The following is a 72089-nucleotide window of genomic DNA, read 5'->3' on the forward strand; positions in this document are numbered from 1 at the left end:
ACATTTTCATATATCAAATTAAGTAACTTAATTGGGAAGCACAATTAGATTTATAAAGTACTAACATGGTACCCACACGTTACAGATGTAACAACCCTCAATTTCCAATTAGGATAATTTACTTGGACTTATCTAGGTCCTTATCCCTAGAGGTTTATTAAGAGAATCGACCTTCTACACATTCAAAGCATAGCGATAATTGCCCCCTAGTACAGTGAAATGCCTTAGAAATGCCATAAACAATAACTATAATCATTCAATACGATCTCAAGCTATAAATTAGTTCTAATCAAACTTGGTGAAATGTCAATGAACCAAAAATTTTATTTCGAGAAGTTGAGTTACATAAATAATTGTACAAGACTCACAAGTTGTGATAACAACCAAAAATCTCTATAAATGTCCAACAATTCAAACACAAAGCTAATTAAAGTACATTTGAATACAAAAATATAATGACAATCTTGAAAATAGATTTATAAACTATTATGTACATAATAGTAAGTACATAAATATATTGCAACATTTGAATAAGTCTTCCAATTAAAAGATATGCATACAACTTAAACTTATTTTAAATATAAACTCTTATAAAATCCACCAATCAACATACAACTAACCCACTTATTCTTACACTCATACATAAATATACACCACATATACTTACACTCATGTATATATATCATGAACCTAGACATATGTTGGACTCCATACATATCAAATTCAAACTACACACCACTCACAACTTCATCTAGCCAATCCATACCTCTCCACCACTCTAACTCACCAATGAGCTTGCCCCTGACCTTTTTTCTTCCCCTAAATCACGTTCTCCCCTTCCCCCACACTCTCTCTAACTTCTTTCACACACACACACACAAGTATTCTCTCTCATTTTTCCTCTCAAAAATCTGCACACTCTCTTTTCCCTCTCTTCAAATTTTCAGTTCATACACCACTCAAATAAAGGGTTTAATCTTAAGTAAATCAACCATAATAATAAGGGTTTATGCTAGATCATTCAAGGGTGTGTTGAAGCAAGTTATGGAGCTCATTTTGGTGCATCTTGGTCGAAGTTTTCTGCCCCAAAACAGCCATAAATCATAGCCCCTTTCCAGCCATTTTCGTGACCTACAAAGGTTGTTAACAACATCCCTTTACCTAATAAATCTCTAGTTAATCTTGTTCTTTTAAAACCCAAATGTTTCCTCATCTTTTATTATCATTTTCTTCTTGATTTAAACTCAATTAGGGCAAAGTTGATAGATCCTTATCTCACATGTTCATGCATGTAAAGATCTAGAGGAAGGATTCAATGATTCAACTTAAATAAGACTCAAGAGTTAGTAGTTGTAAGATTTGTTGTAGATTGTTAAATGGGTCACATAAAAATGGTCTTATATGAAATAAAATGCACATATACTTCTGGAAATTTTCACAAAAAGGATGTTTTCTAAAAGAAGATTAAAGGTTATAGCTTACTTATATGTATAATGGTTAGATCTTAACATGATTTGTACTAGATTGATCTTGTTAGGAGTTTGGATTTGAGATGGATCTATGGATGATGATTAATAGAATTGAAAGGATTAGAATCAGTAATATTGATGTTAAAAGTAATACAAAAAGGAGTGATAATCTTGTAAGTGATTAATTAATGTGTTAATCAAGCAAAAAGGCCATTGGTTGGTTGTTTTAATCAAGAACAAATCTGACAGAAACTATCTTCTGTCTTAGAACGGGTAAACCGGGCATGTGAGGGCATTTTCAAGCAAAACTTTCAAAATAAAAGTTGTAGAGGAACGAGTTAAGAATACCCACCAACTGGAATTACTCAAATATACTGAACAAAACGAAAGATATGAATTTTCTACTGAAACTAGTCAAAGCTGTTATTTTGTCTAAATATTTTATAAAATTTAAAAATTTTTATCTCCTAAACCAAAAGGCTCCAGGAGTTCATACTTTGTGAGAAGTAATTTCAATGTGACCTGAACTTAAAATAAAATCATGGGATTTTTCCAACAGTCAAAACCCCAAGAACTTTTATAAAACTTCTGATGTCGCAAGCAGTGCCCATTCGGGACAGTTTGTGTTTGGATAATTTATAAGGACACCAAACATCATCTAAAAATTCACCAAAAATTCAAAAAAATACTAGATACATATAAGTCACTGTGTAAAAATCATGAAGGTCCAAATAATTCGGCTTGACCCCAAAATAGTAGCCAACATTTAATAAAAATCTGAATTAAAAACAGAAAATTTGAAAGGAAACTAACCATTTGTATAATGGGCTAAAAGATGCACTAAAGACCATGATAGGCTAGCCCAGCTCAAATAATGAGCCCATTGAGCCATATATCAGTAGGCCTACCTGGCCCAATAACATAAATAGCCCAATAACCAACATGACTCATTAAGCACATAACCCAAATAAGGTTAAGCCCAATAACTAAATTAAGCCCAAAACATTTAAAAGCCCATGACACTTTAGGCCCAATTGATAATGGCCCATAACACTTAAATGAATTTCATAAACCCAAGTAATCATATGGCATATCGAGAAAAATGTGAGTTAAAGGATAAGCGTAAACATTGTAACGCGAAATATAACTAAGCAGAATGAACATAAGTAATTACGTTAACTAATCTATAAATTGATATCACAAATGCTAATTCATCCTAAAATCGGTTACACATCAAATGATGAATAAGGTTAATATAACTTAATATGACATTAGCATATGATAACCTAAGCTGCCAAACGAAACCACAAATGAAGACAAGTTACTGAATTCTGACAACTTATAACTACATGTATACTGAAAGTGACCTTTTACACCATCAATCTCTATGATCAAAAAGATGTGAATATTAGCAATACACTTGGATTCCATAATTGGTGACAACTTAATAAAAGTGGCATTTTTAAGTAATGGCTTAAGATAAGAACTTATATATATATTAGTCCTCTCGTAGGGATAGTCTTGGCTTTGAAATGTGGATGAGGACCATGATGGAATATATGATCAAGGAAGCAATAGATGGAAAGTACCCATTTTGGATAAGTATATATAATGCTTTGCATATCAAGGTAAGTCATAGCCCCCTTTCAAACTCTTTTATGTGTCTTATTTTCGGGGTGAAAAGCATAATAAATAAAATTGCTTTCTATATATATATATGAAATGATTCTTGAAACAATGTTTATGATTTGGGATATATATTGTATATTCAACATGATATATGCTATATGATGAGCTTGAGTACTGTCAAACCTTGGTCCCCGGTCACACTACTATTAACTCATTGAGGCCTATAGTTAGAGGGTTGCGTAACTAGGATTCGTCCCCTCACTCACATCAGCGGCGACAGGTTGATTGGCCGCCTTCAACGGTGTCGGTCGTGGGGTGCTCTAATCTACTTTATATATTATTGGTCGTCTCCATGGCACGACCCCCTTTATTATTATTATTATCACACATGATTGACAGCATGTGTTTCTATTATCATTTTTTATGGGACCTGCCATCATCATTATTATTATATGGCTGTGAAAGAGTCTTAGTAGTGGCTCAAGCACAAACTCATCTTATTATGTCTTTGGTTAAATCATATTGATATTGTATATGGATGGATATTATGCTTTGAACATATGGTTTGGGTATTGGACCCTATATGGAATCTTGAAAGCTGTTGAAATTGGTGATATTGAAATATTGATAACCGAATAGTTTTGGTATGATATATGATTAATTGTTGGATACATTTTTCTCTCAAGATGATTTGTTAAATGAGAACTTTACAATTACCATGGATTTTTCCAAGTCTTGAAATGACATTATGGTATTTGGAAAACTTGATATTTGGAGATGAAAATTTTGCCGTACATATGGTTTGGGTATGTTAATATCTAATAATATGTTTTCTAAGTGTTTAAAATGGTTATGCAACGAGATTTACTTAAAAACATATGCACTCACCAACTACGTTTTCGTAGTTGACACTTTTTCTTCATGCTTTTCAGGAATTAGCATAAGCTTTGAGGAATTACATGCATCATAATTGTTTGCATTGCACTTTGGAGTCAAAGATCAAACCTTGTGATAGGCAATGGAATCCGCCTTGATCATTGTAGTTTACTATTTCATGTGCTTGTTATTTGGTTCGTGGACTTAATATCCAAGTATGGTGGACGCATTTGTACTTGGAAATTGGTTCACATGTTTGTACATTGTAAATTCTTTTTATTAAATAAAGCTATGGTGAATGTTATTTATAATCCTTTGTTTTGAATACTCGACTTTCTGTACATCTCATTGTTCCGCCTTAGTTGGGGTATTACAGCAGCGGATATTATAGTACAGGCTTGTGTGTGAATGGTGTATGTGGAATCATGTAAGGGAGCCGGTGTGTGTGAAAAAGAGAATTTTGATGGCTCATGTTTTAGATTATACGCTATAGATAACTGTATTGTAGAATTCCTAGTTATAAATTAAAATGATTGAAGCATATTGTTAATACTTATTTTTATTTAATTGGATAGTTTGATTTCTTACTAAAGATGTTAGGTAGTAAAAATTCATTGACCAAATAAGTAACTTTTTCTTATAGGTGTATAAAATAAGATGTACATCTTTAAATTAGACTATCTATGTAATTTTCCCAAAAGCAAATGGTCAAGAGTTTCAAGAACCTCATAACACAATGGGCATAGGCTACGCGGTATGTACAACCACACTTCTTGACTCCAAATTGTCCCTGGTTGCAAGCCAGTTCATTTCAACCCTTTACCCATATATATTTCGGGTTGAAATTTACATGTATTATCCATTCATCATACAAATATATCTTGAGAATTATCGTATTTCTAGCTAGGCCAATTCTTACTACTATCTACCAATTAAAAACTTTTTTAAAACTTATTTTTACTACTTAGATTGATTGATTTGGAAAATAATTTTGCAAAAAGTTGGAAGATTTTACATTCATCCATCAAATAAACTATTCTAACTTGATATATCAACTTCTTTTAAAACTTTTCATAAAAAAAAAAACCTTTATATCAATTTATTATCGAAGTTATCTAAAGTTTTTGAAGGATATACCCATGAATAATATATGTATACTATATTAATAAACAAATTATCCTCTACTCTTTTTAACTCTTTACCTTTAAAATACCCTTAATTTTCAACACATTCTTAACTCACACAACAAATCTACCTGATTTATCCCTAAAATATTTTCCACCCATATTTATCCAAATTATCAATATTCTTTATTTATTAATATAAATATTTTCACATAATATCTCTATAATATGCTTAATAAAGTTATTTACACTAACATTCTTAATAAAGTTATTTACACCTAATAACTCTACAATCACTTTTAGATTAATAACCACATCATTACCATCACTTCTACCAGCACCACCCGTTACCGCTACCGCTGTCGCATTACGCGGGTACCATCTAGTTTACTAAATATACATATTGGGCCATTGGGTAATTATTTCAACTCCAAGTTGCAGATGACTGATGAGGGATTTTTTACGTGTATTTAGTAAACTTGAAGAGTTTTTTTTAATAAAAAACTGCAATACACAAACAGCCCTTATTTTGTCGAAATTAAAATTAGAACCCCCATCTCCTCAGATCTCATCATAACCCAGGTAATGTTCTCCCGAAATTTTCTGATCCAAATAATATTATTGGGCTTCTATCTGTTTTTAATGTAGGAACATTAGAACTGTTAGTATGTATTTTATCAAGTTTGTATCTTTTTGGAAATTAGGGTTTGTAATTCATGGTTATAACTAATAAGTCTAATAACTGTGATCCAATAAAGAAAAGGAAATTTAAGCAGGTGAATTAAATGATCATAAAGTTATAAGCTTTATGATAATTAGGATCATAAAGTTATAAGCTTTGTGATGATTAGGATTGAATGGTGCCAATATAGTTATGATAATTAGTATTAAGGCTAAAAGGGCTAAACTTTGCCACCCAATATGTATTAAAAGGGCTAATTTGTGGCTCGATTTTACGAAAGAGCTTGTTTGCCATTGTACATAACTACATATTAACCTGGTGTAATTTTGCCATTCTACTAGTTTAGATTGATGACTCGGCAGCGTGCGTGAGTGGTGTAAAGAGTAGAAACTATCGATTAGGACTGATATTGAATTTACTTTGTGATGACATTACTTGATCATTTGAATTATATTAGAAGGTTGCATTCATGATACAAATGGATTATATCATATATGTTATTGAATGAGGTTCATCGTTTCAATTACAGTTACTTTTTATATAGTTATTCAAAGATGTAAAGACTGGAAATATGGATAGAACGAGTGCATAGTTTATTTTTGTCCCCTAAAAATGGTTTTGGGTCATCATATAGTTTTTGCATTGGTTGATTTTCTTTCCGTCTGATCTAACTCAAAATGGTTCTAGTTAAGTATGCTTTCAAAAAAAATTTGGTGATTTTGACCCAATGCATCATTCTAATTGATCTATTTGCATGTAAAATAGGTTAGAATTACAATCTTCATTTTATGCAGTTTGTTTCCGGGTCAAAACATGTAGCTTTTTGGTATGCAAAACATGAGTTGGGACAAAGTGGTTTCAGGTCAACCCACAGCTTAACATACTTACATACCACACAAAATCGTTGTGCTGCATCAAAAGCATTTTGCTAAGTTGTTTCTATCTTACTTTGAATATAATTTCTTTATTCAAAGCTATGTTGACCATTGGATGGAGTACATATAAGCAACGCCATGCAACTCATCCTGCCATTGTTCACACAAGCTACAACTAAAAGGTTTAGAACCACTGCAAGTTTGATAACTACAAATTTCATAGACAAAGATGATAATGCATGCTTGATTTATTAAACATGTCGCAAATTGGCTAGTTCATATGTATTTCGGCTAAAAATGCAACCTTTTATTATTTCACAAAGATATATAAGCAACATGTATTCATATATAGCTTATGTTGAACTAATAAATAAGGCTTTTGATAAAACATGAGTCAATTTACATTAAGATTATAGTCATAAAATTGTAAGCAAGTTGAATGGAAAATTTGCTCCATATTAACCTCTAATGGCAAACGGGGTGTTATTTGAAGAAATGAGTTGCAAATTTGCTCTTTTTATACATTTTGAGCTGCAAGTTTACCTCTTTAACCCAACATTAGAGGTGTGTGCTTTGTTTAAATTTGGTTATGAGCATAAAATACAAAGTCTTGGGTCTGAACGTAGAGATTCATTTCTATAGACATCCTCCAACTCTAGGACAAACATGCCTTAAAGTATTGAAGTTGTTCAGGTTTTGATCGAGCTTTTGGTCATTGTTTCATATTAGACCTGTTACCTATACCTTAGGGAGGTCTTAGGGGTTCCAAAGTAGAATAACAACAAGATAATTGTCGTAATTTAGCAACTAGTATTTTTTTATACTGATTTGCTATTATTCCAAATCAGAATCAGAATAAGTATTAGGTTGACACTCTAAACTGGGTATTCGTGTACATCCAATATTTATATTTGTACACATGCATTTTGAAGGTTTCTCAGTAGTAAGCATGCTTTTGATTTTTGTACCAACGAGGCATGGATTTTTAACATTTGAACTTGCAGAAAGTGAGTTCCATCAAACTTAGCTTAAGACTGTTGAAGCATAGGATCAAAGTGGGAGTATTTCTGTGCTCTATCGAATATGGTAAGAGAATTCTCTCAAATTTTTTCTTTCTGCTATCATTACGATACATGACATGACTTATAGTTCTTGATCACTGTTGTAACTTTTTGTGGAAGTCTTTTAATACCAGTTGACTTTTAATTCTACATTTAGTGGCTTTGATTCTCTTTTAAATCTGTTGTTGCTACAGCATCAGTAGGCTGTAAAGATAGCAAAGGGAAAATTTGTAGTTTTGTCTCTATGCTTTCGCTATCCTGAAGAAAAAAACATGTTATGACTTTTATGTTATTAGTTGGAGAAGTTTGATATGCACTTGTCTTTGCTTTGCAGGTTTACCATTCTACATTTGTGGACGAGGAAGGCATTACTAAAGCTTGTGGGTGTCCCTTACTTCCTCTAAAAAGTCACATACGAGGACCTGCTCCCATTTCAGATCAAGGTCAAACATCTTTATCTATGCTTATGAAAAACAGTTGATAAATAGTTTTGCTGTAATCTGATTTTTAGGTTTGTGCAGCAACAACTGATATTATTGATGAAGCAATCACGTTCTTTAGGGCGAATGTGTTCTTCAAGAACTTTGATATCCAAAGCCCAGCTGATAAACTTCTTATATATTTAACATTTTATATCAATGTTGCTTTGAAGAGGCTTGAGGGCTGCAGAACCTTAGCTGAAGGGACAAAGGCCATAATTAACCTTGGTTTGGAAGATGTTCCTGTGCCTGGAGAAGCTGGTTTCCCTTTCCCTGGTCTTTTTCTGTTAGCCGCATCTAAGAAAGAAGCAGGTAAGTACTTTTTTTATAAAAAAAAGTATAGTTCAATGTAAATGCTGAGATAAGGGTCGATGGGAGAGGTGGCAAAATGAGAGGGTCAAACGCGTTGGGTGACAGTCAAAATGTGTTCTAATCAAGATGAATAATTCTTCTATGGGTCTGGTTTACCTAAAACTTTAATTTTACAAAAATTCAATAAAAAACTGTGTTGTATGTGATTCCAAAAATTATGTGATATCCTCAGGAAAATTTATCTTTTCTTAGTAATATAGTATTTTTGAAGTAAGTTGATTCAAGGGAATTTTGATGCATTCGAAATACATGTTGGGTGACATTTGACCTCTTCCCTTTTGAGATGATATTTTAATTTGCCTGTTTAACCCGTTGGGGATAAAAAAAATATTAATGTGTTTATTTTCCTTTTTGACCCGTTGGGATAAAATAGATCCCAATGATATGTGTGGGTTGAATCATATCATATGTCAAAAGCACCACTATTTAAGGGGTTTTTTTAGGTGGATAAGAAAAAGGGGTTCTTTTTGCGTTTCTTGCTTTTGATCAATGGCAGACCCATAAAATAGATCCCAATGATATGTGTGGGTTGAATCATATCATATGTCAAAAGCACCACTATTTAAGGGGTTTTTTTAGGTGGATAAGAAAAAGGGGTTCTTTTTGCGTTTCTTGCTTTTGATCAATGGCAGACCCATGAATTTGAGAAGTTGGGGGACAAATTTTTTTACCTTAAAATTATGTAAGCTGCAGTACAACAATCTAACATTAGCAAAATATCTGTTAAAACAGAAGCAATAGATCAGCTAAATAGCCTTAATATAGCAACCAAACAAATCCAATTCTGCAGCAAGACAATCTGTTGATAGTGGCAAACAACCTGTTAGTGGCACCAAAAACAGTGCCAAAATAGCCCGTTAATAGAAGTATCACACCAACAGCCTTCAAGAAGGCAAAAAAAAAAAGACACTCGAAGTATATTAGTATAAAAGAACCAAATTACAATTGCCCTTTTATGGACCTATTCTTTGAAAGCGTTGAATGATGTTGTCATTTGCTACTTTGGAAACTGTTTCTATTTCTAGCTCACAAATTACACCAGAGTTCAAAAACACATCTCCAACTCAATTGCTTAAATTTATCTTTACAATCTTCGTTACCCAAAAAAATATCTTAATGCAGAACCAATGCTAGCTTAAATAAATGACTACCCAAGGATTAGAAAGATGTTTTGTTGTTTGCACATTAATCTTGCAAGATGTGTGATGCCATTCAGGTTATCAGATATTTCATCTTCTTGCACATTATAATAGCACTACAACCCAAGTTAATATTCAAGAGTCTTCATTTTATCAAAATCTTAGGGATACTTCTCACTCAATCTTACTAACTTTGTTACATCAAAGCAATAAAATGAAGCACGCAGATTCAAGGAGATTAAATTTGCATGTAAGACGGTACTAGCCTCTCTAAGACAATCACCAAACTCTAGAATTAGCAAACCACAATTCTACTTAATCAAACTAGTAATGTCAATTGGTGATGTTGCCCCTTTTGTCATTTTGTATTAGCAAAATTGTTGCTCATTTTCAACAATTGAATACTGCGCTTTCCATCAAACTAAGTGAGTTTCTCTAGAAAGGATGGAACCCATCCAGTCTTAAGGCTCGAAAGTTTTTTTGCTGTTGTTGAATTCACCAATGAAACATTCATGAGCCCTACAACGTGACAATGCATTCATGAGCCCTACAACGTGCGGCATCAAATAAAAAAACACAATTAAATATTTCTAGATACTGCAATTGGCTAATTGCTTGATTTTAGCTTGGTGTCTTTCTTTTTAACATATTCAAGCACCCTAATAGTAATAGGAACAAATCCTTCAAACACAAATATGTTTGGTTAGAAAAAGCCCTTGGTTTAACTTAATGCTGACTACAGTTAGACCACTACAGATTTTTTTAGCCACTATCTCCTTTTCATTCTCCCACATAGTACATTAAATGTTTAAAAGAAGCCAAAACCATAATCAAAATAGATTACTTGTCAAAAAATTTCACAACTAAAAGATGATTTCTTGCAATCGCTACAAATTCCTGATTGATGTTGATAAGTAAACTAAAATAATTAGTTATTTCTTCTGTGATTTTTGCTTTGTTAACCTAAATCCACCATACATATTACTTGGTTCATCATAATCTTGACTTCTTAACTACTTCAAACTCAACTTATGTTCAGCAAAATAATTGTCAATAGAAGTGTTAAGAGACAAGATGTTTCTGTTACAGGAATGGTGTCCAGAAATCTCTCTTTTACAAGTTCACGAGTATTAACATTTTATAAAGTGATAGCCATTTGTTGTTTTTTGATACATTACTAGACTCAAACTAAAACACTCTAGAAATATTTTAAAAAATAGATTCAAGTATCTCTTCAAAGCAAGTAACAATATATTGTTGAATACTTAGAGCCAAATATTGATTATTCCTGAAGCTTTTAGCATCTTATGGAATTCTTCATGTTGACTTATATTACTTTTATTAACTCCAAGAGGTTACCGTTGAAAAAGGACTTTTGGTTTTCATTTTGACCACGAATGCTAATGCACATTTAAAGCAATATATAAAAGCATCAATATTTGCATTTAGGCAAATTGGATTCTTTTTCATTATCATATACCTGTGATATTTCTTGTGAAGGGGAAATGCCAATAGATTGTGAGTATCATTAAATCTTCACAATTCCAACTCCTCTATAATTAAAACTATTGACATTGCCAACGTGAATCATAAGTCCCTTCTTATTCCAACATTTAAAGCTCTCTACGCAAGTAACAACACAAGCAAAAGACTTTGTCCACTTTGATGCTCTACTGTTACCTTTTACCATGTTTATTAAACAGCACTGAGCTAAAAGGTTTTTTTATCGCTATTAATCTTTTTGGGAGAGATATGTGGGTTTGATGGAAGCATCTTCTTCGTCTTTTAAAGTTTCCACAAAGAATTTTTGTTTTGCTAATCATAAGTTTGAGTTTGAAGAGGTTATAACCAGGTTATCATGGAAGAAGCAAATATTGTGGTGATATATTCTTAGGCTGTTTAAAAGGGGGCTGGTCATAGGATAATTATAGCGTCTATAAAACAAATTGCAAGTATTGGAGGTTTTGAAACTGTAGTACAGATTGGACTGAAGGTAGTATTGACTTTAAGCTACCATTACTTTGAGGATCATCTCGTCTAAATATCCCTAAGAACTAGGACTAGTTATTCTCGTCAGGCTGAGGGTTGTGTATGCAACGATCCAACTAGTTTCATGTCCCTTATATTGTGTTAGGTTTGTGATGTGTCAAGAATTGCCAACCTCACCAAAGGCTGAACTTGCAGGTTTAGGTCATGTTTAGAACTCTATTGTGATATTGCATTAGTTCCACTAGAAACAAGAGTGAGTTTGCGAAACTAACAGTATTATTTAATTGAAGACATGAAAATGGCTTTTTAGTTATAGTTTAGTTTAAACTAGGCATAATTCAGACAATCCTAATATCCTATTGGTTATAGATAGGGCTGCAAATGAATCGAATGAATACGAACGGAGCTTGTTCATGTTTAAGTTTAGCTGAACGAACAAGAATACTTCAATAAACAAAGTTTTGTGTCCCTGTTCATTCGTTTAGGTTTAAACAAACATCAAACATTAAGATTAAACGAATGTATGCTAGCATATATACAAATGAACAAACGTATGAAGGAACGTTTACGAACTAAACAAACGTTCACCAACATAAACGAATGTCAAATTTTGTTCGTGTCCGTTCCAACCATAAATGATCTTCCCGCCAAACATGACATTTTATATGTTTACAGCCCTAGTTACAGACTTGCATCGTCTCTAACCAATGTTCATCAAATTATGCAGCATAAATCATACTATTTTGCTAATTTAATTAATTACGGTTTATGTTGATTGATTTTATTTATAACGATCCAAAATGGTTAGTTGATAGTATGATTGCCAGGGTACAAGTGTTAATGAATCCTATTTTGATACTTTATAAAATTTTGTATTACAGAACTATTACGGAATTATCTGAAGCAAATACGTGAAGAAACTAGTGGTAGATTATTGAGCGTTGCATATAGACCAAACGGAACTCCAAACAAATGGTGGCTGGCATTTGCTAAACGGAAATTTATCAACACAATCGCTCTTTAGAACCTCCCTGTAATATGTACCATGCAGTTTGGTCTCAGAATTACTTGGGATCAAAATATATTTTGTAATTCTTTTGTGCTGTAAAATAAATTTAGTTCGACTTCATGTTATATTCTGAGTTTGTAAAGCTTATACTGAATCTCACCATGTATACTATTCTTAAATCTTAAGTTCTTAACCAAAGGAACTGAGTTACCTTTTTAAGCCCCTCTAAAGTTCATCCAGCAAACTCATACAATTTTAAAACTAGTTTTTTAGTTGGATACTTGGATGGAAATTTTCTGGCAATTCAATAAAATGTGCAAGACAACCGGACAAATAAACATAACACAACCGATTGTTTTTGTTGTTTATATTGTTGGCATAACACACAACAATTAACTGTTAGGAACCATATTGTGTGACCGTCACTGATCATGTATTATTTCTGATATGATAATTGACGATAACTGAAATTCCTATGTCTAATAAATATATAATGGGCTTATTTACTCTTAAAGACGTAGTATTGGGTTTTTCATTAGGTGATTTTAACTAAGAGGACTAATGGTGAACACATTAAACACTAAAAAAGTTTAAAGTGTAAATATTCTCCTTATATATATATAAAGTCATTAACCCTAAGTTTAAGTTAACATTTACACACATAATACTCTAATTTTCGTGTGTGTCTCCTCTTTAAATTCGTGCATCAAGTTATAGCCGAATTACTCATCCCATTATTACTTAATCACATTGTTATGGGAACCCAAAATCGATAGCAATTATGCTTTATGCTTTTACAGGTTACACAGGACGATTGGGGATGTTTTATCACTCGAATCGAATCATGTTTATTCCAACATTAACCGGAATTTATAGAGGGAAGTAGGGAAAATGAGAGGACGAGGAAAGTTTGTAGGAATAAACATGGTTTGATTCAAGGGAAAATACTCACCAGATGATCCTGTGGAACCTGTAAAGGCATTAAACATGTTTGCCATTGATTTCGGGTTCCCAAAACAAGGTGATTGAGTTAGGATGAGATGGGTAATTTGGCTGTGATGTTATGCACGAATTAGAAAGGAGTAAACACATGAATTTGTGTGGGATTATGTGTGTGTGATTAACCTTAACTTAGGGTTAATTACCCTCTATTTATAATGAGAGTAATTACACTTACCACCCTTTAGTAATTACTCATTCAACCCCTGTGGTGTTTAATGTGTATATCATTAGTCCTCTTATTTACAATCACCTAATGGGAAACCCTATTCTACGTCTCTAAGAGTAAATACGCTCATCATATATTTACCTAGACATAGGGATTTCATTATCGTCAATTATCATATCAGGAATGATACATGATCAGTGACGGTCACATTAACGTGGTTCTAACAAAGTTGTCTCCAAAAGTTGACATATCAGTTATTTTTGAGAAAAAAAAGTAGGTGGGTGTTTAAAGGACGAGAATCGATATTCATCATAGAATTTCATGAATATTATTTGAAATTTTGTTTAATAAAAAAAAGTGCATCCATTTCACAAATTTCGTCCATTTTATTGCGATTAGCATTTTGTTTAAACTTTAGGGTTCACTATCAGAATTTTAAAAAGCCGTAAATTTGTACAAAAATAGTTAACAAAAGGGCTCATATAATTATCTCAGTATTCATTTTCCTACTTCCCTCGAAATACGTGTTTTTTTTGAAAGATCAATCAATACTCCATTAAAATACCATCAGCAGGATGCTAATAAACAATATCCACCATCATTACAACAACACCATCTAATGCCAATACTAAAGCATACAGAAAGAACAAAAAACAAATAATAACAAACCAAACCAGAAAATAAAAACTACAATCCAATACCCCCCGAATCAAAAGATGTCCATGAATACCAAGATGCACTCTGCAGTTTTGCACGACTCCTAATCCATAAAAAGCTTTTAGCCTTTATTTCACCAACTAACTTATGTAAAGAGATCTTGACGCCTTTAAATACCATGTCATTTCGTGCACGCCAAATACACCAAATAGCAATCAAAACAATTCCGTGTAATGCCTTCATAAACAAAGCCGACCCTCTTGTATACACATGAACTTCCAGTAAGCCTTTGAAGCTAAACGAGTACATAGGTTGAATCTTGCACCACTGTGAAACCATCTCCCAAACAGATTGAGCCAAGCCGCATTCAAGAAAAATATGGGCCACAACCTCGGGTGCCTCTCCACAGATCGGGCACAAAACAGAAGGCGACACAATATTTCTTCTAGCTAATGCAGTAAGAACAGGAAGACGGTTAAGAGCGACACGCCAAGACAACAATCCAACCTTACGGGGAACCCAATTATTCCACTTAAAAGCAATGTCAGAAGCCGGTCATTGATACTCAGCTAGAAGATGCTTACAATACAAGAGGGGGGGGGGGGGGGGGGGTGTAAACAAAGACTCAAGCTGATGCAATTGGGTCAATTCATCCCCAGTCGCAGGTAAACTCTTCCACAGCCAAGCCCACATCCACCTGAAAGACCCTTGAGTGACTCGTTCAGAAATAACACAACACTTATTAACCTCCAGGTTAAATAACGCTGGGAAAGTAACCGCCAGTGGCTGATGAGCTTGCCAACAATCCAACCAAAACCTTGCCGATGATCTGTTCCCCACCCTTGCCTTTACCAACTTAGAGAAGTCCAAACCGTAATCAAAAAGGCTGACAAATGTCTTTGACAACTGTTTCCACACTCCAGGTATGGTTATCTTATAAGGAATGAAACTCCAAGACCTCGAGCTATTATAAGGAATGAAATACGTGCTTTCACATGGATCGTGACCCTACATATAGTGTCATCTTATTTACAAAATACCAAGAGCATCTCCAATGGGATAAAGCTTTTAAAAGTTTTTTATTTTCCCAATCAACTAATTTATTAATTTAAAATAAGAAAAAGTCATTCACTCCAATGTAAAAGCTTTTTCTACAGTTTTTTTTATGTGTGAATTGAAAAAAAAGCTTTTCTTCAAAGGGTTGAAGATTGTCAAACTTTTGATAAAAAAAAAAGCCTTTATACCCAATGGTATCAAGCTTTTCAAAGACTTTTTTTTTTCAAAAAAAGTTTTTCATTAACCTACATTGGAGGTGCTCTAAGAACTACGAGAATCATATAATTTATATATATCATGTCACATGTAATTTGAATTCAACTATATGTGAAAAGTTAAAAAAAAAAAAAAAAACAATATGAAATCGCTAAAAACATATAAATATACATATAACAATTTTATAACCTAAGGTTGTATGCTCGCCAAACACAAACACCTCAATACCAACAATATAATCTATGAAGGGACAACCAAAATAAGAACTAATCAACCTCCGTCAAATTTAACTTTTCTATCCACTCCTACACGAAGAAAAGTAAACAAGTTAACTTCCACCGTGACTCAACCAATCCACTTGTAGGAAACAAGTAGCTCTCCATAATCATATATGTATCCATCCTACTGGCAGAAGGAACTCTTAAGAGCAAAAAACATTTCTCTAAAATATCTTTATCCTTTCACAAGATTAGGGAGTGGGGAGTGTATCCCCTCCTCTCACCACCTTTTCCTTTTCTCTCTCCTCCCCTCCCCTCTCTCATACAAGGAATGCTCATCCCTTCCCTTCACCAACTTTTTTATTTTATTTTATTTTTTCATGTTATTTAAACATAAGAATACAATTAATTAATTTGTTTTCTTAATTATTTAATACTTTAAGTTAATTATTAGTTTTAACTTTTTTTTTATTAAGTTTTTTAGGTAAAATAAGAAATAAAAATAAAAAAGATATAAAACTAAATGACCCTTTTTTGAGAAAAGAATAAATGAAAGCATCTTCACAAAATTAAATTAACACAAAATACATCAAAAAAATGTCTAAATAAAATATTAAACTAAATTAAAAATAAAACCACAAAATACATCAAAATACAATGATATCTCAAATATTATTGTTTTAAAAATAAAAACTTAAAAAAAAAAAACAAGTGTTACATAAGTACACAATATACACACAAATCACTGGACAGTACACACAATCACATATATAAAATAATATATTAAAAAATTAAAATGCTTTATTCGTTATCAATACCCCACAAGGAAGAAAAAATAAAACTAAGACATATTCCTTGTCTTCTTCCTGTTTCTTTCTTCTTCTTCCCCATTCTTTCAAAAACAAAGCATATACATATCCATATATCTATACATATATAAATATTAAATAATATACCGATACAGAAATTTTTTTTATTAAACCCCAACGGCCCACATCACGCGTGAGAAAGAACGAGACTCTAGTCATCAAATCACTCCCTTCCCGCCCGGTACCGGCCTTGAGGGGCGGTGTTCACCATCGGTACCGGCGGTACCGGGTCTTCTCGAACATGTGAAAAACACTTGCTTTTATTAAACAACTCTTTCAATTTATAATAAGCATTCATCTCAACTCAATGTGAACAGGCCATATGCGAAACTTGTTGGAAATTTTATGTAATAACATAGAATATCCAAGTTAATAGATATGTTAAAAGGAGTTGAAAGAATAATTGACTAATGTGAGTGTGTCCCACATTGGTAGAAGAATAAACATTAAGTATGTTTATAAGGAGGAGTGTTGGAGGAATTATAATTCCTTATAAGGGGCTACACCCCAAGTGAGCTAGGAGGGTGCGAAGCACCCGACGCGCCCGCGCCCGTGCCCGAGACCGGGACCGGGGGCGTGGGCGATGAGGCGTAATGTGGCGTTTTAGTGGCGCACTTTGCACTTTCTCTTTCACTCCATCCTGGATCATCTTCAATACTCTTTCTCTTTCACTCCACTTCAAGAAGTTCTTGAAGGTAAATTCTGGGTTGTGGTTGACTCCGGCAGTACTAACTGCTTTGGCTGTTGTACACTGGGAAACTGTCGGGTTCACTTGGGTGGCCCGAAATCAGTTTTAAGGGACCTTGGTTTAACCATATCCTCAGCCCGTTTTTGCCTTTCTTTCTGTTTCTGTTTTATTCTTTACTTTGCTTTCTTGTAATGTTTTGTACTACTTCCTTTACTTGTAATTTTGTTGTTGTAATTCGAATGTATCTTCAATAAAATTGTTGTTTTCTTGAATGGTGTTATAACAATCTTAAAACTGAATTCCTTTCTTCACCATTCTGTTAATTCGAATTACAGAAATATGTTTTTTCAAAACTTTATTATGTACTTTTCTGTAAAGTTATTCATTTAAATTAGTCTTTACTTTCTGCAAGTTTTAGTAAAACTTTGATTGTTCTATTTCAGAAATGGCTACTGAAATGAACTCTTCTACTAATGGAACTACTTCTTCTACCACCACCAACACCGTTGGTGCAAATGTTTCTCAATCTGTAGGACTTACTGTCTCTACAAGCATGGGACCTTTAGTAGGTACCCAAGCTGCCCAAACTATGGCCAACTACTGTGAAAAACCAGAAAAGTTTTCTGGAAATAACTTCAAGATGTGGCAACAAAAGATGTTGTTCTATTTGACCACTTTGAATCTTGCGAGATTCCTAACTGAAACAGCACCTCAAATTCCTGAAGGTTCTATTGATGCTCAATCAGTAAGTGCTGTTGATGCTTGGAAACATTCTGAATATCTATGCCGAAACTATGTGTTAAATGGTCTAGTTGATTCACTGTATAATGTATTTTGCAAAATAACAACTGCAAAAGATTTATGGGAATCTTTGCAAAAGAAATACAAAACCGAAGATGCCGGAACTAAAAAGTTCATAGTTGCAAGGTTTTTAGAGTTTAAAATGGTTGACTCTAAAACTGTTATGGCACAGGTTGAAGAATTGCAAATTATAATCAGTGAAATCTTATCAGAAGGAATGGTTCTTGGTGAAACATTTCAAGTTGCTTCCATGATTGAAAAGTTGCCCCCAAGTTGGTTGGATTTTAAAAATTACCTTAAGCATAAGCGAAAGCAAATGACCGTTGAAGAGCTTGTTGTTCGTCTTCGAATTGAGGAAGACAATAGAGGTGCTCAAAATGGTGGTCATATTGAAGGTCTTGCTGAGGCCAACTTTGTTGAACATGGACAAAGTTCCAAAGGAAAAGGTAATTTCAAGGGTAAAGGGAAAGGTCCTATTAAGAAGAACAAGGGAAAAAGGATGGATTTGAGTCCAAAGAATGGTGGTGTGAAGAAGAAGGTTAGTTTGTTCAAAGGGAAGTGTTACAATTGTGGTGAATCTGGTCACCGAGCTGATCAATGCAAGAATCCAAGGAAGGAAAGGGCAAATATGATCGTAGATGACATGCCTCTTGTTGCTATGATTTCTGACCTCACGGCTAAGTTGGAAGAGGTCAATCTTACCACCGATGGAATCAAAGGATGGTGGGTTGATACGGGTGCAACCCGTCATGTGTGTCCGGATAAGACTATGTTCCATAACTTGAAAGAAATATCCGGTGAAGAAAAGTTGTATATGGGAAATGCCGCCACCGCTGATATCAAGGGTGAAGGTAATGTGATCCTCAAGTGGACTTCGGGGAGAGAGCTCAAGTTAACCAATGTGTTGTATGTTCCCGAATTGCGCAAGAGTCTTGTGTCGGGTTGGTTGCTTAACAAGAATGGGTTTCGTTTAGTGTTTGAAAGTGATAAGTTTGTGTTAACTAAACGTGGTTTGTATGTTGGTCAAGGTTATGCCCTTAATGGGATGTTTAAGCTCAATGTTGTACCTATTAAGCAAGTGAATGAAGATGCTTCTACTTCCGCTTATTTGATTGAGTCTTCTAATATTTGGCATAATCGTCTTGGACATGTGAATTTTAATTCAATGCGTCGTTTAATTAAGTTAAATTGTATACCATCTTTTAACATTGATTCTAATTCTAAATGTGCAACTTGTGTTGAAGCTAAACAAACCACGAAATCTTTCAAATCTATTGAACGAAACACCGAGCCACTTGATTTAATCCATACCGATGTATGTGATTTTAGATCGATTCCCACTCGAGGTGGTAACAAATATTTCATTACATTTATTGATGATTGTACAAGATATTGCTATGTATACTTACTAAAGAGCAAGAATGAAGCAATAGATAAGTTTATCTTGTACAAAAATGAAGTTGAGAATCAACTCAACAAAAAGATTAAAAGATTAAGGAGCGATAGAGGAGGTGAATATGTTTCTCCATTTGCTGAAATGTGTACTCAAAATGGTATTATCCATGAGCAAACAGCTCCTTATACCCCACAACAAAATGGCATTGCTGAAAGGAAAAATCGAACTCTTAAAGAAATGATGAATGCCATGTTAATAAGCTCGGGCTTAGGACAAGATATGTGGGGAGATGCAGTTTTATCGGCAAACTATCTTTTGAACAAGATACCTTTCAAGAAAAAGGATGTTACACCTTATGAGTTATGGTTTAATAGAAAACCATCCTATAAGTTCTTGAAAGTGTGGGGGTGTTTAGCAAAGGTAGTGGTTCCACCACCTAAAGTTCAAAAGATAGGACCAAAAACTGTTGATTGTGTATTCATAGGATATGCTAAGCATGGTAGCGATTGTGAATCCTCAAATCTTGCTGAACATAGTAGTGCATATCGGTTTCTAGTACATGAGTCTAAGAACCCGGAAATACACAAAAACAGTATACTTGAGTCAAGAAATGCTTCGTTTTTTGAAAATGTGTTTCCTGATTTGGATCGAGGAAAAGCTTCTACATCAACTCCGGTTGATAAGATTGTTCCAGATGATCATCAAGAACAATCAGAGGAAGAAGAAGTAGAACCGCGAAGAAGCAAAAGGCAAAAGATTGAAAAATCTTTCGGGCCTGATTTTGTTTCTTATATGGTTATGAGTGAACCTCAAACATATAATGAAGCGGTTACTTCACAAGAAGCGCCTCAATGGAAAGAAGCCATTAAGAGTGAAATTGATTCTATTTTGCAGAATCATACTTGGGAATTAGTTCGTCTTCCACCTGGTTGTAAACCACTTGAACATCGTTAGATATTCAAGAAAAAGATGAAATCTGATGGCTCTATTGATAAGTACAAGGCAAGACTTGTGGTCAAAGGATATAGACAAAAGAAAGATCTTGATTACTTTGACACATATGCGCCTGTAACTCGAGTAACTTCGATCAGATTGGTGCTTGCAATTGCAGCATTGAGAAATTTGGAAATACATCAAATGGATGTAAAAACCGCATTTCTCAATGGTGAGCTTGATGAAGAAATATATATGGAACAACCTGAGGGTTTTTCCGCTCCTGGCCAGGAGGACAAAGTTTGTAAATTTGTCAAGTCTTTGTACGGATTGAAACAAGCTCCAAAGCAATGGCACCAAAAGTTTGATCAAGTCATGCTCGACAATGGTTTCAGGATTAATGAGTGTGATAAATGTGTTTATGTCAAAGATATATCTAAGGGATATGTTATACTTTGTCTATATGTCGATGACATACTCATTGTGGGTAGTGATGATAGTATGATCAAATCTACCAAAGACATGTTGAAGGCGAGATTTGACATGAAGGATATGGGTTTAGCAGATGTCATTCTTGGAATGAAAATTACTCGAACCCAAGATGGTCTAGTGTTAAGTCAATCTCACTATGTGGACAAGATCCTTGAGAAATTCAGTCCCGAGGACTCAAGAGTCGCTCGATCTCCAATAGATACCACGAAACATCTATCGAAAAATAGAGGTGAAGGTGTTGCTCAATTGGAGTACTCAAGGGTAATTGGCAGCTTAATGTATCTCATGACAAGTACTAGGCCTGACTTAGCCTATGCTGTTAGTAGGCTAAGTAGATATACTAGTAATCCTAGTTTGGAACATTGGAAGGCTATGACTAGGTTACTAAGATACTTGAGATTTACAAAGAATTATGGGCTGCACTTTGGTCGAGATCCAGCTGTATTGGAAGGATATAGTGATGCTAATTGGATATCCGATATAAAAGATTCCAAATCCACAAGTGGATATGTATTTACTCTTGGAGGAGCAGCTATAACTTGGAAATCGTCCAAGCAAACGCTAATTGCTAGATCCACAATGGAATCTGAATTTATAGCATTGGATAAAGCTGGAGAAGAAGTAGAATGGCTACGACATTTCTTGGAATATGTTCCAAGATGGCCAAAGCCATTAACGGCTATTTGTATACATTGTGATTGCCAATCGGCTATTGGTAGAGCTCAAAATACAATGTATAATGGCAAGTCAAGACATATTCGTCGTAGGCATAATAGTATACGACAACTGCTCACAACAGGGGTTATCACTGTTGACTATGTTAGGTCAAAGGATAACATTGTGGATCCGCTAACTAAAGGTTTAAGTAGTGAGGCAGTTTATAAGTCATCAAGAGGAATGGGACTAAAGCCCATTGAGTAAATTTGTACGAAGGAAAACCTAACCTAGATGTAAATGGAGATCCCATGATCTAGGCTCAATAGGACAACCTAATTGTACGAATAGAGGAGGTCATTGTGGGGAGTACCCCAAACATCAAAGGGAGTTTACAGTCACTGTGGGGGGAGAACCCACCACAATAAAGTGAGTTGCAAATTTTCCTAGTCCATTCCTATATCAAATCAATGATATCATAGAGGTTAAGCTTATAGCTTTTAATGATTGTGAGCAATCACCTATGTTAGAGAGAAGTGTGGTCGCTTCGAATGGAATTGTAGGGGCGCAATTCCTAGAGCTTTCACAGAACCAGGATAGTGTTCCATGACCATAACGGACACGAAAGTGAGGGGTTAACCAGACTAGGGAAAGTATTGTGTGATGTGCAATAACGTCTACGTAAAAAGGAGTTAGTTCAAAGACATCAAGTTCTACTAACTGCTAGGAGACTAAGTGCACTCACAAAGGAAAGTTCAAAGGGTAACACCTACTTATTCTGCAATACTTGACTGTCGGAATTTATCTTTAATAACCATATCTATTAATGTGGGGGATTGTTGGAAATTTTATGTAATAACATAGAATATCCAAGTTAATAGATATGTTAAAAGGAGTTGAAAGAATAATTAACTAATGTGAGTGTGTCCCACATTGGTAGAAGAATAAACATTAAGTATGTTTATAAGGAGGAGTGTTGAAGGAATTATAATTCCTTATAAGGGGCTACACCCCAAGTGAGCTAGGAGGGTGCGAAGCACCCGACGCGCCCGCGCCCGTGCTCGAGACCGGGACCGGGACCGGGACCGGGGGCGTGGGCGATGAGGCGTAATGTGGCGTTTTAGTGGCGCACTTTGCACTTAGAAGTTCTTGAAGGTAAATTCTGGGTTGTGGTTGACTCCGGCAGTACTAACTGCTTTGGCTGTTGTACCCTGGGAAACTGTTGGGTTCACTTAGGTGGCCCGAAATTAGTTTTAAGGGACCTTGGTTTAACCATATCCTCAGCCCGTTTTTGCCTTTCTTTCTGTTTCTGTTTTATTCTTTACTTTGCTTTCTTGTAATGTTTTGTACTACTTCCTTTACTTGTAATTTTGTTGTTGTAATTCGAATGTATCTTTAATAAAATTGTTGTTTTCTTGAATGGTGTTATAACAAAACTGACATACACACTAATGAATGCGTATCAACTTCCTTGATATATCCACAATATTCGTTTCCATTCCATCATTGTAATTGTCGTTCAATTAGGTGTAGATTAATTTTAGGTTTCATCAAAGTTATTTCCATACTAGATCTTGTAATTCTTTGATTTATATCGATAAATAATTATACATTGAAACGAAGATACTTTTATTGTATTTTGATCTTGTTGATTAAATCATATCTTTTGTTAAATGTTTAACAAAAAAAAAAAAAGAGAAAAGAGAGACAAATATCATGAGTCCAACATACTTCTTTGAACACATGTTTCAAACACACCATTTATTTCAACGACTAATTACTTGGGTGACATCAAATTATTACGGTAACATACGCCCTTAAACATATCATTTTCTCTTACTTTCAGAGTGGACGGAGTGGGTAGGGGAGGGGATAGGTACTGGACCGGTACCGGTTTGAACACCGCCCCGTCCAACCGGTACCGGTGGGGTGGGGTGGGGTGGGGAGGGTGGTGCCGGTTTCCCTGCCGATTTGATGACTGTTGCTTATGTTTTTCTTTTTTTTTACACCATCTGCCATTTTCGATACTATATATACATATAGTATATCTATATGTTGCAGATCCTTGGGAAGAAGACTGAACCCACGTGAGTCGTCCATCTATATATATATATATATATATATATTTTATTAATTTAATTTAATTTTACAACTTATACCCCTAAAGTTTAAACTATATTTTTTTTTGGTTTTCTATACAATATATTATTATTACTATTATTATTATTTAAAATTAGTTTTAGTTATTATTTAAAATAAAAATAAATAGAAAAGGGTGGGAAAGGGAGGGGAGGGGTGACGAGGTGCTCCTAGCATTAGGGGAGGGGAGGGGAGGAAGAGCAAAATCGGGGAGGGGAGGGGAGGAGTGGGGAAACTCTCCCCGTATAGTTCTAGTTTGAAATAATAACCTACTACTTCGAAGCAGGGTGGGCATGAATTGGTTTCTTCCATTAATACCAAAAAGTCGTTCCACATAATATATGACTCATGCTCCTTTGGGTTCTTTAAATTATGTGGCTGGAGTAGTTACCGAGATCAATGCAATCATTATGTGTCTCCTAGAAGTTGGTTAGCTATTTCTCATTTTGTTCTAGGATTCTTCTTCTTCGTAGGGCATTTGTGGCATGCAGAAAGGGCTCGTACAACTGCAGCAGGATTTAAAATAGGAATTGATTGTGATTTTGAACCTGTTCTTTCCATGACCCCCTTAATTGAGACAGGAGATCAAAGACTTTAAATCAAATCGAAACTTTAGATTTTAGATTTTCAAAAATCATATCCGTTAGATTTTTGTGGTTGTATTATGTTTATTTAACACATTTGAATTTTTGATTGGTTTTTTTCTTTATATTTCAATATATTTTTGACATTAAATTCCGATATATAAAAAATACATATGCATAGACCTTTTCCTATGGGAGGTCTGACATGCACACCGATGCGCAAGACTGACGTGTGGGGGAGTTCAGTGAAGGAATGGGGCCGAGATTGGGCCAGTGTGCATTTTTATCGTTATTTTTGTTTTTTATTATGTTGGGCTGGAAACAAAACGAATTTAATGTGCACATCAATGCATTTAACCATTTTGTTAATTTAGCCAAAAACTAGAAGCTATTGGAGAAGTTATTAGAGCCATATTCAAGTTTGGAAGATCAATATAGTGTTAAAAAGATTAACTTAATAGTTTTTGTAAGAATTTGATTATGATACTACACAAAATCATAAAATAAAAGTTAAAATTAGAAGAAAGTACTACTAAATTCACATATGTTATAAAACTTTTCTGGTTAATGAATATAGCAAACTAAAATATTGTGTTTTTAGGTAGTTTAATTGAGTGTTTTTTCTCCCACAAGGTATTGAAGGTGAGTGACTCTTTAGCGAGAATACAATTAAGACAAGCCGTTAAATCTCGGATCCCATTAAGACAACGTGCTAGATCCCTGTTACAAGGAATTGATTATTGATCTACACATTTAAAAAAGAGAAAATTACATTTTTGGTATCTTAACTTGGTAACTTTTGCACTTTTAGTCTCCAACTCAAAAATTTGCAGCTTTCATACCTAAAGTTTTGTGTTTTTTTCAGTTTTGGTACCACGTTCATACGGCGTTAAATTTTGCCGTTAACCCCCTCACGTGACAAACACGTGAGGGGTATTTTAGTCTTTTGGCCCTCCCTTTTTTTTGATAAAATTACAGTTTTGATACCTCAAGTTGTTAAATTTTTCACTTTTGGTACCTCAAGTAGACAACATTTTTTTTATTACACACTATAATTTTCATCTCACACATTAGTATCTATCAAACAACACACTTAAAAATCAACACACATTCATATGAATCCATGTATACCTATATATCTTTATAACATACCAAATCCAATACATAAACATGCATAAATAGATTCAGATCTCTTATATGAATCATACACCACCAGAAAAGGTTGCCGACTATCTCCCTTCCCATCATGCACCAGATTCCGATCTAATCTTGTCTGTAGCAATTATATTCATCTGTAGCAGATTCCGTTAAGATCTCGTTTTTAGCAGATTCCGATCAAGTGTCACTTGTAGCATATTCCAATATAAGAAGAGGGTAATTTAGGGGTGAGAGGATTTAAATCTCTTATATCAATCATACACCACCAGAGAGGATTTTCCCGTGACATGGGTTTTTTCTGGCCATCGATCACCCGTAATTACACCAATAACATATAATATTTTAAGAATAGATATACACCATTGGGAGTTTTTTTAGGAGTCGTTAAAAAAAATAAAAAATCATATGTGTTGATTTTTTAGTGTGTTTTCTTTGATAGATGCTAATGTGTTAGATAAAAACTGGATAGTGTAATAAAAATATGTTGTCTACTTGACAATTTGAGGTATCAAAACTATAATTTTCTCAGAAAAAAGGGGGTCAAAGACTAATACACCTCACGTGTTTGTCACGTGAGGGCGTTAACGGCAAGATTTATCGCCGTATGAACGTGGTACCAAAACTGAAAAAAACACAAAACTTTAGGTATGAAAGCTGCAATTTTTTAAGTTGGAGACTAAAAGTGTAAAAGTTGTCAAGTTGATGTAACAAAAATGTAATTTTCTCTTTAACAAAAACAAACGAAAAAAAAAAAGGAAAACAGAAGGCGAGTTAAGACTCAACTGAGTTTTCTAACTCCTGATTTCCGAACTCTCTCTCTCTCATCTACCATCTGTTTTCTGGATCTTAAAATTCAAAAACAAACTCAGATTCATTCTCACCCTCAAACCCTAATAATACATACATATATCATCCTCTTTTTATTTTTATTATTATTTTTTAATTTCATAATAATATTTAGATCTGAATCCAAAACTCAAACCAATATGCATATTCATTAATCTCTAATTTCAGTTTTCAATTCAAAATCAAATCAATGAAACTACAAAATACAATTAAATTAAAAACAATAATAATGTCTGACCACCAGATTCATCAGCACCCTTCATTTCCATCATCTAATCAAAGATCAACGCCCCTCATTCTTCCACCTCCTTGCCTTCATTTATCCCAGTTTAAATCCGACCATGGAACGACAGCGTTTAGCAAGTTACTAGATTCCATCAGGGTGAAACCTCTGGGCCGCGCGTCTATTCGACGCGCCAGGATCGAGCCTTTAAAATGTGGCGCGTGTGTACGTGATACACGCGGGGCGGGGCGTTTATATTTGTGCGTGACCTGTGATGATGTGGTGTGTGATTCTCACGCGCCTGATCATATGCACGAGATCGTGATTGATATCGATCGCGCGGAGCTGTATTGCGGCTCGTGCGGCGATCAGGTGTATGATCGCGATTTCGATCGCGTGGTCATGTTGACTCAGACGGCATTAAGCGGCTGTAACTCGCTTTGTGCGCCGGCGCCGCCTGAGAATTTGAGGAAGCGGCGGCGTGTCGATTATCGTCCCTGGACGCCGGATCCGAGAGAAGAGGCGTTGATAGGGACGAGCACAAGTTTATTACCTGAAAATGACGAGAATTTGCCAGTTGGACTAAAAGGGCTAAATAATTTAGGAAATACTTGTTTCATGAATTCGGTATTGCAGGCATTGTTGCACACACCTCCATTGCGGAATTATTTCCTTAGCGATAGGCATAATCGATTTGTTTGTGAGCAAAAGAATGGAATCCATTGTAATAAAAACGAACGAAAGAATAAGAACACGCCGAGGTTGTGTTTGGCTTGTGACACAGATGCATTGTTTTCGGCTGTTTTTTCTGGTGACCGGAAACCGTACAGCCCTGCTAAGTTCTTGTTCAGGTCTGGAATCCGGATTAGTTGATTGGTATCATGCTTTATCTATGATGTTTCATTTCGGAAGTTTGATAGCAACATGTTGGAATATAAAAATGGTGTCTTTTATTGATATCTAAAAGTGGGTCATGACTATTTATGTAGTAAATATAAAATATTTATGGCTGTCTTAGTCATTTTTGTTAAAATTAGTTTTGCTGATATCCGGATGGCGTTTTTTAGAATATGAAACAATACTGTACTTAATATCTGATTACTTGTGATTGTTTTTCAAGTTGGTGGCAGCATGCTGGAAACCTGGCGAGTTACGAGCAGCAGGATGCCCATGAGTTTTTCATTTCGATGCTCGATGGGATTCATGAAAAAGTGGAGAAAGATGTGCGTAAATCTCATAATCAAGGTGAGCTCAGTTTTGATCTTGTACTACTAATTCTTTTTCCTTGATGAATTTGTGCAGTCCTTTTTTTGGGTCATATAATCCAGATTTATGTGATTTAAATGTGACAAAAAAAAAAGGGTTGATATTTGAATATCTGATCCATAAGCAAGTGGCCCAGTGGAGTTTTATTTACAGTATTATGATCTGGGCAAGCGACTTAATTTGATTCACGGGGTTCACACTAGCTGTTGAAATCGATGTTAAATCTGGTTTAAAAAAAACCATTCGTATGACCTGTCTTATATTCAACGTGAACTGATCGTATATATCTGTTTGGTGTCCATACTGCTCCTTTGATCAATAATCTACCAGTAGGTTGACGTTTTTATATATATCATCCTTTGTATATTTTGTATGTGGCAAAACCTATTAAGTGCTCTGCACTTTTGTTGTTAACTATTAGATATTTTTGAAAGAACAAATGTACAAACGGTTGTGTAGAACATTAATGATGTTTTGACAAATGGGTGACTTAAGAATCACTCTCTGATAAGACTGGTTTGCCTTTTACTTGTACTATGGAGCACGTATGAATGTTAACGTGGTTAAGCTTTCTTTGTATCTTGTTAATTGCTCTCTTTGATCCCTGAGAACAGATAAACATTTGCAAGTTTCCATCGTGACAAGCATTATGCTAATAATAATTTAGACTTTTAGTACTCTTAGATTGCCAACGGTTTAACCCATTAAGAGCCAGAAGGATCCATCATCATTAACAGTCCCTTTGCTAAGTGTAACCCTGATTTTGGACAATTATATTCTGTTAAGATTAAGAGTAATAACAGTGATACAATTGCAGGGCTTTGATTTAGGTCTTAAAGTCTGTTGGATTTAGGAAGACTTGAGCTGCAAAATTGCCTATGCTTTATTTCACTAAGTTTCTCCCATAGGGTCTTTTGGTTCATCTAGGATTTTCTTGTGTCACATCTCTTCTTTTACTAAATTCGCCTGGCCATTGATAGGATCTTTTATCTTTTGATACAGATTAGCCGGAGCCTGGAGGAAGTTCAAGGTTCCCACTAGATGACAGCAAAGCTAATTCCTTTTGTATAAGCCTATCAATCTTCTTACATATAACTTCAACTGGGCGAACATAGGATATGGCACAAGAATCCTAGTTTTCAGGATTAGAGGATGAGACAAACTTAACCAGCAACATCTATACCACTTGGTAATCAACTTTCTGTTTTCTCTTTCCAATCGGATAAATTTTAGGATCAATAAGGGACATAGTTTTGAGTAGAAAAGTACCTGTTAAGTGCCAGAACATTCGATATGTTACTGCCATCTTGTTTTGTTTTTGAGAGCAAAATGTTTTCATGCATGTTGTGTGTTTGTGGCACCTTGACTTCTGGTATATCAGTAGCAATACTAATGACTTCAATATTATTTTTATTATAGGTAGTGGGGACTGTTGTATCGCCCATAGAGTATTCTCTGGAATACTGCGATCCGATGTCATGTGCACAGCATGTGGTTTTACATCCACAACATACGATCCTTGCGTAGACATCTCTTTGGATTTGCCACCTAACCATGAAGGATCTGGAAAACCATCCACAAAAACCCTTCATTCTTGCAACGGGAATGCGGAAACCATGAACTCGGGGGTGCTTACACTATTAGGGTGTCTGGACCGATTCACAAGACCAGAAAGGTTAGGTTCTGACCAGAAATTCTTCTGCCAACAGTGTCAAGTGAGACAGGAATCCCTCAAGCAGATGTCTATAAGAAAGCTTCCATTGGTTTCTTGTTTTCACATAAAAAGATTTGAGCATTCTTCAGTAAGAAAGATGTCAAGGAAGGTTGACCGCTACCTGCAATTCCCCCTCTCCTTAGACATGTCTCCTTATCTTTCGTCATCCATATTAAGGAGTAGATTTGGGAATCGGATTTTTGGACTCGATGGGGATAATGAACCAGATTGTTCCAGCGAGTCAACTTCAGAGTTTGAGTTGTTTGCTGTTGTGACACACACAGGTAAACTCGATGCTGGCCATTATTCAACATATTTGAGGCTCAGTAATCAATGGTACAAGTGTGATGATGCATGGGTGACTCGAGTGAACGAGAATATTGTGAGGGCTGCTCAAGGATACATGATGTTTTATGTTCAGAAAATGCTTTATTACAAGGCGAGCGAGAGAATTGGTACCTCATGAAAAACAAGCAAATGGTTTTTTGATTGGTAGAAAAGGTTTTGAGGTTTTTCCGTTTAACTAAACTATCTAGCATTGAATGTTAATCAAGTGTTGATTCTTCTGCATATTTTTTGTCAACCCCTTCAGTCGAATCTTGCAACACTTGAGTTAAGTCATACCCGAATTATGTACATTAACAGTGTTCGATTACAGAAGAAATTTTTAATTTCCGTATTTATTTGGCATGTTTGTATGCAAATCATGTGACACACTATGCATTGTGCAAGAACTATAACCACGAAGCATTGAGTTTCCAGTTTTCCTGAATGACAGTAAGTATGATCTATACATTGCTTGAAATTTGTTTTCGAACACTTCTATTGAAATTGGAGTATCACAAAAATTAGTAAATTTTTTTTGAAGGATTACTATAAGGCAAAGCTTATCCCCTTCAATTCTGATTGATTGTAAATAGATAACCCGCAGAGAATTTATTGTAACCTGCATTATCCATTTCAACATTGGATGAAACCATAACAAATTTTCTTCAAAATTAGTGAAATGAATTGTATTTCTGCATTTTTCTTGGTAATTAGAAGTCTCGATAACCTAAAAAAAGAACATTATAAAACTGTATATACTTTCATACAAGGTTCCTACATAACCTCTTCTCCAACATACATTTACAATTATTGCCTACCCTCCATTTGGAAACAAACCTTTCGTGCTCTTGTACCAGTCTCAAAAATGGAACCGCAAGAATAAAAGCCTATGCGTGATTCAAATAAGATAGATCATCCAACTTCAGGGTGCTCTTTGATTGAACGATCAAATCCCATTCTCCTAAAAAGCACCCTCAAAATCGATACAGCTGCGATCAATGCTATTTCCAAATGCTCAGAGCTACTTGTTTTAATAGACAACTGTCCCATACTACGATTATTTAGATTAGCACTTATAGACATATTTGTCCCTCGTCCCACCCTAAAATCAGACTCTATGTTTCCACCCAAAACTGTCTCTTTATTCATAGATAACAATGTCATAGTAAGGCTAACATTGTCATTGCGCACAGGATAGTCTCTCCCTCTTATCACTGCCTGCAAACTCCCGCCATAAGCTACTTGTTCGCAACCGCTCATTCTACCACCATTTACCAAAAACTTTACCCTTTTTCCTATTAAGAAACTATCTTCTATCTTAGCACCCGCATAATAACATTTCCCAAAAGACAACAACGATACTCCACATTCTGCAATATTCCGTTCCACAACACGCAACTTTGTGTTACCATGAAGGGTGTAAATTAGATCTTTACCTGAAGATTGAACATCCAAAGCTGCACCATAAGTGGGCCCACGTGGATCCACATAAGTAGCACAACACTCTGAGTGTACATTCAAATCTTGTTTGTCTTTGCTGATCTGTCCTGTAAGTGATGCATACAAGTTTTTACTTACCTCACTAGCTGAGTCTAGGTTTACTCCATCGAACCCCACATCGTGGTCCCAACCATTGGGATTAAGAACGGGTCTAGCAAACCACTGGTCATTTGTAACAAGACAACGATATCGATGCAACGGGTTATCGGAATCAAAACTTGGAGGAACTGCCATATCAGGTAATAGCACGGGCTCAGGCGGGTCCTCTTTGTCATTGGAAGTCCCATCTCCGTCCTTATTCACTTTTCGTGCACACAATTCTTCCTTCAACTGTTTCTTTAGATATAGGGTTTCTCGATAATCCAGTTCATCAAGGTAGTCACTTTTCTGGGAATTTGTCAACTTCTTGAACTGGGATTTTGTCAAGATCCTTATAGGAGGTAGCCGATCGTACTCTTCATCTTCTTCCAAATCTGAAAGTGAAATAATGTCAATATCATTTTCACCTCCACTTGGGCTTGAAATATGGTGCCGGAGAAAAGAAGAAAGAAGATGAGGTAGAGACGGGAGCCTCGTATTATTTGATGTCCCCAATTCAATTCTGTCTTGGAAATCCAAAAGTTTGTTGACGTCACCCAAAATTTTGGTGCACAAACATGACAAAAGGAATTGGGATTTCCAAATCTGCCCATTTGGAAGAATCTTATCTCCATTAATATTTGTTTTACATTGAGGATGATTTTCTACAAACAGAAATGGGTTTTCAATCTTAGAGTCAGAGACTGTTTGGTGAATGTAATGTTGTATAAGATCCGTGCACTGAGTGACATAAGATTCATATGTAACAGGGTACCCATTAGGTCCTTCTGGAAGAGATGAACAACAATGAGTCATGACAAGCATTGTGTTGAACCAGATACCAGTACCAAATACTTCAGTTATAAGCTTCAATAATGGAAAATCACTGTAGCTATTGTTTATCACATCCAGCCTCTCTAAATACAAAACCATGTCTGGAGGAGATTTCTTGATACGTTTCTTGATCTTGTGTAGAATCTTTCGGTTTCTTCCAATAGTATTTGGTGATGGGGACAACAAACCAGGTGTATCAATGAAAGAAATCTTCATTCCATTAATGGTACCCACAACCTCTTGAACATGATCAGTAGCGGGTTGGAATGCATTCGTTTTGGCTTTTGCTTGATTAAGTATAGAATTGATGGTTGAACTTTTGCCAACACCTGTTTTACCGAGGACTAAAACTGAAAATGAAAAATCCAACTCAGGAGTACCAGATGTTTCTTGTAGTCTTGCGATTTCCATAGCTTTATCACTGCTGAGATTAACTCTTTTTAAATCAGATTCTCCTGCTCGTATTAAGGTTGCCAGGTGGATTCTGTATAAAACCTTGGCCACCAAGAGATCGTCTTGTGAACGGCGAAGACGAAGAACAAGACGCAAGAATTTGACTTGAAGCATCTTGATCTTTGCTAATGGATCTAGCTTGTTTTCACTGTCTGTGTAATGGTACTGACAGGGATCCTCAAAAGTGACTTGACGTATAGGTGATGGATGGGCAGTTTCTTGATTGGGAACAGAAGGATGTGAAATATCAGTTGCTGTCTCTTGTGATTGAGAGTTGGCAGTTTGGGCCGAACCTGACAAGTGAAAAACAAGGAGGTCTTATAATTGGAATCTCGACCAAGGATACTGCCTTCCTTTCATGTTAATAATCGCAAGTGTACAAGTGCACATATCAGGTAGCCTTTAAAATAAAGTTTCAGCAGATTTCAATCCATTCACCTGTTCCTCTTTTAGTTTAAAAAAATTAAATCAACCTGTTTAACCCATTTGAGATTATACACAACCCAGTACCCATTCATAAGTAACAAGAAAGCCTATCAGAAACACATCAAAGATCAAGTATATGATACATGACAAGTGCCAAAGAAAAAAATGTTTATGTGTGTTGAACATGTATGCAAGGTTATGCAAAAAAATTAATGAAACCCAGGCATACCATTAATGCTGAACTCATTAGCAGGGTGTTCGCCTTCAAAGAAACTGTCACTGCCCGACAATGGTCTTGCTGAGGCTAGTGAGTTTGAAACCTGGGATAAAACCCAATCCTTTATGCTCATCATGAATCCTGAAAACACAGGAAAGACAGCTATCAAGATCCTGAATTATTGTAAATATCAACAGTAGTCAATCACGTAATCTAGGATTTAAATCTTGACTTCACAATTCATAAAAGAGAGTAGATTATGCGGCAGAACATGGTTACATCGATTTTGTTTAAAACTTGACACGAAACAAAAATCCCTATATTACAGACTAGAATTAGTGTAAGAACAACCTGCAGCATATGATCTCGTTAGTCTTTCTACGTGCACACGGCTCAAAAATAACACTGTCCAGATGATGTTATGTCTAACAAACAGTGTTGCTTAAGTTACAAAAGTCGGAGCTTTGGACAACAAACTTGCTCCACTATTAATAAAAGAAAAAACATGAATATCTATAATGTAGGATACTAAAATATAGTGTTTGTGAGATAGAACTATATATGGAGCTAGTGTCATTTAGCAATTCTAGTGGTGTACAAATAATGCATCTTTCTTGTGCACTGCTATGGCAAAAAGATTGCACCCGTTTTACAATTTAAACCGCCAACTTTCTTAAATACACATAATCACCCTTCATCAGCCCTTGGCTTACACATATTTTGCCATTAATAACTGTAACCCTATTTAAGTATGTAACAATACATAAATGAAATTCTAAGTGAGTTCTAACTCCGATAATCCTACAAGTCTACAACAGCTGAAATGAAAGAAGGAAGGGGTCATGGGCTCGATAGAGTACCATATTGCAGCTTAACACGTAAGGCAGATATTAAGTATACATAAAATTTTGAAATTTCTGATATGATTATTGGCCACCATTAAATTATGAGTAATTGCGGATACCACTTGATTTCCAGTAACTCATTAGCGATACGCGACGTATCATACGCCGATGTCATCGCTACCATACCTCTACTCAATAAAATATGCCCATTCTGATCAAATTCATCTCTTTCAAAGATGAAGGATCGATCCTAGCTACTCTTAGTTAACCCAATTGGCCCAATAACTCTTAAGAGACACAATCTTCTTACCATAAACTTGGTGTTTCTCATACGAAACTAAAAGCACTTTTTAATTAGTATAAAAGATCACACTATAGTTCAAGTAGGTCACACAGTTACAAGACGAACATAGCAACAGAATTAACTGTTATTGCTGCACGTTAATGCTGAACAGTCCCATCTACAATTAGTCAATTATAAATATAAGCTCCCTAACAATGGCTACTCGCAAGAAACATATAGAGATCACTATCTCATAAAAACATGTCATGATAAGATAGTCCAATTAGAAAACATTTAAGAGGTCCTAATTAGGGGGTTTTTGGGATAGCTTATTTATAAGTGTTTTTTTGCCTGAAAAAATAAGCAGAAACCTACTTGCTTATAAAAAAGTGCGTGCTTCTACTAAAATAAGCGGATTAGCAGTTCCTGAAAGAGTGTTTGTTATTGCTTATTTGCCTAAAAACCCAATATTAAACACGAAAAATAAAAGCAATCCCAAACACCCCCTTAATCCACGGCTCACTATCACAGAACTAGCCTAAATTAGGTTATACAGATTTCAGTACACCAAAAATCTAATATTAGTATCACACTTTCTTGCTTGTCGACTACATAATAATAATAATAATAACACTTGCAGCATAACAACTCGAAATGCATAGTTTATAATCTTACAAATATCCTGTTTAAGTGTTCGTTATATGAGTCTGTTAACTGTAACATACACACACACAAACACAAAGAAACTAGTGGTTTCCTTAATCGAATTCAAGACCAAAAACAATTTTTGAATGATACCCAATCGTGTCTTCCACAACGTATCAGGGAGTAAAATTTAGACAGCCTAATGCCTAGCCAAAGATAGAGAGGTTGCTTCCAGAAGATCCTCCGACAATTTACAAGAGTGAGGATCGAGCCCTTGACCTCTAATATCACCCCATCAAATAATTATCTATGTAACAGATACGTATTCCTATATTTTTTATATTAAATTGTGGACAACATCAAATTTATATTCAATTATTGAAATATATGAAAAGATCCAAAGTTAGTATACAAGTGCAATCAATATCTATAAGTATATATATATGTATGAGAAATAAATAGAAATAGAAATAGAAATAGATACCTGAGGTGGGTATAGTTGTAATTCGATTCTGAGGAAATCAACTAGACGATTTTCATGGTGTAAACCCTAGAATACATGTATACAATTAGATACAGAATTGTTACTAATTTTATTGATGTGATGGGAAGAGTAGTAGTTATAAGGAGCCTGATGTTTTGTGGCTTAGGAAATTAACTAGACTGGATAGGATAGGGTTTGTGAAACAAAGACAGACAAACAAACAAAGAATCAAACAGCACGCTGTAAATAAAACGCGTGGTTGTTGACAAGTATACTATGTTTAGTATAGTCTTGATTCTTAAGACAAGTTTTGGGATTCAATTTTATGACAGGGTTGAATTTAGATTATTTGGAATACTTAATAACTTCAAATATAAATTTTAAAGTTTATATCATAAAAATAATTTAGAAATTGATAATAACAGCCTTAAGGTTGTCATTTACGGTTTATTACATACATAAAAGGTAATATTTTATGTATCAAAAACCACAACTAACTTTTACATAACATAGTATAAATTTTAATGCACCAAAACATTTAGTGCTGTTATTAACAAAATCTAACAAATAATTTTATTAAAAAAAGGTTAAATAATGCAACATCAAGAAGATATAAATGCTCCTTATAAAATTAGCTCAGATTGAATATTGACTACGAATCATAATGGATTGTCTAAATTATGTTTTCTTAAGGAAAAACTTAACCCTTTTAGACTCAAACTCGGTTCTCTTTAATTCTAAATCCTCATACAAAGACTTCCTTATCGTTGAGTCATTAACATGTTGGTTTTGTACTATTTACCTAGTCATTTGTTTAACCACTGTTATAAGATTATGTTTGGTGTCAAATCGTATACTATCTTGCATTAGCTAGTTTCTTAATAGCAATTTCTTCTTTTTCTTTATTGTTAATAAAAAATAAACTGTTAAAAAAAATTCACCATTTTCAAGAGACAAATTCCAGTGAACCACTTTCCTCCTCTCTTCTTTTCTTCATCAAGTTTTCTTTTTACTTTGATCAATCATCTATTGAAACAAAAAAATAGAAACCTTTTTATTCATTAGTATAATATTTAATTCATATAAGCTACAAAATTAAATATTTATACCTTTTGTAAAATATTAATTGTAATTCTATTTGTAAAACTAAAGACATAAATTTGTTTAAAAAAAGAAAATTTTATATATATTAAAGAAGAATTGTTTTTAAAAGTATTTTTAGAAAGATTATGATGTGTCAAAATCACATATTATTTAAAAAGGTTTTTTTCTTATTTATGATGTCATACTTAAAAGAATCTAATTTAATGCTTATTTAAAATTCCTAGTCTTTAACTTATTTGGAAAATTTTTTTTTTTCTATATAATGTTGTGAAATGCCTTTTATTTCTTATTAACGAAATAGGTAATTATTTTTATATATCATTGTATTGGTTGATTCATTATGTTCATATAAAGTTACAATATTTCAATAACAAAAATTACATACATTATATATATATATTTCTAGTTTTAAAGTTTAAGTAAAATGCCCGAGTTGAACCCGGAGTTATTAACTAATTAAGCCAATACACTAAAAAAAAGGTCGTGTCGTTTTCTTATACAAAATTGTACCGTTCACAACTTCATAGTGACAATATCGCAATTATGATGCAAAATCAGGGGCATACATTACAACTCATGCGGGCTAGATCTGGGCTATCCGATCCTGCTTTGGTGTTCTTACACATCCTCTTGGTGGCATAATTGGCATGAATGAGTAGTGATTACAAATGATTTTTGTGATTGTGTAATAATGTTGAATCTGGTTATGCGTGTATTTTCAATTAGGATATAAACTTATGAAGTGTAATGATTTATGTGTTTTGATTATTGTTATTTTAAGAAAATGGTAAATCAAACTATCTCACAAAGTAACTTTATAATTTCTTTCCCACTTACGTAATTTAACAAATGTCAATGCCTTCATATAAGGTTGACGTGAGAGTCTTGCATTGAGGATTTGACTTAAATAAACTCGGAGATTTTATGTAAAATAAAACAAGTATTAAAGTAAAACAAATAAAACAACATATTTTTATTTACTAAAAATCACCGTGCATTATGAATCATCGTGCATCAATAGCTTCGTGAATCTTCGTGCATCAATTTAACCATGATCTAAGGATCAAGATCTTGTCCTATTTGTTTTAACTTAAAACTTGTTTTATAATACCCAACCCCTAAACTCAGATTCAATTCTTATTAAACAAGGGGTTTTAGCATTAATTCATTGTGATGTCTGAAGGCGAATGACTTGATGAGTTTTCCCCGAATCATAGAGTTAAGTAGGCTTGGGCCTCAGTGCGTCTAAAATAGTGGTTACATTGTGCATATCTTTAGCCATTGAGGCGCAAATACGAAGTATCTGACATTATTTGTTCAAGAAAGATGTAACTAAATTAATGCATATACCTATTTTCATAATGGCATTATCATTAATATTTTGTGCAAATTGATAGATAATGTTTGTTTCTTAAATTTATTTAGTTGTTATTACAAAAAGCTATTCGAGACAACCGTTTCATTAGTTAGTATGATATTTAAGATGTAACCTAAATACTTAAAAATAATGTTCGAGAAGAATAAGGCATATGTTTGAAATGTGGCTCAAAACATTTTAATCTTATTATGGTCGTTAGGGATGAAAAACTCAAACGTGCTGTTGTAACGTTATGATTGTATTAATGCTATTTTTAACCCATCACATTAAAATACACTATATTGGTGTGAGTTTCATGTCTATAATACATTAACTCATACCAAACACACCCTTTAAAACCCAAACAAAACCCAATGACGGATCTGTATTTTCAATATATGTGGCCCTCAAAGACCTAGAATCGATAACTTGCTAAAAAGTTTGACCCAATTAGATCACGCCACAACAAGCATACAATAATCATATAAAAATAAAGATATACAATTAATAATATATAAACTGTTGTAATATAAAGAGAAGAATTGAGGGAAGAGAGAATGTAATCTTATTAATAAAGATACCAATATGGTAACAATAAACCATATATTTATAGGCTAAGGAATAATAGAATATTTTAGAGATTATGATGACTCTAATATAGAAGTGAATATCCATACCATATTTAATATTACAATACTCCCCCTTGGATATTCACATTTTATTATATGCAAATATGGTGTTTGTTGTCTCATTAAAGACCTTACCAAGAAAAACCCAATGGGATAAAAACTCGGTGAAGGGAAAAAGAGTGCAAAGCTTATAATACTCCCCCTCATTTGAATATCCGTCTTCGAAATATCGAATGTTGACTTGTATATAAATGATTCGATAATCTGTCCAATTATTGTTCGATTAGGTTGATGAAGACTGATTGTGTCACCGTCTTGTTGATATATATATCGAGATTGAATCTATCATTGTCTGAGCTTGATCTATATACACCACATTATCGTCAAATGATTCCATTGAATATTACTTGATAGTTTTGTGAACACATTCTTCTTGGATGTCTTCATTATTGATCTTTGATCATGACCATCTTCATAGCTTGATGATGTAGTTGTTAATGACTATTTGATCCCCATGAAATTTGTAGCATCACCAAGTGTGAAAAACTAAATTCTTTGTGACTGTCCTTTGAGCGGATGAGACAATATTTAGCATCATCATATCCAATCATCTTTTCAAGTGAACTATTTTGATCAAATAATCTCATATCTCATGTATCGAACTATGTCTTGTTGATTTGTAGCCATGTATTTCTAACACATTTATAGAAAATTGCACTATCGGGGATATGTAGTACTATCATTAGTACTGATAAAATACATCAACATCCCATTTGCAGTTCAAAAACCGATAATAGCTTAATGAGTAAGCCTAGCCAATATTGAAGCTCTTTGACCTTTTGTCAATATACTTTTATAAATGGACAAAAGTCTCATCCAATTTATGCTTGATTTTTCGAGATAATACAACACTAAGTTGTAGAATATCATCTCTTCATGAGATTCAGTTATATGATTTTTGACATCCATTCATTAATTATTTACAAATCTCCCTCTTGGATATACAATTTACAAAATTATGTCTCGTTAAAACATAATGATGTCAATACTTAATTGATGATATTGCATGCGGGCAATTGTGACATACACATATCTTGTTTTTCCATATAATGACATAATAATCTTAAAACCAATATCGTTCATAAGAACCATTCATATATATGTTGATGATTAAAAATATGATACATGCTCCAAGCATTTTATATCCATGTGAAACTTTAATTAATTTGTAGGCTCTAATGATAGCAAGGAGATACAAATAACTATTTCTATATCACGGTATTCAAATCTACCAATAATATGATCAACCATGGGAGAAATATATTTAGGTCTTTGCGGAAATCTATTGTACCATCAATTGCGCCATATACGTCAATATATCAATTTCTCATTTCGCTTTAGCACAAAGACCGATTTATATAAAGTATGCTACATAATCTCATGTATGAACTTCATGTCTAAAAATTTTGTGCACGATAAGAGGCTTTAAATATTTGGTAGCATTATTCGTATTGCTATTTTAGCCAACGTATCTCAATTTCTACACCTCAAAGCATATATGCCCTTAAAACTTTTCACGCATTGTATTTAGCGCCTTATAGTATACATGATTGTTATCGACATCAATCTTATTTCAATTCCACGCTTTCTATTCAATGGAATACTTAACATGATATATGCTTGTAAGAGATCTCTTTATTATTCAAATATCATCGGTTACTCATGAATCATCATGTCTATTGTCTCTTTAAGACACATGTCTGGGTCTTTTTACCTCGATATGACCATCACAATTATTGCTCCTTATATTTTTGTGGCTTGATATGTCAATTTATATATACATCCCCATATCGTTTCTAAGTCGTTTTATGCTTAATTATGTACAAAATACATGTATATTCGATGCTTTGATGGTTTGTTAGTGATTTCAGGCTTAGAACAGGTGAAACGGTTAGAAACGGCTTTTGGATGGCTAAAAGATGCATTAGGATGGTTCGTGTACGAGTACGAGAAGGAATGAGTTGAAAATCGCATGTTTTGGATGAAAAGAGGAGGAGTGCGTCGCACCTGGGGCATTGGTGTGTCGCAAGTTTTGATTAGGAAGATTGGATGATTTGAGAAAGAGGCGAGGTGCGGTGCACCACTCTCTTGGTGCGTCGCATATCGGGTAGGAATTATTTTTGGAAACAAGGCAGATGCGCCGCACCTGAGGCTTGGTGCGTCGCACCTGTAGGTCGGTTCAGCAAATACAAGACCAAAACCCTCCCATTCGATATATGACTTACACTTTAGGTCGATTTTAGGGTTTCTTGAGGCACTTTTCAGCAGCTTTTACGTTCTCCAAGTTCTAAGGGTTGCTTGAGGGATTTAAGGCATTCAAACATCGATTTTCTTAGCTTTTCATTGTCTTTCACACTTTGGTACAAGATGTTTACTCGTTCTTTTACTATTTGTGACTTATTTATGATTATGTCTAGCTAAATAACTTCATCATCCACTGAGATGAAGTGACACAATGAATAATGGTTGCATTATTTTTTGAATTCAAGTTGATTGTTAAACGTTTTGTCGTAATCTTAATGTTTTGAGTTCTTGTGCTCTTATCTATTGATTTGTTGATAATGTACGAATGATTTAGAGGTATGTAAGTTTAGGAGTACATTGTTCTAGTTAATTGGGTACAATTAATAGGTGTTAGCTTGTGGTAACGAGTTGATAAACGACAATAGATAATAGAATTCAAAGTGTTAACGGTTTGGTAAAATCGATAGACAAGATTGTTTACAATAACAATACCAACTTGTCAATTTAGTAGGTCTTGATGGGGAAGGTGGTCACCGGAACTTAGGGGTCAAAAGATTGGTTAATGGGTCAGATAGGGTAATAAGCTAGGTGCGCAACTAGTGAGTTCTTTGTTCTACCTCGTTATAAAATCAACAAAGTTGAATTGGTTTTAATATAAATGCAACCTAAATAAGTTGTGTCCTGGAGTCGAAATGGATGATCTTTTAATCTCATTTGATATAAGGCAATTCTCTTTTCGATAAATTCTACGGAATTTCTAACTATTTTAATATAAACTAACTTTTCAAAAATTCAAGTGACAGGAGTCCAAAAATCCAACCTTTTTTTAACTACTTGAAACTCGCTTGCTCTTATTAGTCTCTGTGGAACGATCCTGGACTTACTTGAACTATATTGCATACGGACGGGTCCACTGCCCCATTGTGTGTAGTAATCGGTACGAAGTATTTTTAGATTTTAATTTAACTAGATTTTTACACATCAAGGCTTTTGATTTGGAATCAACATCCTTTTATGCGTGTGCCATAGACTCATATAAGTCATCATTTTGAGATACGATCAATTTGGAGCATTGAAATAAGTGTATATGGCTTTATTTGAATTAGTGAGCGTGTAAGTCAATTGCCAAACTCAAGTGAATCAATATATGAACCTTATGTTCATGTTAGTAAGCTCACACAATAATCACTATAAATTGTTTGATCTCTCCCCCTGAATATATTCCTCTTTTGAAATACTTTTTTTTTACATTGTCATAGGATATATACCACATCCAAGATAATAAGGAGGAACTATTTTATTTTGTTGGCATGATGCAAGATCATATTGTATAATGACTTTGCCTAAGCATATAAACCAGAGTTTTGCTCTCATAATCATTTAATTTGCAGTAGGCGCTTAATAAGCTCGTTAAGATTCACCACCATTTACGAATACTCGCAATCTTATTAGCTAAGCCATTATTAAAGCAACGTTCATATTGCGCTTTTCATGATATATGACCATTTAGACGATGTATCGCTTTTGAATTACTAAATAATATATTATATATATAGGTCACATACATCCTCTTGTATCATCTTTAGATATATAAGGGAATTCGTCCCCAGTTGGTTAGCCATTGGTGAATAATTAATATTTTCTGAGAGCTTATAAACTCATTACTTTAAAAAATCTACGGATTTTCTTTTGCATCATATATAGATCCGGGATGGTCTCACCGGTCATGCCAAACAATAAAATTTAAAAATCATGGTTCATAAACTTCTTGTTATGACCATATGAGATTCGAGTATATTATGCATTGTATAATTCATATACAACGATGAGTGCATCATGACTCTTATTTGATCATTATATATTAACTATCGAAGTAGCTCTTTGGGAACCAACAATATGTCAATTATATGACAATCTTGTAACACACCTCAACAAGGCGGAATAATGGGATATCAGAAGAAAAGGACAGCACGACATGAAAATTAAGTAGAGCCAAACTAAATGCATAGAAGGATTGGACAATCCATACAAATCATTCAGTTACAATATCGAATGAAGAAATAATGCATAAGGAGCACGCCCATCAAAAGTTTACAAAATAATAGTTCAAAAGATGATAAATGATCCTAAGCATAACCCATAAACGTGAACTACGAATCACGAATATGAGAAATAGTCCAAGTCCATCTTAGCATGCAAACAATCAAGCAATCATACAATGTGTCTCTGGTTTACCTGTTCACCTGAAAAGTGTACTAACACGCGTCAACATAAAGTTGGTGAGTTCGTATGGATAAGTAATAGGAATCAAGTGTCGGGATAACAACCATTAACGATATACGAGGATTAGAATTCCTAATCACATTCCAAGGAAACCCTACAAGGGGGTTACATTATCACAAATCAACACAAGTCAATGACTACATTAAATAATAGTTATAACAACACGATTTACATAATGAATAATGCTCGATATACGTTTATGGCACGACTTACATAATAATTAATGCACGATATACGATTCAATACGCGGGTTAAACAACCCGTATCCACGGTTATGATCATGCCGGGTGTGGATTTGTCAATCCACCGTTCACGTTTACGTTGACACTATAAAGTAATACAATACTTAAAGCAATTAGTAAGCAAATAAATAAATGGTGGAACACAATGTAATTTTAAAGTGTATTTTATTTATTGATGTTAAATAAAATACAAGATTGTTGCGGAACCTAGATATTACAAGTATGTAATTATCTAAACAATCTTTGAATTACAAATGATCTATACTTGCTAAATAATCTTCTTAGCCCGAAATACTTAAAGTTGTGAAGTATTCATTTTTGCGATCGAGAGTATTTAAGCAAGTTCACCAAATTGCAAAAAGTAATTTGTACGAGGGAAATAACTTGGTATTTATAGGCAAATAAATTCAACAGTGAATTTATTTTGCCATACAAATATGGTTGCATGCATTTAAGGAAACTAATTTAATTCCTTTAATGCATTTGTTAAAGTACAAGGATAAAGCCATGTTGATGTGACTTGTCATCCTTTTAACCAACCACCTTTACACGCGTTTCATACCTTTAACAATAGATAACTAGATTGTTCAGACTTGTAAGGTCTATAACACTGACAAAGCTCCGGTCGTCGATCCTGTAAGACTGTTAGTGGGCCCCGCCATTTGCCAGTCTTCTTTCTTCAGACTTTAGTCTTCGACTTCAGTAAGAATGTCTTCAGTGGGATGGATCTGGACTAGATTGACGTCCAGTGAGCTAATATGGTGGAATCCAGATTTCCTGTACAAGTAAACAGCTCACTGATCTTTTATTATTTCTGGACAAATCTTTAGTGGAGCTTGTAACAACACGATTTTATCACTCGAATTCACATCAACAATGGCGGTTTTGTGTGTATGTGTGTTCTTGGTGTTTGTGTGTGTGTTGAGAGAGAATTGGGATCAAGTGTGTGTTATTCAGGTGTAATCGTATGAAATATGTGTGTCAAGGTTATGATCAGGTTATGCCAAGGTTATGATTTCTAAGGAATTGAGGGCTATTTATAGTCTAAACTAACCAACTATGCTAATTTTCACAATTAGCCCCTCAACCTTAGAAATCATCAACACATGACTTAACAACAAGTAAGTCCATAACTTAAATTTACAATCTCTCACTATTTTTGGATTTCTAACATACTCCCCCTTAGTGATATATTGTAAGGTCTGAAGTACGTGTGTTTTGTCTTGTAGGAATGAATTTGATGAGCCCGGTGATGAAGACAATTGGTGTGTTGAAACAAGTCTTCAAAGCTTTCTCATTGTCTTTGGAGAACTTGATTCAGTCTTGGTCTTGGACTTCTTGAAGTTAAATCATTTGTTGATTCTCAATGTTCTTTTTGAACAGAGAATGATGAGTGTGTGTGTATTAAATCTTCGAGGATTGTTGAATCAAAGATCAGAGTTGTCTTTTGAAATGCGGAAGGTATGAACTTGTCTTAAATTCTTCAATCTTCGAATCTTGAAGTCTTTTTCTTTGAAGTCTTGGAATGAATTTTCAGAAATATGTACTCTTACCCTTGATGTGTGCAATGTAGCTTTTGGTAAAGTGTTGATGTATGACTTGAAGATCTTTAATTTGATGAAGACTCTTTTTGAAGCTTTTCTTCTTTTGTCTTGAATCTTTAGCCTTTTGTCCTTTGAAGCTTTGATCTTTGTCACATCGTCTTGAACACTTTTGAGAGTAAACATTTCAATAAGGTTTTGGAAATTCTTTTATGAAAGTAATCATGCTCCTCCTCAATTCATGAGTAATCACAGTCTTTGATTAGAGCATTTTTGAACTTTTTGTAACATCTTGAGTGAGCATCCTTTCATTATTGATCTTGATCTGCTTATCCTTAAAATCATTCTAAATTCTTCCCCAATCAAAAATCAATCATACTATTTTCTCCCCCTCATAATGACAATGGTGGGAACCAATGTCATTATGCAAACATTGATTGAATAAAATGTCAAAAGAAATTAAAAGATCCATAGCGCAATGGTGTTTACACAAAGATATATTAACTAACAACTCATCAACCCAAACCATTAATCCAACCCAAATAACCCTATGGGTGACTACAATGTAAGGTTGAAGTTGTTGGTATAAGCATTTTATTATGATGTTGGTGTTTTCTGTGTTGGGGTGATGAGAAAAGAAATCGGATAAGAATGATCCGTTTGCATTCAAAAATCGAAAGGATTAATGAAATGACCGAAAGAAATGTATACCATTTATTGGATTTCCTATGTATCATTGAGAAATGCACAAAGCAAACCTCTAACATAGTTTGGTCTTTTGGCTTTCCAACCTCAAGATTGCTTCAAAGAATGTAAACCATGGTCAGTGTCACCTAAGCATTCGATAACCATGTTCTACTATCCTTAAAGACTTTTAGGAAAAAAAATGCAAGGTCACAATAGACTTCTTGTTAACTCAATAATTACACAAATGCAATTATGAGACCTACGTTCAAAACTGGAAATGATGTTAGCAATGGTAGGATTTCCATTTGATCATCGTGAAATATCAATTAAGATATCACTACAAATGTTCCGGCTATATCACAAAGATAAGCATGTATATCACAAAGATATGACGCAAATGTGTCCTAAAGAATGAATAACAATCAAATTAATGATCAATCACGAGAGTTCTAGACACAAAGTGATCAAATGAAGTCGGGGACTGGAGCAGAGTGTCACCCTTTTTCAATATCAACGTCTTCCAAATGAAGAGTCAATAGAAATGAGAAAATCTCCGTGAGAAATAAAACAAGCATTTGTTAAGAAACACTTGAGTGGTTAGGTAAAGATGTGCATCGCTTCACTGGGTCCATGAAGGCTTCTTTAATACCGAGATATCAACAAATGACATTCGATAGAAATGTGTTTTACCCGGCGATTTGAGAACTTTAGAGAAGGGTATCAAGTCTTTTAACCCTTTTCTCACAACATTATCACCATAACCTCTCACTTTTCGACTGTACTCCCTCCAACTTAGTTGCACGAATTCATCATCACTCAAAAATACCCTCACTATCTAATGAAAGAAGTGAAAACTTCGGGGTTAGAACTCATCGGCGATGATGAAGTTCATGGAGTAGAATTTTGAGAAAAACCTAGTCGCTCATGTGCAAACTAAACACCGAACTTCCTTTGAAGAAAATATTTTGGAAAAAAAACATCAAATGTGAAAAAAATGTTTAAAAAAACACATTTGAAGTTTGAAAGAGATTTGAAATCACAAACTCCCCATTAATCTATGCAAAGATAGATCAAAAATATTTTCATAGAAAAGGTGGAGCAAAAATGATTTGTGTGAAATCAAAACAGGTTTTATGAAAAGTGAACTCAATTAATTGTTCAAGATGGGACAACTCAGGAGTACACAAAGGCGTTCATTTTTTTTGCTTCTCATATCAACAATTGAGAGTTTTTGAAACAGGTGCAACAAAATTGCAATCAACATCTTGTGATACTCAGGTTATCATGACGAAAATCCAATATATTACACATATACATTCATATAAGACCAATTGGAAGAACACAAAGGCGTTCAATTCCGCGTTATCTTATATCAATTTATATGTATAACAACATGAATTAATTCCAACTTTGAAACATAAATAATTTTTTCTTTTTAAAACCGGGTTGCATACAGAGTATATGTAAGCCATTATGAAATAAATAACACAAATAAGCACGGGTTATACACTGAGTGTGCATAAGCCACAAAGTAATAAATACATCATTTAAGCACGGGTTACATACAGAGTATATGTAAACCACTTTTTAAAAAAAATAAAAAAAATAAAGAAAATCTTTTTGTTATTTTTCAAAATTTTATATTTTTGTATTTGATTTTTGTTTTTCAACTTTTTATAATTTTTGAAAAATGAATCAAGAATTCCTTCTATGGTAAAGTGAATCAAAGATCAGGATTTAGCATACCAAGTTTAGAGATTAAGAAATTAAACCTCTTTTCGTCCAGTGGTTTTGTGAACAAATCAGCGAGTTGGTAGTCAGTTCCCACGAAGTAGAGTTCGATGTCACCTTTCTCAACATAATCTTTGAGAAAATGATATCTCACATCAATGTGCTTTGAGCGTGAGTGGTTGACTGAGTTGAAAGCAATTGCAATGGAACTTTGTGAATCACAATAGATAGGGACACGATCATATTTCAGACCATAATCAGTAAGTTGTGTCTTCATCCATAACACTTGAGCACAGCAACTAGCAGCAACCACATATTCAGCCTCCGCTGTTGACAGTGATACACAATTTTGCTTCTTGGATGACCAACTTACAATCTTATCCCCTAAGAATTGTAAAGTACCAGATGTACTCTTGCGATCAAGCTTACAACCTGCATGATCTGCATCTGAATAGGCAGTTAAATTGAATCCAGTATCCCTTGGATACTAGAGACCAAGATTGGGTGTACCCTTCAGATAACGAAAAATCCTTTTCACAGTTTGGTAATGTAAATCAGTCGGAGCGGCTTGATACCTAGCACACATACATGTTGCAAACATTATATCTGGGCGAGATGCTGTAAGATATAACAACGAACCAATCATGCTTCTATACCTCTTTTGGTCAAATGGTTTCCCTTTTTTATCAGCATTAATGTTTGTACGAGCAGCCATTGGGGTCGAAATTGAAGAACATATAGTCATATCAAACTTTTTCAACATATCCTTTATGTACTTACCTTGTGATATAAAAATACCACTTGGTAATTGTTTGACTTGTAAACCCAAAAAGTAATTCATTTCCCCAATCATGCTCATTTCAAAATGATTGACCATTAGAGATGAAAAGTTTCGGCAAAAAGTTTGACTGGTTGACCCAAAAATAATGTCATCAACATATATTTGGACAAGTAAAACATGCTTACCTTGCTTACGAATAAACAAGGTAGGGTCAATAGTACCTTTGGTAAAGCCTCCTTTGAGTAAGAAAGTAGTTAAGGAATCATACCATGCTCGGGGTGCCTGCTTCAAACCATAGAGAGCCTTGCCTAACTTGTAGACATGGTTTGGCTTCTTAGGATCAACAAAGCCTTCAGGTTGCTCCACGTAAACTTCTTCTTTGAGTTCTCCATTCAAGAACGCTGTCTTCACATCCATTTGAAACACTGTGAAGTTTCTGAATGCGACATAAGCTAAGAATATACGAATGGCCTCCATTCTTGCAACAGGAGCGAAAGTTTCGTCGAAATCCACACCAGGTTGTTGGCAGTAACCTTTTGCAACCAATTTAGCTTTGTTCCTTACTACAACTCCATTTTCATCCTTCTTGTTCTTGAAAATCCACTTGGTGCGAATTAGTTCTTCTTTCCTTGGATTTAGAACCAATCTCCATACCTTCAGTCTCTCAAACTGAGCTAATTCATCTTGCATTGCTTTAACCCACTCTGGATCACAAAGAGCTTCAGAGACTGTTTTGGGTTTGATGTTACTCAGTGAAAGTGCAACAAGACACTCATTGACTGTAGTACGGGTAGAAACACCAGCTTGTGGATCTCCGATGATCTGTTCTGTAGGATGATCTTTGCGCATACGCGACCACTTGTTGTCATGAGGAAGAGGATCTTGTTGATGAATGTCAACATTATCATCATTAAATCCAGAGTTCTGTTGACAAATGGAATCATAGCTCGGACGAACTCTTTCCTCAAAATTTGGATGATCAAAATCCAGTGGTACATACACATTTGGAGTATTTGATGGATTTGTTGTTTGGGTGATTTGAGAAGGTTGTTTTTGAACATTCTTTTGAGAATAAATATCACTTGAAGATGATTCTTCTTGCACTGAAGAATTTGAAGATGATTCACGATTGTTGTCAGGAACTGGTTCATTTGTTTGAATATGATCATTGTTCGGAATTGGTTCATTGATGACTTGAGGTTCCTTTTCTTGAATCGGTTTTGAATTGTAGAATTCTTCGAAAAGAATATCTAGCTCTTCACTTGTTGGAGTTGGATATTTCTTGAACTTTGAAGCTAGGGTAGACGTCCTTGAGGAAGCAATTGAAGTACTTGGATCACTAATTGTTGGTAGCAAACTTTCTTGTTCAAATATCATGCCAGACATCTCGTCAAACCAAACATTCATGGTTTCTTGAATCGTGTTTGTTCGACGATTAAAGATGCGATATGCAATCGATGTTTTTGAGTAACCAACAAAGTAACCTTCGTCACCTTTCCTTTCAAACTTTCCAACATTTTCCCGATCATTCAAGGTATAACAGACACACCCAAATATATGGAAGTAATTGATGTTGGGTTTGCGTTTGTTAATAACCTCATAGGGAGTCTTCTCATGACGCTGATTGATGATGGACCGATTTTGTGTGTGATAGGCAGTGTCAACAGCTTCAGCCCACATATTTGATGGTAACTTGGAATAAGCAAGCATTGTCCTTGCTGCTTCCACCAGCGTACGGTTTCTCCTTTCAACGACACCATTTTGTTGCGGGGTATGAGCAGCAGAGAATTGGTGAGTAATGCCTTTTGATTTGCAAAATTCATCGAAGATGGTATTTTTGAACTCAGTACCGTTATCCGAACGGATATAGCGGACTGGAAGTTGAAGATTCACTTGAGTGGAAGTGATGAAATCGATCAAAATTTGAGTTGTTTCATCTTTTGAAGCAAGAAACTTGACCCAAGTGTATCTTGAATAATCATCAACGATAACCAGAATATATCTCTTCCCGTTTCTGCTTTGTACTTTCATAGGCCCACAAAGATCTATGTGAAGCAAATGAAGAGGTGCCAACGTGTGTGGAATTTTCTTTGGTTTATGAGAAGTTCTTTTGATCTTCCCAACTGCACAAGAAGGACAGACATGCTCACTCTCATACTTATAGTCAGGCAAGCCTTCAACAACTTGCTTGTTGACTAAAGCATTGATGGCTTGATAATTCAAGTGAGAAAGCCTTCTATGCAACAATCAAGAATTTTTCGAAGTAGCTTTTGAAACAAGACAGATATTATCAGTTGGTTGGTTATCATCAAGATTAACTGTGAAAAGATTATCTTCACGATCTCCGCATAGGATATCAATCCCATCTAGAGTTTGGACTTTGCACAGAGATTGTCGAAAAAGAACTTGAAGTTGTTGTCATAGAACTTTCCAACACTGAACAAGTTATGACTCAGACCTTCAACATAATGGACTTTCTTAATGACAATTCTGTTTCTTTCAATATCTCCATAACCTAGAAATGGAGCGAAATTGTTGTTTCCGAAACGAACAGTTCCCATGAACCTTTCAACAAAATTCTTGAGCAATGATTTATTGCCAGTCATGTGTTTTGAACACCCAGAATCGAGTATCCATACACAGATGGCTATTTCAAACAAGCATGACCATTATCATTGTTTACAGCCCCACAAGGCATAGCCTTGGATTTATTAACATTGTTCACTAAAGATGAATTGTTTAAATCAACAGAAACTCTTTTTTTTCTGTTACCAACACTCTTTCCCCTCCTCCTCTTCTTCTTTTCCTCAACAGACAATTGCTTAAAATTGATCTTAGGTTCTAATGACTTAGGAACCCATTTGGTCTTTCCACTTGTTGAATTGACACTAAGAAGATTAGAACGAGGGGTTTTAAACTCATTCATCCTTTTTGTCTCTTTTGGGGTTGAGGAAACTTCTTGCTTCTTAGGTTTGGCAATTGAAAACCATCCATATCTATCCCTATATCTAGTTACACCATTTAAAGTATCCCTAGTTAGCAAAACGGAGCTAGACATAGGCACTTTAGAAATTGAACTAGATTGAGAGTTAGACAAAGAAGCATTTGGATTGTCATTTGGAAGTTTCACTTTGTGATACCTTGGTTTTGGTGAGGTCTCAGCTTGTTTCTTTTTAACATGTTTGTCAGGTTTTGGAGGGTTAGGACTCTTTTGTTCAGTCTTGACAGAAGGGGTAGAACTCTTTTGTTCAGTCTTGACGAGTTTGGGTTTAACTCGTTCTTGGAAGTAATATGATGTTGGAGCTTTGGACACTGATTTTAGTTTTTGAGATTCTCCTTTTATTTCTTTTTGAAAATTTATGATTTTGATAGATTCAATCTTTTTCTCAGTTTCTGAGTTAAAAACATATTCTCCCTCCATGAATTTATCAAAATCATCTTTGGTGAATTCATTCGAAAATGTTGAAATATCAGGAATCTTGTTGTCCAACATCATACCACAGGTAATCTCAGGAATAAGTTCGACTTGGACTGAAACATCCTTGGTTTCACAAGAAAATTGAGTAGAAGTATCAACACTTATACTAGCACAAAGCTTAGGGTGAACAATTAGCTCATCAAGATTTTCGCATGTGAAAAATCTATACAAGTACCATATCAAAACTAGGTTATGCGCAAGATCTTCATCAGATAAATCAGATTGCACATAATTTGCAGCTAAAGAACTAGCAGTAGTTTGACAAGTACATGCAAAACAGTCAGTCACGGTCTGGGTGGATGAACTTGTAGATGAATCACAAGTAGTCTGATTGAAATGGTCTACTAAGAGACTGAAATCAGTTTGGGTAGAAACATTCACACAAACTTTCTTGATATCAACAACAACTGATTCATTCTTCGAATTCGGACTTTGAGACTGTAGATTATGAATGAGTTTTTGTTGAGCTTCCACTGTTTGTTGTAAACCTTCTATTTGTTTTTCCAAAAATGTGGATGGAGTATACAATTTAGTTGGTTTTGGTGGAGAAATGACAAATTCTTGGTTTTGAAAATTAGACGCAATCTCTTCTAATTCAAAGATTGTTGAATTTTTCGTTTCATAAGAATTATTGATAGCATCATAATTAACCAAAAATTTATTCTTTTGAATCTTCTCAACTTCATCAGTCTCAAATTCGTCATTCAAAGGACGAATGAATTGTTGTACCATACCAAGTCTCAAAAATTTCTCATCATACAAAGGTATAATTTCTTCTTTTGCTTTTTGCAATGGAGTGATATTCTCAAAACCCAACCCAAGAAGAAGTTCCGATCTATCAATCTTTGATTTATTGAAATAGGCAGTGAAATCCAAAAGAGGATTTTGTTCAACTTTGTACAACTTTTCTTGATAGAAAAGTATATTCTTTTTATGTTCCTCAATTTGTCTTTCAAGGTTTTCAATCTCAAAAATAAGAAAGAGGCGGACGGAAGCTCACAATGCCCCTTTTTAATAAGTTAGTTAGGACTTGCCTTTTAAAAAACAATTATGATTTAAATCAGAAACTTTTCTTTCGAGTTCAATTGTTTTTGGTGTAGCTTCTTGAAGCTTCTTATTCAGAATATCAACATCCATTTGTCTTGCATTTGCCCGAAGCCATTCATTGGTCTTTTGAACTTCAAGATCTTGATTGGCTTTTTCAAGATCAAGAATGGTCTTTTCTAAATTATGGCATTTTTCTAATAACTTAAAATCAGGAGATGCATTCATCTCACATTCTTTAACCAACATTTGTTCTTTATAATTTTGAAATTCTTGTTTCATAGCATCATACTCAAAAAATAGTTTAGAGTTTTCTTCAAGAAGTTTTGTGTACTCCCTTTTTGAAAATAAAATGCTATTTTTCAATTTCTTGTTTTTGTTGGCTAAAGAAGTGTAATGATTCGTCAGGTTTGATAAGGCAATTCTACAAGACTCTTTATCCTTAATTGATGAAAAAGTAGAGTCGAGATTTACCTCATCATCGGGATATTCCTCGTTAATGCTGTCAGCCTCCAAAACTTTGTCTTTGCTCAACTTTGCCATGAAACATACATTTGCAGACAGATCTTCATCTTCATCATCAGATAGCAAAAGCCACTTGTCATCTTCAGCAATCAAGGCTTGACCGGCTTCAACTTGCTTTGCCAAGAGCATCTTCTGCTTGTAGTATTCATAATTCTTCTTGCGAGGCAGCTTGCAATCCACAGCAAAATGACCAGGAACTCCACAGTTGTAACACTTTTTGTCAGATGTTTTTCCTTTTTCCATGTTTTTTTTCTCAGTTTCTGCTTTCTTGGAACCACTTGTTTCACCTTGTTCAAAACTCTTGTGATGATATTGTTCCTTCTTTGGAAATACACTTGTTGATGAAGTACGAAGATTGTTGTTAGTTGGCCTCGCTTTGAAATACTTTTTCTTGAAATGGTTAGTCACAGCGGCAAGAGCTTGGTAGAATTCATCAGGAACACCATCTCTTGGAGCCAAGAAATCTTCTCCCTCCTCATCAGACGAAGAAACAACCGTCATTTGTCTTTTAAGAGCCTCAGAAACCTTTCTTTCAACAACCAATGCCAAAGGATCAGTAGATACAACTTCTGGCACTTTGTTGAATGAATATTTGCTTAGAACTTGATGCTCATTCAACTTGAAAGATTCATAAAGAGTATGAATGGTGAATTTGGTCAGATCTTGATGTTGCTTGATTTGAGTTCCATAATCTTCCCACTCGGGACCAAGTGCTTTGATGAATTTGATGTTCAACTCAATTTCAGTTTTCTTGACCTTGTTCTTTCTCAGCTCATTGATTACATTGCAAAATCTGTAGTACACGGACTCGAGAGATTCATTTGGTGATTTCTGAAAATTGTCAAACTCAGTTAAGACATTTGTCAGTCGGATTGTTGAGGTTACATTAACACCTTCCATTTGTCTAGCAACTTCATCCCAAATCTCCTTTGTTGTGTCATAAGAATCAACTGAGCCACAGATCTCATCAGGAAGTGCTTGATACAAGCATGACCTAGCTCTGTTGTCAGCAGCAGTACGATCTCTTTGTTCGGCATTCAAAAGATCAGGAGTCAAAATAGCACCGGTAGTAGGATGACGATGCATAGCAAGTCCATTCATGATTGAATCCTTAAGCATGTGACCATTAGTCTGATGTTCCACATAATCCATGAACCTTTTCTTCCAAAGTCCATAGTTACCACGATAAAGAACTGGAGGTCTTGTATCAGTACCCAGAGCCAACGCTTCACGAGTAGTCATTAGAAATTGATTTGAGAATTGAATTGATTTTTGAAGAAAGTATGAAACGATCTAAAATGAGATAGAATGAAACGATCTAAAGTTGGAAAGATAGAAAAATGATCTAAATTGATAAAGGAATTGAAACGATCTAAATTTTGATTGGAAATGAAACGATCTAAATTGAATTTTGGATGAAAATTCTAAGTATTCTGAATGAATTTGGACAGAGTTTTGGTATGAAATGTAATGGAATGAATTGAGCAAAACCAATCACGAAGATCAGTTACCCAAGAAGTAATCAAACCAGGAATTGTTTGAGTGAAAGATGGAACGATCTAAAAGAGATCGTTTTGGATTCAACAAAACTGAAACGATCTAAAAGAGATCGTTTTGGTTTTTCAAAGTCTGAAACGATCTAAAAGAGATCGTTTTAGATTTTTTCATAGAATTTCACCAAAACTTGATTATTTTCAAGAAATTGAATTGACCAAAACCAATCCAAAGGATCAGTTAGCCACAATCAACTCTTCACACCACAACCACACTTGTCAAAACGATCTAATTTGAATCGTTTTACAAGCCACAACACTGAAACGATCTAAATAAGATCGTTTTAGCTTTACAATGTCGTCTTCAACCTCTGAACATGAACAACTCCATTGACGATTTTTAAAACTTCAATATCTTTTGATTTTCTGGGAATTGGAACATGAAACCACTTGCAAACAGTTTGTTTTCACCTTAGCAACGATCCGATTAACACAATTCAGCTTATAACACAACAGTATCAAATCCCAAATTTTAGCGCCAAAAACTCAAAATCTGAACTTTTGATCCAGATCGAATTAGAACACGAAACTTGAGAGGATTATGTAATTAACTATGAGGAATCGAACGGTGAACAAACATTTGTGATTTTATGTGATTTGAGAGGTTATTTTTGAATTTTCAGTGATTTAAAAAAAATGAACAAAAACAGGATTAAAACAGAATTAAAAGGTGATTGTTTGATAAATTGTGATTGAATTCAGTTATGGATCGAGATCAAAACGATGTTTTGCTCTGATACCACATGTAACAACACGATTTTATCACTCGAATTCACATCAACAATGGCGGTTTTGTGTGTATGTGTGTTCTTGGTGTTTGTGTGTGTGTTGAGAGAGAATTAAGATCAAGTGTGTGTTATTCAGGTGTAATGGTATGAAATATGTGTGTCAAGGTTATGATCAGGTTATGCCAAGGTTATGATTTCTAAGGAATTGAGGGCTATTTATAGTCTAAACTAACCAACTATGCTAATTTTCACAATTAGCCCCTCAACCTTAGAAATCATCAACACATGACTTAACAACAAGTAAGTCCATAACTTAAATTACAATGTATCACTATTTTTGGATTTCTAACAGAGCTCTAGTCTTCAAATCTGAAGCGAGTCCAGTAAAACTGGACTTAACATATAGGGTCACCCGCAACCTTCCCACCACATCTACTACTCATTGAAAGTATAATCGTCTTCCATGTATGTACAACTATCCAGACCACAACGTGTATTCATAAACGAAAGCATAATTAACCGAGCAACAAGTCAATACGTCATTTGAACAATCAATCAATCGATTAATCAACAATCAAACCAGCACGTATACTTTTCAGCCCGAATCTCAATTGAGTAGGGAGGGGTTTATGAAACTCATCTTGATTGGAAATGAGAAGTTGGAATCGAGCTATTTATCCTCCAATGATCGTCACGTTGTCACCACCTATCACATTTATAATATACGTTTTTATTACAAGACTTACTTGATACATATAAGTGTTTTATAACTTTAGACGACTCTTAGGTCTCATATCCAACACGAGATAGGTCGAATTATAAGTGTTTAACGAGTTACAAACGTCTAGGAATCCCCAAAGTTCGCGACCTATCATTTTATTATTGCGACAAACGTATTAATATAATTAGGTTGGCTTAATTACATGTTCACATATATATATATATACCATAACATTTTTATTATTATGTGTTCATCTATATATACATGTTGGCTTATAACTCGGTTCCTGCTCGATCGTCTTTGATTATTCTATATGTTTGAGATCTCGACTTTGAACCCTCTAAACACATCGAATTGGGCAGCAAAGGGCAGGAGGAGAAACAAAAAAGAAGGCCCGACCTAGCCCTAGAGGAGTAGACCCATAGCAAGGAAAACAAGAAATAAATAGATAGAAAGCAGCGTAACAGACGCCACTAGCAGCGTCTGGTACGGTGGCCAAGTTTTGTGCTAGCGTAAAGGACGGGAGAAGGTGGCGTAAGGGACGATGGTTCAAGTAAGGCTCGACGTATGGTACAGTGAATCCATAGTAATGGACGGTGGTCAGCAAAGAGCTATTTTGGCGTCTGATATGACAAGGAGTGGCGTAAATAGGGTATTTCAAGCCTAAGGTTCAATTTGAAGATCCAAGGCACCGAAAGCTATGGTCCTTGGACCGTAATGGACACCAAAATCACCCAGCTAGCGTATCAGACGTCACAAAGGGTGTAAGCTACGCTGATCCAGAAAGTAGGGAAAATCTGAGTAAGTTCTTGAGTGAAGAACAATTGACTTTTTAGTCAAACTTGACTTTCAAGCCTAAAACCCTAATTCGTTGTTATGAGAGCGATTTGAGACGTTCAAAAACTCGATTTTGTGTCTTGACAACTTAAGTGGACGTTAATAAACTAACTCCCTTCAAAAAATCGATCCAAAAATCATCTTTTTATAATTAAACTTGTTTTTGACTCAAAATATATATTTATATATATTAAAACCCTAATTTCAATTTTGATTGTGTTTTAGCATGAAGTTTGACCACGAATTGCTTAAGTTAGATTAGAAATATAATTTTAGGCATAACCCACCTCAAAGATCGACTAATAACATCATATTAGCGAAAAATCCGATTATTGACCCATTTCAATTATTAAGAACCCTAAAATCAACTTTGACTTGATGTTTGACTCCAGAATGATTTGATATGCTTAAAAATCTGTTTATAAACATTAGAATATTGTGTTGAGATGAATTTGACTTACCAAAACTCCAACGAAGCTAAAAATCCGAAATTAATCTATTTCACAAGGTTTATTGCATTTTGACCTTCAAATTCTTGATATGATGATCCAATGATGATGGAGATACTTAAACTATCATTAATCTAACTTGAAACACAATAAATGAGGTAGAAAATTAAAGAGAGGGTAAGGATGTGTGTTGGTGGTGCATTTAGTGAGAGAGACAAAAGTTGGAGGATGAAGTGAACGAATGGATGAGGTGAGAGGTGGAAGACTTGGGTTGGGTGGATAGGGTTGGGTCAAAATATGGTGGTTCATGGGTCATGGGTCGACCCATGAATCACCCGATTACATTTCTCATTTATTTAAACATTAACATACATCACAACGTCGAGTAACACGTCTATATAATTTCTTCTATCATTTTCACGTTATCAAATTGTCAAGAAGACATTAAATGAAATTAACTAATTAAATTAATTAGTCATTTGCACATTAAGTTAACGGGTCGAAATTAAATTAAGCCACTAAATCGTGGAATTAAATCACAATTAATCACGTTTAAATCACGTTAATACAAGTCAAAAACTACGAATGTTACAATAACTACATATTGTCCTTTTATTTTAGTCCCTAATAATTTGGTCACTTATTGTGACAACTCGTGTTCATAATAGAAACATTTATGATAAGTGAACTCTTATATTCATTTGAAATATAGAAGTCAATCATTGCTACTGTCACCTTGTGTTCTTACGAAACACTTTGATATTTAAATTTCCATGACAATGACACATATTGATCATTCCGATCGCATGTAATTGCATTCACTTTAGTGAATGGATACCACACTATTAGACGATTTTAGATAGTTTCTATCAAGTTGATACTTCATGTGAAGTTACTCGGTTATATTTTATAATTTTGCAACTTCATGTGCAACTAACTAGAGCGAGACTTTAAGAGAATCACATGTTTGTGATTATCATATATTGCTTATGACCATTGTCATGTATTTTGATATGCTCCATGTTTAGCTGTTATAGTAATTCTTCATAATTATATGAGGGAAGATGGATCATGAAATTCATGTATACCAATTTATCATGGTAATTTATGTCAAGTATTTGACATAATTGCGTGGTATTAGATAATCATGTTGCATAATAAACTGATGTTATTAGCAAATCAAAATTCCACAATACAAATCAGTAACTCTTTATGATTTTTGATCCAACAAAATCAAAAATAATTGTAGTCCATTGGACATAACTTGTAGTTACGATTCTTTGTGAAGAATCATTAAGATTATGAACTACACTAGGTAGTTTAATGAATAACTCATAGTTATTTATTGCTTTGAATGTGTTCAAAGAATCCTACAATAACTTTAAGTTCTTTACCAATTAATAACTACATGAGGTAGTTTAATCAATAACTTATTGTTATTTTTCATTGCATATCAACAAAAAGATCATCAAAGAACTTCATGTTCTTGATAAATATAATTGTTCCCATAATTCTAACAGGTCTTTCACCGTTAAATATTCAAGCGTTGACATGATTCCAACGAGTCTTTCATCGTTATATATCCGCTTTTCAATTACTCATGGAGGTAATGTTGGAGAAAAATCATTGATTTTGCATGCTCTTGCAAAGAGGTCTTATTACCTCTCCAAGATTTGTCATTATGACTACAAAATAAGAGAATAATTAAGTTACCATTGTAAATAACCATCAATTGTTATTTACTTATATGAGCTACAATTATTTATGCTTTGAATAAGTTTAAAGAGTAGCAAAGAACTACATACTCTTTTAACATAACTTTAATCATGTTATTTTTGAATCAATCCAAAAATTGAAACCTTTAAATTTCTTATGCATAATCGTAGTTATGATTTACTTTAGTGAATAATGAAAAAATCAATTAGTGAGGAAACCTTGAAATTTCTTTTGCATAACCGTAGTTATGATTCACCTTAGTGAATAAGAAAAGAACAACTAGTTCTTTTGTTGTATAACTAATGTTATGAAATCATTAATTGCTTAAAGCAATCTTAAAAAATTAATAAAAGGAAACCTGAAGTTCCTTTTGCATAACCGTAGTTATGATTCACCTTAGTGAATAAGAAAAGAACCACTAGTTCTTTTATTGCATAACTAATGTTATGAAATCATTAATTGCTTAAAGCAATCTTAAAAAATTAATAAAAGGAAACCTGAAGTTCCTTTTGCATAACCGTAGTTATGATTAACCTTAGTGAATAACAATAGAACAATTTGTTCTTTAATGCATAGTCGATGTTATGAAATCATAAATTGTTTCAAAACATTTTTAAAACTTGAAGAACTATAAGTCCTTCATAATATCACAACATAATCAAAACGATAATATAAATAGAGTAAGTTACATGATATCATGAATCGATCAATCCGTAAACAAAGAAAAAGATTAAGGAATCACTGTATACCACAAAAGAAAATTCGTCGGCCTCATGGTTTACGTACCTCGATATTTACTAGATCAATACCCGGTCGTTGACCGGGTTAGAAACAGTACATGTGGAACTTTACATACAAAGATAAATAAATTGACAAAAGTCTAAATATCTAACTTTTTTTAGCAAGCAACGTTAAACCTTTCAACCCTAAACCCGTCCACTATCCTGCTAGCCTGATTAAGTTAGGTTGGTGAGTTAGTTTCGGGTTATCTGGTTAGTAGGTTCGGGTTACTTTTTCTACCCAAAAGTTATCAAGCTGGGTATTTTCAACTCGTCAACCTGAACCCGGCCTTATTGACACCCCTATACAAATAAAAGACATAAATAGTATTATAAAAAATATCGAAACTTAGATGGGCACGTATGTTATTAGTATTAGTTTAATAACAATTATTTTAAACAAATACGTATAAGATCATGACAAATTAAATTTTATTGCATTGTCAGGTGTCGGGTTTGCACGGCTTTGGCCGGGTTTTGACCCCTGCTCATGCCTAACACTGTTGTCATCCGTCACGACACCACTGTTGTCACCCATCACCAATGCCGCATTGCACTCACTTGAAATATATTTACTTTTAATTTAAAATTACAAATTTAAAACCTCATTTTATAAAGCCTTTCTTTCTTTCTATATATTTCGATTGAAAATCCCACACAACAATACTTATCCGCACTTGATATAAAGATTTTTAGATGTGAGCGCTTTCTTAAATTCTTTCCTTTTTCCTGGTTTCAAGTCTATCACCATTTTAATTTCATTAGCTACATAAAATATTTAAATTGAAAATAATAAAAACATGACATAATTAAAAAAGTGTATATATATAACATTAAAAAGTTAACATTTTTAACAAAGTTTGACTTTAATTTCAAGGGCTCGGATTGTTTTGTGTATTATTTTAAATGACGTAGATCAAAACTTGAATTTATTTTTTTCTCTTTGTAGCATGGGCCATATTTATATTCTAGATTATACCCGGTCGATAACCAAGTTACCAAATAAACTTATACAATACATGTATCACTCACTACAAAAATTTACGTCTTATAGTATATGAAAATACATATCTTATATGAAATCCGTCATAATGTTAAGATAACAAACCTTCTACTTTTTTTGGTATAACATATATGGAGTCGGCTATATATTAAGATTTTCAATATAGACCTTACTAAATAAGGTTGTGAAATCTCGACTCGGTAACCGACAAGTTGATATTTTAGGGTCAGGGGGTCGGGTTCACTTTTTGGGTTAATAGCTCAACCCACCTACCTAAAATATTTTAAATTTAAATAAAAAATTTTAATAGGTGGATCTACAAATTTATTTGATCAGACAACCCATAACTCATTTTACTTAAAACTAATCCGCCAACCACCAATCATGTCACCTAAAATCAACCCACCAAACCATTTAATCCGCCTGCTAACCTGATTATTTTTTTTTTGTTTGTGGTTAAGTTTAGGTTGACGGATTGACAGGTTTGGGTTGAGATTTTCAAATCAATTTTTGATATTAAGCCATAACCACGTCGATGATATAGTTATTAAGGATTTTTCTAATTGAGAATTTTAATACTTATTTGTTAACTCTTTGCTCAAAATAAAGCTTATCTTAATTGTGATACCTTACGATATTTTTAATTTTATATTTATTTTTTAAATCACATATTAAGTTGAAAATAAAATAAAATATTGTATATATGAGTATCAATTTATATACAACATGGATTTCCATGTTCCCCTTGCATGCATAAGCTTGAAAGTTTTACTTTTAAAAGTAAAATTGTATTAAATTAATGAAAAAAAAATATTCACATCCGTAGTTTGTAGCAATGGATTGGAATCTGTAAAGCGTTTTGGAAGTTTAGTTAAATAGCACAAAGTAATTATCATAATTATATAAGTAGTCAAACTTTAAAAAGTTGCCATATATAAAATAGTGAATTTTGACTTTTAATTTAGATGGTTAAGATTTATTTCTTGATCTATTTCAATGGCTAAGATCATCCTACAACTATATTTTTTTCTCTTAGTTGTGGTAGCCATTAATATATATAATTGGCTATGAATATACCTCAATTGTTATAGTAACCGAATACTTCCAAAACCGAAACTTGATCATGTTGTAAGCATAAAAATTAATCTGCCACAGATTGTTTAACTTTTCTAGTCGTAGTCGAATCAAAGTTAAAAAACAACCATAATGTTTTTAGAAAAATATTGAATGATATCAATCAATTTTAAATAATATATATAAGTATCATGATGAAGTTCATTCGATGGCCGAAAGAAAGAAAAATTTCATACAAGATTTGATTTTTCAAACTTTGAGTTTCTGAGCGAATTATAAGACCAAACAAGATTTTCCAAACAAATTTCACAAAGAAACTCCATTAGTATAAAACATCAGCCATAAAAAAATTTAAATAGAAGCATATATAATAATTATATTATTAACCCGCGTAATACGCGGGTGAACGTATATAATTAATGATATATTTTTTTTTCATAATATCAAATATTTTAAAAGTTATTGTATCCACTATATACAAATGCTTAGTCTTATTTATTAAAGTAAATATTAACGATGTAAAACAAAATGCATACATCAAGTATTTATTATGTGATATCATAAATGTTCTATACAAAATCGCGATTTTAGTTATTAGGGTTTTACTTTTAAATTTGTAACAAAACTAAATTTATTTTTTCTATATATGTTTAGTTATATAAATTTATACTTTTTTTTAAGAAACGTGTGAATTACTTGTGGTTATCGGGAGGTCTGACACATATTATGTTAATAACATGTGTAATTAATTTAATTACATTGAGTAATCTCTAATCATGAAAGCTATATAAAAATTTTAAAATTAAATAAATTAATATTATTATCTTAACTAAAAGTAAAATACTGGAAACGAACTTTTCCAAAAATATGGTATTAAACTTTCTACATTATATCATCGGAAGTTATACTACATTATGAAATTAATTTACAAACTCAAAAATTTGTAGATCATTTTTATAACTTTGTTCTGCCTAATTATTTCATTTTCAAGGTTTGCCATTATCATAATTTTTATATTTTGGTACGTTAAATAATCCTAAGTTAACGACCGTCGAAACCGTCACACCACTTGCTTCATGTACTAATTATAGTTTATAAATTTTATTCTTGAATTTAATTTACCCGAAATTTTATTACTCATAATGTCGAGTTGAATATTATCAGATTAAAATGAGTTAATTTACATATTATTTTTCTTAAAGGAATAATGGATGTTGAATCAAAGATAAAATCACTGATGATACAAATGTCTTTAACATGTTGGTTTTAATAATTATAAACTTTCTCATAGGTAAGAAGATTCGAATTTGTGACCATGAATTTTATAGACAACGACTTATCCACCATTGTCCAAGTATATATTTAGTACTCATAATGCTGAGTTATTTATTATCAGATTAGAATGAGTTAACTTACAAATTATTTTTCTTAAACGACTAATGGATTTTGAATCAAAGATAAAATCACTGATGATACAAATGTCTTTAACATGTTGGTTTTAAAAAATATAAACTTTCTCATAGGTAAGAAGATTCGAATTTGTGACACTGACTTTTATAGACAACGTGTTTGCCAACTTTATTTGGAGGAGTTGGTGAAAAAAAAAGTTAAATTTGGAATTCATGTTAATAAAAGTTATAAACTTAAATTTATACCGATAGCAATCTAAAACTCAAGACATTCAAATTAAATGTAACACCCCGCTAAAGCGGAATACACGGGATGCACAGATAAACACAATTGCACACCCTACAAGTTCCAACACAACCATTAACATTAAAAGAACAGAAGTACGATAGTTATTACAGAACTTAAAATAAACTCAGAATAGTCAATAATCATAAGACAGAACAATTGTCTTTAAGAACCAGAACTTGAACTGGAATAGCAAAGGTGAGGTCTTCACAGCTCCTGATCTTGAACGCTCGAACAATCGCCAAAAGGATGAGCTTAGAAAGGAAGACTCCTATGCTAAAAAGATCTACTTAGCCTAGCCTGAAAAGCATGTAAGTTCAAAAGGTCAACTACAAAAGTAGTTGGTGAGATTCACATAATGTAAGTTTTAGTTTACATATAAGTATATATGTATAATAAGAACAGGATCACAAGAACAAGATCACAAGTTTTATACGTTGCACCAAAGTACTTTGTAATAGTAAGAACTAGGTCATAAGATCTGCACGTTTAGCATAAGTACTTTATAATAGTAAGAGCAGAACAAAAACATATAATGAACTATAGATATAAATTGTCACTGCTAACCTGTTTGGCCAGAACTGAACTATAATGTACAGATATGCTCATAAAGTTCAAGCACGTCAAGTAAGATCTAGGTCAGAACAAGAACAAGAACAAGTAATATGCATCCTCCAGAACTGCGGAGAATGAGGGTGAGCCTACCCTAAACAGCGCTGTCCATAATTACCTACGGTTCATTCCCTGAACTGTGGGATATGAATTGATAGCAGTGAACAAGAACTGAACAAGTACATGTACGAACTAGAACATGATAAAGATCGAGTACAGTAGTATAAATGTATTTAAGATCCTGCCCATTCAAGACTTAAATACTCTTTTAAACAGTTTAAGAATCATATCATAAGTAGTTCAAGATCATAATATAGTACGTAGAATAGTTCAAGAACATATGTACAAGTACAAAATAGTTTTCATGCTTTTCAGTCCCCGATAAAAGAACTTGAACAAAATGTACGAAAGGGGGATTACTGAACTCACAGTGATCTGGTACAAGCACAGTTTACAAGCACAGAGAACAAGCACAGGGATAGATAAGTTATATCTATCACAATCCAAGCACGTCTTGAAGGAAGCCTAAGTACATATCATTGATCCTAAACAAGTACGCATATTAGTTCATGTGATTATTTAATCACTAAAATGTCCTTGTTGAACTGATGATTTGGTCCTTTGAAGATCTTTGAACGTTTTGACTCAAAAGAGTTTAAATGAACTTTAAGTACATGAATTGGACTCGAACTGAACGTCTTTGAACTCACACATAAGTGATTATCGTGTAAATGTGTCTTTAATAATGAACTTTAGCTTTAAGAACTCAATTTAGTTGTTCATAGAACTCGTACTTTAGCAATTAAGATAGAACATGTCTTTGGTGTACTCAATTAGGGTTTGCACAATGTACTTTATTTTAGATCGATATAGGAACTAGCTCTGATGTCAATATGTAGCCTTTAATGTGATTGATCAAGTGATGATGATGTTATGAATTTGTTTGGTGACTAAGTGCATGATCGTATTGTGTTAAAGTTAAGAACTAGTCTAGGTACTATGTTCAAGATCGTTTTAGGGTTTTGTTAGGCTCAAGATCGTTTTACTTGTTTGATCAGGATCGTCTCATGGTGTCTATGTTCAAGGTCGTCTCATGTGTCTGTTGTTCAAGATCGTTTCAGGGGAACAAGGTACAAGATCGTCCCACTAGACTGAGCAAGATCGTCTTAGCTACCCTAGGTTCAAGATCGTTTTAGCCTTTTAATCACAAGATCGTTTCACATATTTCTAGTACAAGGTCGTTTCATACTTTTGAGAACAAGAACAAGATCTTTTATGGTTCAAGAACACAAGTTGAGCAAAACCGATCTTAGAAGATCAGTTACCTAGGAGTGTACCAACACACAACACAACACAACTTTCACTCGAGATCAAACGAGCATGCACAAGAACAAATAGGCTACCTAGGACGATCTTGGGACCAAGATTGTCCCACCAAGATTGTCCCATTCACCAAACGGGCTGAACAAGTACGAATACAATACGAAGGTCTAGATCGATTTCAAGACTTGTTAGAACTTAGCATTAGCACATATATGCACAATAACAACAACTTGTATCACTTTTAATACCTTTCAAGATCAAATAACACATGAACAAGTCATGGCACTCAAGAACAAGTTGTACTTTCATATTCAAAAATGGGTTTTGTAGATTGAAGCATGTTATGACCCAAATTTGTTCACACAAATGTTATTAAACACATTTAGACACAAAGCCATTAACTATCAACACGATTTTCCATCAAAATTGGACCAAATCATCAAGAACATGAACTTGAAAAAGTACACTTTTAATTTGATCAAAAACTCATAAATTGTTGTTGTTACCTGAGATTTGATTCCAGAAATATGTTTTGATTATCACAAGGATGCTAAAAGTACAAACAATTTTTGTTTAACAACCCAAAATCAAGAGATGCTTTTTGTGTGTGTTTTTGGTGGATGCACTATGTGTTTTAGAGAGAGAGAGAGGTGGAAGGAAGAAGATGAATAGTATTGTTTCTCTCTCTAGGGTTTCCATTCTCCTTCTATTTAAACCTTTCACATAATAAATGATCTCAAATAAATGCAAGGACTATTTGCGAACATTTTGAACTAGAACTTTTATGAACACGAACGTTTACGAACCGAACTTTAATATTTCATTGTATATAGTCATGAACTCGTCAAATAAATCAAGATTTAAGATCAAATTGACCTTCATGTAAGCACATAATTTAGGTCTAAAGCACGTCAAGAACTTAAATTAATTGAACTGTCTAGCCGTTCTAATGGCGAAAGTACGTTTCAAAGAACTTATTTAGAACATTTCTAAGACGGTTGTTGCATTAAATGTCTTCTATAAATTATAAAACAAAAAGGCTTTAAGCACAAAATATTTGAAATACTACCTTATTATAACTATAAAAGCAATGATACTTTAGAGGAGTAGAATATGAAAGGAAATAGATATTTACATGTATAGATAGGTTTATTGTTTCATTTAGTTCTTTGATAGGTCATGAATTGTAATCTGGTTTTTTGATATAATAAAAGATAAATAAAGATTAAAAAAATAGAAAAGAAAAAAGAAAAAAAAAGCTATATATATATTTTTAACATCAAACTAAATAAATTAATAATTTATAAAAATGAATTCAAAAATCTATTAAATTGTATCTCTTCATAACTCATTAATTTAGATTTATTCAAAATAAGACTCTTAACAAACATTCCATGTTTCCAATTAACCAAACCAATAATTAGGTGTCTTGACATAATGTAACTATAAGTTTATTTAATAGAAAGTTATATTAGTTTAATTAAAATCTATAAAAGGTAAATGAGGTAAGCAAATCAATCCAATAGCTAAAGTTTAATTTTCTTTTTCATCTAAGGGCTATAGCTTTTTTAAAAATGAATTTAGAAGTCTCTTTTATTATTATTAGCCTTGTACCCGTGCGATGCGGCAGGACATAGGAAAAAAAAACGTTGCTTAAGTAGTGGTACCGTGTAATTACATGAATGTATGATTCAACTCAAGTGTTTCTTAGTCCGATTAAAAGTGCAAACCGTAGTTGTTGTTTTAGAGTGAGCGGTTTTTATGTTGATTGATTATTAAATTCAGTAACGCATGTGTGTTTTTTTGGTATACTATGTTAGCAACTTCAGGGAAGTGAAAGACATGCATAAGGTTTTTTTTTTTAAGGGTATTTTTGGAATTTCAAGAATAAAGTGTTTGATGATAGTATAGATTAAAAGGGTAAATTAGAGATTTTAAAGGTAGAGTATTAAATTTTGAGGGGGGTAGTTTGTTTATATAGATAATATAGATCGGGAGATTGGGAGATAGAAAACAATAAAAATTCATCAAAGATAATTAAAGAATAGTATAATAGACATCGATATTTATGATGATCATGTATATCATGTGAAAAAAACTAACATGCTGTTTCAAAAGAAAAATTGTATGCCTTAGATGAGATTTGTCGACCGAAAAACTTTTAAGGTTTAAAGCATCGTGTTGTAATATGAAGAGAAGAATCGAGAGAAGAGAGGAGATAATCTTATTAATAAAGATATCAATAAGGTAACAATAAACTTTATATTTATAGACTGAGGAATAGAACATTATAGTGATTATGATGACTTTAATATGGAAGTGAATATCCATATTATATTTAATGTATTTGTTATAATAATAATAATAATAATAATAATCTATAAACTTAAAAAAACAATGAACAAAGTAACATTTTATGGAAAAGCCAAACTATTTTCTTAACAAACCAAAGTAACTATTGAATATTACATTATATTTTTTCATATAAAAACAAATAAACAATTATTTTGTTTTGTTAATCTATCAATTTTTTTTATTGTTTTTTAAAGAAAAAACATTTCTTTCAAATATGAAATACATGACAAACATACATACTGTTCAAAATAAATAAATAAATAAATGAATTACTAGATATAGGGCCCATTTCTTTTGTTAATTATTAAGTGTTGGGTGCATTAAATGGCTGAATGCATTAAGAATGTATTAAGTAAAATATATGTAAGGGAACGACTATTTACACACATCAACTGTTTGAAAGACACACTGATAAAACGGGTCGTTTTATTTAAAACTTCACGTTTTGTACCCCGTTTACGTTTGCCTGGTGTGTAAATAACAAAACACTGTTTGAGAATTACATGTGGTCTGCCACTCATGTCAGGGGAATGACAGGTGTCATTCTCCCGTTTTGGGTCCCATTTTATATAAAACGCTAAGTATTAGTTGAACACCCCGTTTTATGCAAAACTCCCCGTTTTACATAATACGCCGCGTTTGGGCGGTGTGTAGATAGCAAAACACTGTTTGAGAATTACACGCGGTCTGACACACATGTAAGGGGAATGAATTCTCCCGTTTTTTATGCCATTTTACATGAAACACTGCATATTAGGTGAACTGCCAAAACCGACCATTTTACCTCAAATGTTTATATGCCAGTGTCGTATTCTATGCCTAAACGTAGTGTTTATTCAAAGCGGAAAGAATTTTCTCTTGTACCAAAACAATCCATTTTGTATAAAAGTAGATGATCCAGCACCGTTTTGGATACACAAAAATGTAGCATCAGGGTATAAAACGGGAAGGTTTACATAAAACATTGCATTTCGGTAATGTTTTCTAGGAACATTTGATGTGTGTAGATAGCCCCCCTATATATAATAGTCCCGCTGTCTTTGTAAATTGTCCAAATGAAAGAGTTCGCTTAATAATGTCACGTTTAGTTGTTTATATCATGTCAAGTCTTCGTATGGAACATTTATTATAAAATATGTTATGTTCGAAAAGTCGTATAATCTATATAGTCTTTACAAAATCCTTTTATATAAATGTATATATATAGTCATAAGTCCGTATTACACCGATGTTACGACAAATTTGGATTAAGTTATTAATATGACTCGAAATTGTGAAGTCCCTCACCGATGGTTTAACCCACGAGTGTAAAATACAACAAGTCAAGTATGCACTAGATGAGGACTAGTATTTACGTAAATATAAATGCAAGAATATAAATAAGTAAATACAGGACTTAAGCAATAAATAAGCAAGTTAAATAAAGGTGGAACACGAAAGTAATTTTCAATGTGTATTTTATTTATTGATGTATAAACAAAATACAAGATTGTTGTGGAACCTAGATACTACCAAAGTAAGTATCTAAACAACCTTATGAATTACAAGTGATTTATACTTGCTAAATAATCTCCTTGATTGAAATACTTAAAGTTGTGAAGTATAACTGTTTGGTTCGAAAGTATTTATACAAGTTCACCAAATTGAAAAAGTAATTTGAAAGAGAAAAATGACTTAGTATTTATAGGCAAAATAATCTCTACAGTGATTATTTTGCCGTACAAATGTGGTTAGGAGCATTTAAGGAACTTTGGTATTTTCTTTAAATGCAATACTAAAAGTACAAGGATAAAGTCACATTGATAGTGACTTGTCACCTTTTAGCCAACCACTTTTACATGCGTGTAAAACCTTTACAAGGGACAAAAGAGATATCCGGGTAAAAGCGTGTAAAGGCATAAAGTCAATTCCTCGTAGTCAGTGTTCAGACTTGTAAGGTCTAGAACACTGACAAGGACTCCAGTTGTTGATCTGGTAAGTCTGCCAGTGGGCTTCGCCACATGTCAGTCTTCTTCTTCAAACTTCAGACTTTGTCTTGAGTGAGAATGTTCTTCAGTAGAGTAGATCTGGACTGGAGTGAAGTACAATAAGCAAATCTGAAAGACTCCAGATTTCCTGCACAAGTAGACGCTTACTGGACTTCCATAATTTCTGGACAAATCTTCAGGATTACTCTAGTCTTCAAGTCTGGAGCTAGTCCAGGAAAAACTAGACCTAACAAATTCCCCCTATTTGTTTAGAAATTATGCAAGGTTTTTCAAGCTTCTATCTATACAATTATATGCTTGAACAACACTTGAAAAAATTTGACTAAGTCTAAATTTTGTTACTGGAAGACACCTTATAGATCATCAGTGTTTCCAGTTTCATCTTTTCATTCTATCTTAGACTTAATTTGATCATATACTTGTGAAAATAAATTGCAACATTGATGACATTACATCTTTTGCAATAAGTTACAATTATATTTAAATACAACAAGTAAAATGAGAAAAATAAAGAGTCAGGCTTGTCTCTTTGGAGCACTTCCACCAGCTTCTTCAGTGGCCTTCCTCTTAAAGCTTGGAGAGTCTTTTGGTTTCCTCATTCCCAGAGTGACTTCCATCATCATGATCCTGCCATGCTCCTTTTCAATCCTTTTCATAAAATACCTCACATCAATAGAAATAAGCTGATGATTCTCTTTGAAGTACAAGCCAATTTCTCTGAGTTCAGACCACCCAAATGCTCTTACTGACGTACTTCTTCTTTCATCAGTGAAGTTTTCTTCCCTTGTCAGTTTTACATAAAATTTTGAGTGGGCTTCATGGTCTATGGCCAATCTAATCTCTGCAGCAATGATTTTCCTGGCATCAGCTCTATAGTGCATTCTTTCATTGTATTCCTGCCTTACCTTTGCCAGTCTTACTTCTTCTTCAGTCTCTCTGGAGATGCCTTGTGAATTTGCAACTCTTTGCAATTGAGTCTTGCTTATGCTCCTGGACACATCCAGAGGAATGAAGTTGCTTAGATCAGCATCTCTCTCTGCCTTTGTTCTCCTTGGTGGCTTGGATACACCTTTCATCTTTTTCCTATACTCATTTTCCAAGGCCAGAGCATTCTTCTTTGCTTTTCTTTGAAGCTCAATCAACTCATCCTTCCTGGCAGCAATCAATTCAAGTATACTGACCTCATAAGTTTCAGCATCGTACATCTGCTCATCTTGGGCGTATACAGAACGAAGGCGAACATCATCCATCACTTCCAGACATTTAATGACTCTGGGATCATTCTTCATGTATCTATACACATCGATGTGCACACTAAGACGACCAGCATTGAAAGCATCTAGTGCTCCCCTTTGTGCCATATCCATCTTATGTGCTTCCCAGTCATTTTTCAGATTTTGTTTCTAGATGTCAATTAATATGCACTCCTGCTGAAGTTTCCTTGATCTTTCTTCATCAGCATTAGGCAAGGAGGCAATAATATCCGTGTCTTCACCTTCTTCATATCTTCACCAGAAATGACATGAGGCTTTCTTTGCTTTTTAAATGTAGCCAAATCTGGGAAGTCCTCAAACTGAGGTTCTGACTCACCAACTTCAGTACTGGCATCCTCTTCTTCATTCAGCACACTGGCATCAGTACCAGTTGCTTTTTCCATATAAGCCTGAGCAATGACT

General features: G+C 33.9%; 4 protein-coding genes across 4 annotated transcripts; 2 read left to right on the forward strand and 2 right to left on the reverse strand.

Moving 5' to 3' along the window:
• The first annotated feature begins 5587 nt into the window (after positions 1-5587).
• On the forward strand, positions 5588-12923 carry LOC122592759 (actin-related protein 2/3 complex subunit 3). The gene is made up of 5 exons (XM_043765058.1): positions 5588-5680; positions 7660-7741; positions 8051-8159; positions 8238-8507; positions 12577-12923. The coding sequence occupies exons 2-5, from the start codon at positions 7739-7741 to the stop codon at positions 12717-12719; spliced, it is 525 nt and encodes a 174-aa protein (XP_043620993.1). The 5' UTR covers positions 5588-5680; positions 7660-7738; the 3' UTR covers positions 12720-12923.
• Positions 12924-14559: 1636 nt separating this feature from the next.
• On the reverse strand, positions 14560-17537 carry LOC122591546. Its single transcript, XM_043763808.1, has 2 exons — positions 17424-17537; positions 14560-15060 (listed from the first exon to the last, which is right to left on the reverse strand). The coding sequence occupies exons 1-2, from the start codon at positions 17535-17537 to the stop codon at positions 14560-14562; spliced, it is 615 nt and encodes a 204-aa protein (XP_043619743.1).
• A 9066-nt stretch (positions 17538-26603) lies between these two features.
• LOC122594345 (ubiquitin C-terminal hydrolase 22-like) lies at positions 26604-30486 on the forward strand. The gene is made up of 4 exons (XM_043766817.1): positions 26604-27525; positions 27559-27653; positions 27923-28047; positions 29488-30486. Exons 1-4 carry the CDS (start codon positions 26770-26772, stop codon positions 30246-30248), a joined length of 1737 nt encoding a protein of 578 aa, XP_043622752.1. The 5' UTR covers positions 26604-26769; the 3' UTR covers positions 30249-30486.
• Positions 30487-30768: 282 nt separating this feature from the next.
• Positions 30769-36080, reverse strand: LOC122593056 (translocase of chloroplast 90, chloroplastic). Its single transcript, XM_043765398.1, has 3 exons — positions 35875-36080; positions 33630-33758; positions 30769-33267 (listed from the first exon to the last, which is right to left on the reverse strand). The coding sequence occupies exons 2-3, from the start codon at positions 33751-33753 to the stop codon at positions 31022-31024; spliced, it is 2370 nt and encodes a 789-aa protein (XP_043621333.1). The 5' UTR covers positions 33754-33758; positions 35875-36080; the 3' UTR covers positions 30769-31021.
• Positions 36081-72089: the final 36009 nt, after the last annotated feature.

This window comes from Erigeron canadensis, chromosome 3 (genome assembly GCF_010389155.1).
Source record: "Erigeron canadensis isolate Cc75 chromosome 3, C_canadensis_v1, whole genome shotgun sequence".
Taxonomy (NCBI): Eukaryota; Viridiplantae; Streptophyta; class Magnoliopsida; order Asterales; family Asteraceae; genus Erigeron; species Erigeron canadensis.

Coding starts and splice junctions, on each gene's coding strand:
- LOC122592759 (XM_043765058.1), top strand. Junction 8,160..8,237: donor TGCTCCCATTTCAGATCAAG/GTCAAACATCTT, acceptor AGGTTTGTGCAG/CAACAACTGATATTATTGAT. Junction 8,508..12,576: donor CGCATCTAAGAAAGAAGCAG/GTAAGTACTTTT, acceptor TTTGTATTACAG/AACTATTACGGAATTATCTG.
- LOC122591546 (XM_043763808.1), bottom strand. CDS start 17,537: ATGATCCAGGATGGAGTGAAAGAGAAAGTGCAAAGTGCGCCACTAAAA. Junction 15,061..17,423: donor CACGGGCGCGGGCGCGTCGG/GTGCTTCGCACC, acceptor ATTGCTTTTAAG/TGGAATAATTGGGTTCCCCG.
- LOC122594345 (XM_043766817.1), top strand. CDS start 26,770: ATGAAACTACAAAATACAATTAAATTAAAAACAATAATAATGTCTGAC. Junction 27,526..27,558: donor AGCAAAAGAATGGAATCCAT/TGTAATAAAAAC, acceptor AATAAGAACACG/CCGAGGTTGTGTTTGGCTTG. Junction 27,654..27,922: donor CCTGCTAAGTTCTTGTTCAG/GTCTGGAATCCG, acceptor TTGTTTTTCAAG/TTGGTGGCAGCATGCTGGAA.
- LOC122593056 (XM_043765398.1), bottom strand. CDS start 33,753: ATGATGAGCATAAAGGATTGGGTTTTATCCCAGGTTTCAAACTCACTA. Junction 33,268..33,629: donor TAATGAGTTCAGCATTAATG/GTATGCCTGGGT, acceptor TTCACTTGTCAG/GTTCGGCCCAAACTGCCAAC.